The sequence below is a fragment of the Tasmannia lanceolata genome, unplaced genomic scaffold (assembly GCF_043159265.1).
Source record: "Tasmannia lanceolata isolate RefF3 unplaced genomic scaffold, GAP_Taslan_0.1 ptg000003l, whole genome shotgun sequence".
In the NCBI taxonomy this organism is placed as follows: domain Eukaryota; kingdom Viridiplantae; phylum Streptophyta; class Magnoliopsida; order Canellales; family Winteraceae; genus Tasmannia; species Tasmannia lanceolata.
Window position 1 is genome coordinate 33,748,764 of NW_027518680.1, and position 72,089 is coordinate 33,820,852.

General features: G+C 41.7%; 1 protein-coding gene across 1 annotated transcript; it reads left to right on the top strand.

Moving 5' to 3' along the window:
• The first annotated feature begins 6,042 nt into the window (after positions 1–6,042).
• LOC143869724 (putative polygalacturonase At3g15720) lies at positions 6,043–56,239 on the top strand. The gene is made up of 9 exons (XM_077376284.1): positions 6,043–6,270; positions 44,055–44,192; positions 45,165–45,329; positions 45,577–45,597; positions 46,906–47,113; positions 47,234–47,315; positions 47,624–47,732; positions 48,459–48,572; positions 56,006–56,239. The coding sequence occupies exons 1-9, from the start codon at positions 6,043–6,045 to the stop codon at positions 56,237–56,239; spliced, it is 1,299 nt and encodes a 432-aa protein (XP_077232399.1).
• The last annotated feature ends 15,850 nt before the right edge of the window (positions 56,240–72,089 follow it).

The following is a 72,089-nucleotide window of genomic DNA, read 5'->3' on the forward strand; positions in this document are numbered from 1 at the left end:
TTTCGACTCAGCAGGCTACCCCCTTAACTTTTGCCTAAGCCGCCCTTTCAGGTTTTCAACTTAGTAGGGGAATGATCCTAAATTTTGCCTAGATCGCCTTTTCAGGTTTTCAATCTAGCGGATCTTCAAGCTCCATTTCTTTTCTTTCTTTTTCTTTATTTTTTTATTTTCTTTTTCTTTTTACTTGAACACCAAAAGGACTTTATAGGTGGGGTAGGGCTTTTCAAAGAATGGCTTAAGGTTTTGCAAGAGTTTCGACCGAACCTGTGAACAAGTTGCCTACGTATCCCAGTGTAGGAATCAGGTCGTGCGTAGTTCAGGGCGAATGCCCCTAGCTTGAAGGTATTTTAATTTTTCTTCTTTTTCTTTTTTTTTCTTTTTTTTTTAAACTTCTTTTTGGAATAATTGATTTTCTTCTTTTGAAACAACCGAACTCGGTTTGACCGAGCTGCCTACGTACCCCGGTGTAGGGATCAGGTCATGCGTAGTTTAGGGAGAATGCCCCTAGTATATTGGGTTTTGAAGGAAAATTTTATTTAGGCTCAAAAGGGTTTGCAAAAGGTTATATATATATATATATTTTTTTTTAATTTTGGGTTATGAATTTGGGATTTATTCGGCCAAAAGACGGCCTTTCGGTGTTCAAGCATAGAACATCTTGAGTTGATCAAGATTTGTTGGTTCCGGTAATATTTCTCCATTTAAATTACGGAGCTTGACGGCTTTTTCGGGTAAGATTTGGTCCACAATGTATGGTCCTGACCAATTTGGCTTGAATTTGCCTCTTGGGTCAAACACTGGTGCACGATTCTCTTTCAGAACAAGATTGCCTTCTTCTAAATCTCTGACCTTAACCTTTTTATTAAAAGCTCGGGCTATTCTGTGCTGGTAACCTTGCACATGGTAAAGTGCCTTTAACCTCTTTTCATCTAGCATGTTCAGCTCTTTATATTTGGCATCTGCCCATTCATTTTCTGGCAACTTGGCCTCAGTCAATACTCGAAGCGAAGCTACACGGATCTCAACAGGTAGCACTGCCTCCATCCCGTAAACAAGAGAGTAAGGGGTTGCCCAGTTGAAGCTCTAATTGATATTCTGTAAGCCCACAAGGCGTACGGCAACTTATTCGACCAATCCTTATAAGTTTCTGACATTTTGCTAATGATAGTCTTGACATTTTTGTTTGCAGCTTCTACCGCTCCATTTGTCTGTGGACGATAAGGCGAGGATTTATGATGCTTAATCTTGAACTCTTCTCAAAGAGAGATTGATGGCGTCCGGATCCGGGTCTGCGATCGCGCGGTCGGTAGAGGGCCTCCGCGGGGTCTGCAATCACAAACAAAAGGGGGTCAGGGGGTCCGGGGTGGGTCCCGGACGACCACTTCGACACCCAAGTCAGATCCTTCGACCAGTCAATATAAAGAACAGCTAGAAAGGGAGAGGGTTTTGATCAGGGTTACCAGGGCCGGTGCGCGGTGGACATTTCTGGGTGCATAAATGAGTGAGTCGGAGGGGACTAGCAGGGAGGGCAGGATGGGATTCCTGGCCTTCTCTGTTGTTGCCTCGCCTCTTTTTCCGGTATTGCGGGGTGGAGGATGAGTGAATTCCCTGCTTTCGGGGGCTAAAAGAAAAAGGGTCCTCTTCTTCTTCCTTTCCCTCCCCTTTTAAAGGGAGGTGTGCGGCCCTTTTCATCATTATGGAGGGAAAAAGTTCCTTTGCAGGATTGGGCCGTCCCTCTGCCTCGCCGGCGCGCGTGGCTTTGGCGGCCATTTCCTTCCCTAATTTGTGATGATGAGGCCTGGGTGGTGAGAAAAACTTCCTTTGCAGGATTGGGCCGTCCCCCTGCCTCACCGGCGCGCGTGGCTTTGGCGGCCATTTCCTTCCCTAATTTGTGATGATGAGGCCTGGGTGGTGAGAGGGCGACATGTGTCATGAATGTGTGGTCTTTGCCGTTTTCCAACACCCTTCTTCATGATGGTTGGGCTCTACTCGTGCATGGATGACACGTGGCGATATCTGGGAGCGTAGCCGTATTTGTGCCCCATCATAACTCCCCCTTACTCCTTTGGTCCATTGAATGGGCCAAGGGAGTAACGTTTTGTTCGAGCTAAGTCATGATGAGGATATTTACGAGGGCTCCGGGGTGCGAGGAGACGTGCCACTTTATCCGGCGGCTGTCCTTGGGAAGCGGCAGCGTCGTTAGGGAGGCTGCGTTGTCTCGAGGCACCAGGATTTCTTTCCCGAGTTTAAAAGAGGGGAATTACCCTGGTGCCTTTTTGTGGCTCTTCGTCGCTCTTCTTCTTTCCTTTGCGGTAGGGGTTCTTTTCGTATATTCTCCAGTAACATGTCAGGCTCTTCTTCACGAGTTAGTGGCAAGGTCTGTTTCCTCCAGGAGTCGTCGAGCGACCCTGACTTGTCCTCCGATCTGGGCGCTTCGTCGGGCTTCCCCCCCCCTTCGCCTTTCTCCCCTGCCTAGGAAGGACAGTTTGTCCAGGTCCCGCGTTGCCCGGGAGTGGTCATTTTTCTCTCGAGCCTATCGTCAGGGAACGGAACTGCGTGGACGTGTTTTGAAGATGGGTCAGGAGATCGAGGACTTGAAGCGGGAGAACGAGGTTTTTCAGAAGAAAGTTCATCTTCTCAACGAGCAGCTGTTGGAATATGAGGTGGACCCCCTGCTGGAGACCTCTTGGGAGGAGGAGGGGAACTCCTCTGGAGAGGAGTCGTTCTCCGATTAAGCTTTGGCTTTCTATGTTTTCCTGCGTGTCTATCCCCTTCTCTGGCGGGGATTTCTGAGGCCTGCGTGCCCTGTGCTGTTTTTTTTTTTTTGGTTTCCCTTTATTTTTGTAGGCCTATGGGCCAGGAGGATGTCAATGGGTAGTTTATGTGTATTTGGGTCATATCTCTTAATGTTGTTCTTGGCTTGTGATGGAGAATCTCTGTGTTTGCAAGGATTTGCGATGCTCCGACCCTTCCGGGCGCTCTCCTTTTTTTTTTTTTTTTTTTTGGGCCCGAACCTGCGTGGGGTCGGGATAGCGAAGCGTGTCGAATTCGTATGATCTTGCCCTTTACCCTCTACTTCCTTTATGAAGGTTAGGCTTTATGTAGATCTGGGGACGACACGTGGCGTGCTTCGGTGATAGCGCCGTCTTTGTATGTTATCGTGATATGACCTGTAGTTCATTGATTGGCCTCGGGGAGCGGGCCCGTTGGCATAGTTAAAGGATAATGTGGTGAAGGCGTTTATGGGAGCATTGGGGTGCGAGCGGATATTCTGCTCCGTCCGGCGGCTCCTTCCCGAGGCGCCGCCTGGTTATTCAGTAGGAAACGAACACGCGGGTAGTAAGTGCTTCATTTTTCCACACCGGGGTTTCCTATAAAGGTTCTATAAGGGGTGAGCTTTCCTGAAGTCAGGAAGATCACCCTTTGTCTCTTCTTTGCCTTTTTGATTTCTTCCGGCCTTTCTTCAGGCTTATCCGAGATGTCGTCGCCTTTCCAGGGTCTCTTTGTGAGCGGCGATCGTAGGTTTGATCGCGACGGGAGTCGTCCGAATAACCCCGAGGCAAACTCTGGCGGGCTGGGGCCTCAGCGAGGGGTTCCGGAGGGGGACATGGATCATCCTCCTGCCCCGCATGAGAGGGAGTCTCATGAAGCGTTTATTCACCGCAACCGTTCCTTCTTTTCCTGCGTCCATCGTAGGGGAATGGAGGTTTTTAGCCGGATGAGGGACATGGATCGGGAGATTGCTGCTTTGCGCGCGGAGAACGACCTGCTGAGGAACCGGGTGCGTTGGCTAAATGACCAGGCCCGTTTTGCTGGGAATCGGCGTTGGGGAAGCTCTTCGGACGGGGAATAGAGTGATAGGGAGCTTTCTGATGCGGAAAACTCTTTCAGCGGCCAGTCCCTCTGAGCTGATTGCGGTGGGATTTCGGAATTTTTGGAGGAAGCCTCTTGTCTTTGCGCTTTTTTTTTTGTCTTAGGGATCTTGGGGGCTTCGGGCCTGCATGCCTATTGTCCTTACTCCCCTTTTTGTAGGCCTTTGGGCCAGGAGGAAGTGGTTTATGAATGGTGCCTTTCTTTTTCCTGTTTCTGATGTGTGTTTTCTCCTTACGTGTTTGCTTTTCTTTTGCATGCTTGCTTTCTCGCGCATTTCTGAGCCCTTGTCGCTGCGTTCGATATTTTCGGCCCGGTGGTATTTTGTATGGGGTATCTAGTCGTACCTTTATGACGGGTTCCGAGCTCTTTGCCATCGAACGTGGTTTTTTTTTTTTTTTATCTTGTGGAGGTGTATGCCGGGCCCCTGTGACGGGGTCCGAGCCCTTTCTTTATGAACGCAGTTTTTTTTTTTTTTTTTTTCATTTGGTGGAGGTGTATGGATGGCTTGCTGGGGAAGTTATGTCGTGGGTAGGGGTAGAGACGTCCTTTCCGTGTGGCACTTCGACTTATGGCGGTTCCCTTGGGTTTCTCAATCGGCGCCACGTGTGCGCGTCCCATCAACTTAGAAAGGGAGGGAGATCGAACGACAGATGTCAAAACCCTAGCCTTTTTTAAAGCCTTTTTGGGGATTTCCTTTTTTACTTTATTCCTTCGTCTTCCTCGATTAGAACGGGTTTTTCTCCGCGGCGATTCTTCTACGTGTTGCTTGTCGTCCACGCTTCGTTCGGTGAGTTCTGTGTCTTTGTTTCATAGCTTACGATGTCTGTTGCGACTGTGCCTCAGAGCCCCTCTTCCGCGTCGGTAGAGGTGGTGGAGAGGGCTCCGGTAAGAAAGAAGAGGCGGTTGTCTGTAGAGGGTGGGAGCGGCGTCGCTGAAGATGTGCGGCAGCCCACGGAATTGAGGGATAGTTCCGGGACCTCCGGGTCATCGGTGGGGGCCGCTGCTTCGGAATCTCCGGCTCGAGTTTCTTATGCTCGTGGGGCGGAGATTGGGGACATTCTGCCTGGCATCGTTATTCGTCCCGGCCGGGTGGCGTATTTCAGGAATACTTTGGAAAAAGGGGCGGCGGAGAAAATTAGGAGGGAGTTCCATATCCCCGACGATTATGGGATTAGAGTCCCCTCCTTTGTAGAAGGGGTGTGTGGGGGTACCATGGAGGAAGAGGTAGCTTTCTACATGGAAGCTTTCCGGGCGGGGGTTAGGTTTCCGCTCTTGGACATTATAATAGAGGCCCTCGAGTTTTACGAAGTGGCTCCTTCCCAACTGGCGCCTAATAGTTGGCGCACACTCCTGGCCTTTGTGGCCAAGGCGGGTCTTCATAAGGTTCAGCCCACCCTTCCGCTGCTCCGGGCCTGCGTTGCCCTCAGTCCGTTGGTGAAGGGGGAGGACAGCTGGCCTTATCTGACCCAGCGTCCTCAGGTGAAGATTGCAGCGAACTTGCCTTCGTCCATCAAGAAGTGGAAGGAGGAGTATGTGTTTGTTACCCCTCCATCGGGCGCTGGCTGGGATTTTCCTCGTTCTTGGAGGCGCTCCGTTGAGTGGCGGAGGAAGTCCCTTCCCGACGAGTCTGACTACAGCAAGTTTGACTTGGGGAAGCTCGCCTCTGGGGAGGCTATAAACGTCTCCGAGTTTAGGTGGGAGAGGAGCCTGAAGAGGTTTGGCTTGGTGGGAGCTGTGGAGAGGAGGGTCCGTTGCATGGGCGAGGGAACGGGGGAGAGTTCAGCCAGCTATCGTGGTGAGCCCCTCCCCTCTTCCTCTCTCTTTTTTTTTTCTTTGCTTTGAGCGATTGTTATTTTCTTGTTTTTGGCAGGAGAGATGTCTTCTTCTGGTGACGTTGGTAAGGGGAAGGAGGTTGCGGCGGTGACAACGGGCTTGTCAAGCCGTAAGAAAATTCCTTCTGACTTTATGGCCGCGGCCAGGCTGGGTCGGTCGCAAGCGAGGCTCGCAACATCTATGCCTTCCAGCCCCTCTGGTCGAGCGGTTGGAGAGAAGGGGCCGGTTAGTTCCTCTCCCCCGGGGTCTGAGCATCCTGCCAGGAGGGTCGCCAGCCGCGTGGCGTGTCCTTCAATCTTTGCGGAGGACGTGCCAAGTCGGATGGAGGGGGCGGTAATGACCAAGCTTCTTCTGGAGCGGGCGGAGCTTCCCCCGCAGAGTTTCCAGGTGCGAGGGGAACTGTTTAAGCCTGGCTGGAGGATTGGTGTTGAGGACAGCGTTCTTGCGAATCCCCGGGTTGGGGTGGAGCTAGGGGTGACAACTGCCCTTCCTTGTGACGAGGCTGAGCTGAAGGGCTACGATCGTAGGGCCTTGGGGGCTCAGTATTTTCAATCAACTTCCTGCGTAAGTAACGGGTGGCCGGTTTTCTGATGGTATTTTTCTCTCCTCGCTGTTTTCGAGATTGCATGTTGGAAGTTTTCTGATAACTTGCCTTTTGCAGTCCCAAAGTTATGCCAGGAGGATGGTGCAGTGCCTTCTTGAGGATGAGGCTGAGATAAGTGCTGCGGGGGAGTTAAACCGGCAGTTACGCGAGGAATTGGACAGAGCCCGGGCGGAGAGAGCGACCTTTGATGATACTGTTGCTCAACTCCGGGAAGATCTCCGGGTAACTGTGGAGGGGAGGAGCCGTGAGTCGGACAAATTGGCGCTGGCTCGGCGAACTCATGCCCGGGAATTGGCGAAGGCACAGGAGGAATGGCGCGACTCTGCGGAGTTTTTTAAGGCTGCGGCTGCGTTCAGCGTGGATATTGAGATTGATGCGTTTGCTGAATGCCGGCGGCGCGTTCAAGAGGTCGATCCCTCCTTCCCTCTCGATAAACTGATGCATGAGTCTGAGGTTGATCCTTTGCCGGCACCGGCGGAAGTGGTGGAGCTGGTAGGAGAGGAGGTGGCCGCCCCGGTGGATCGCGTAGTTGCCGAGACTTCCGAGGGGGCCCAGTGATGTTGTGAAGGCCTCGGGGGGCTTGCTTTTTTCTTTTAATGTTCCTGGTTATTTGGTCTGTAATAACTTTTGAACTACCTATTTTTTGTTTGGTATGTAACCGTATTGATATCTCTGCATATATACGACGCGCCGCGAGGTTTTCGAGTTCTTGCTGTTGGTCCTCAGGCCTTTGCGAATTTTGTTGGTGAGGGTATTCTTAGTGCACCCCGTAGGGCGTCTGTTTATGGGAGGACTATCTTCCCCTCGAATGATCAGTTCGGGGTTAATGGGTCCCGCCTGCCCTTAAAGGGGGAGGTCTTTTTTTTCATAGGGAACGTTTTAGGGTATTCTCGGGGGGATCGGCCCCGATGTTACCTCTGTCTCACTCCCTGTTTTCTTTCGGGTCCCTCATCTATCATGGGCCGGAAAGTGGAGATGTACGCTGCTTTTGTAGAAGTGCTTTTCCATTAATTTGTTGACAACAATACATCTTTGCTTCTAGAACACAAAAAGGAAACCAAAACACTTGTCATATTTTTAAAAGAAAGGCACGGAACTTACCCTGTCGTTTTACTGATAGAACTTTCGGAGGTTGTCCATGCTCCAACTGCGAGGGACCGGGGTCCCATCGAGGCGTTCTAGTTGGTAGGCCCCGGGTCGAAGTGCTCGAACGACTTTGTACGGTCCTTCCCATTTGGGTGCGAGCTTACCCGTGTTGCGGGGGTCTGATACCTCTGCACGCCGTAGCACCAGATCTCCGGGTTTTACCGAACGCTTTTTTACCCGGGCGTTGTAGTATCGTGCCACCTTTTGCTGGTAGGAGGCGTTCGGAATTTCCCTGCTCGTCGTAATTCGCGGTGCGGAAGCTGGGGAGGCCAATTTCTAGCGGAATGACCGCTTCGGTCCCAAAGGTTAAGCTAAAAGGGGATTCTCCAGTTGCGGTCCGTGGTGTTGTTCGATAGGCCCAGAGGATGCTAGGGAGTGCGTCCAGCCAGTTTTTTCCGGCTTCTCCCAATCTCTTCTTGAGACTTTGTAGCAAAATCCTGTTGGTTACCTCGACCTGCCCGTTGGCCTGCGGGTGTGCTACGGAGGCGAAACGGTGTTCGATGCTTAGGCTATCACAGAATCTACCAAATTCGGCGCTTGCGAACTGGGGACCGTTGTCTGTTACAAGGGTCTTTGGAATGCCGAAACGGCAAACGACGTCATGATAGAAGAACTTCTCCGTCGCTTTGGAATTGGGTTTCACCACGGCTTTGACCTCAACCCACTTGATGAAGTAGTCGATGGCGACGTATAACATTGTATGCCCCTCGGGGGCCTTGGGGAATGGTCCGAGTAGATCCATGCCCCACATGGCGAAAGGCAGGGGTCCTGCTATCGCGGTGTATGGTGTAGCCGGTTGGTGGGGGGTGGTTGCGTACCTTTGGCATGGGCTGCATTTTTTGACGAATTCCTTGGCGTCCCTAAGGACCGTGGGCCAGAAGTAGCCGTGCCTTACGATTTGCTGGGCTAGGGTCCTGCTGCCTCCATGGTCTCCATAGATCCCTTCATGTACTTCTCGTAGCGCGTAGTCTGATTCGGAGGGTACCAGGCATCGGAGGTACGGCCATGTGTATGACCGTTTGTAGAGCCTGGGCCCGTGGACCACGGAATGGGCGGCTCTTGCGGTTAGGCGTCAGGCTTCCAGCTTATCTGCGGGTAGTATACCGTCTTTCAGGTATCGTATGATGGGTTCCATCCAGTTTGGCCCCGGTGGAATCTCCAGAACTTGTATCTCGTCGATGCTGGGGTGGGGCAGGATTTCTGTGAGCACGGTGCCGAAGTCATGGGTCTCTTCGGCGGCCATTCATGATAATGCATCCGCTCGGTTGTTCATGTCTCGCGGCACCTGGAGGATCTCTACCTCTCCCATCCCCTGCAGTTTCTCTTTTACCTTGTGGAGGTATTTTTTCATTCTGAAGCCCTTGGCTTCGTATATTCCTTTTACTTGGTTAACGACAAGCTGTGAGTCGCTATAGACTTTCAACTTGCCCGCGCCGAGCTCCGCGGCTAGACTTAGTCCTGCTAGTAAGGCTTCGTATTCGGCCTCGTTATTGGAGGCTTTGAAATCCAACCTGAGGGCATATTCCAGTGTGAACTCTTCTGGGCCGTGGAGGACCACTCCCGCTCCGTGTCCTTTATTGCCGGCGGAGCCATCAACGTGCAGGATCCAAGGGGTTTCGCTGTTCTGTTCCGAGGGGTCCTGCATCCTGTCGTCACAAACCGTGTGCACAGTGGGGCCCTCGCTGCTCCCCATTGTTGCTGGTTCTTCGGCCGAGGCCGTGAATTCCACTATAAAGTCAGCGAGGGCTTGAGATTTGATAGCCGGCCTTGGGCGGACTTGTATGTCGAACTCGCCCAGCTCGACGGCCCAACTTACCATCCTACCCGAGGTCTCTGGTTTTTGGAGAATCTTCCTGAGGGGCTGGTCAGTTAGCAGGACTATGGGGTGGGCCTGGAAGTAGGGGCGGAGCTTTCGAGCGGCACTGACGACTGAGAGGGCGAATTTCTCTATGTTCGAGTATCGAATTTCTGCACCGTGGAGAGTCTTGCTCACGTAGTACACAGGGTGTTCCTTTTTGTCGCTTTGTTTGGCCAACACCGCGCTTACTGCCGTGGGGCTGACAGCCAGATATAAAAATAGCTCTTCCCCCGGTTCGGGTTTGGCGAGTACGGGCGGTGTCTGGAGGTATCGCTTCAGAGAGTCGAAGGCCTCTTGGCAGGCCGGGGTCCATTCGAATTCCCGTATGTTTTTTAATTGTTTGAAGAAGGGTTGGCACTTCTCTGCTGATTTGGGCATGAATCGGCCGAGGGCCGTGATCCGTCCCGCGAGCCTCTGTACTTCTACCGCTGTCGTCGGGGGTTCCATGTCTAGGATGGCCTGGATTTTTTCTGGGTTGGCCTCGATCCCTCTTTGGCTGACCATGAACCCCAAGAATTTCCCGGAAGTTACCCCAAAGGCGCATTTCGCGGGGTTCAGCTTCATTCGGGCTCGTCGCAAGGTGTCGAAAGTTTCCTGATGGTCGGAGATGTGTTTGGCGGCTTCCAGGCTTTTTACCAGCATATCGTCGACATACACCTCTACGTTCCTTCCAATTTGCGTTTGGAATAGCTTATTCACGAGCCGTTGGTAGGTGGCGCCTGCGTTTTTTAACCCGAAGGGCATGACAGTGTAGCAGTAGACGCCCTGATCGGTGATAAACGTTGTTTTCGGGATGTCTGGCTCGTGCATTTTGATCTGATTGTAGCCTGAGAACACATCTAAGAAGGTGAGAAGTTCGTGTCCGGAGGTGGCGTCGATGAGTTGGTCAATGCGCGGGAGGGGATAGGGGTCTTTTGGGCAGGCCCGGTTGAGGTCGGTGAAGTCTATACAGGCCCGCCATCCTCCGCTAGCTTTCTTGACCATCACGACGTTTGACAGCCACTCGGGATACCGGATTTCCCTGACGAATCCGGCTTGTAGCAGTTTTTCCACCTCGGCCTTTATGTGAGTTTGGCGCTCTACTGCGAAGTTCCTCTTTTTCTGCCGGACGGGTTTAAGGGCGGGGTTCACATTCAACTTGTGGACGGCCATTTCCTTGGGTATCCCGGGCATGTCCTTGGCGGACCATGCGAACATGTCTTTGTTTATTCTGAGGAAGTTGATCATCTGGTCTCGCAGGGGGCCTGTTAACATGGAACTTATCCGGACTTGTCTCTCCGGCTGATCTAGGGTCAGGGGGATGGAGTCGAGCTCCTCGGCGGGCTCTCCTCTGATTGCGCGAGCCCGCTGCCGAGGGTCTTCACTGCCGATTGTGAAGTTTTCGGCCGGGACGTTGGTTCCTCTCAGGCTTGCCGCGTAGCACTGGCGTGCTATCATTTGCTGTCCCTTGACCTCTCCTACTCCGTCCGGAGTGGGGAATTTCATCTTGAGAAGGGGGGTGGAGACTACGGCTCCCAAGTCTCTGAGAGCAGGGCGCCCAATGATGGCGCTGTAGGTGAACGGTATGTCTACGACCAGGAAGGTGGTCAAGATGGTTTTCTGCAAGGGGTACGCCCCGAAAGTCACGGGCAAGTCGATCTTGCCGTCTACCTGTACGGATGCCCCGGAGAAACTGTAGATGGAGTATTCCGCGGGTCCCAGCCTTTCCCTGCCCAGTTTCATTTCTTCGAAAGTTTCGAGGTGTAGCACATTGACGGAGCTTCCTGTGTCCACCAAGATTTTTCCTATATCGAAGTTGGCGACGACTAGCCTGATGACCAGTGCATCGTCATGCGGGACTTGTAGCCCGTCGAGGTCTTTGTTGGAAAAAGTGATGATCTGGTTTTCATGGGGCGGATTTGTTCGGGCCTTCTTGGAAGGTATGTCCAGGGAGAATACCCGTTCCGCGTATGCCCGCCGACCGGCTGTTGTCGGTCCTCCCGCCGCAGGTCCGCCTGCGATGATATTGATTTTTCCTATGATGGTAGGCGGTTGCTCGCGAGCCTGTGGCTGTTCGGGGGGCTCGCCTTTTCGGGGGCGCTGGTGGTGGCTCATGTCGTGTCTGCTGCGGGATCGGCGTCGGCTTCGTGGGTGATGCCTACTGGGGGATCGGTGTCGGCTTGTGGACCGGCGGCGGTTTGGTGACCGATGCCTACCTCTGGGTTCGTCGAGCGGGCGCTGGGCCTCGCATGGGCTTTTGTCAGGACTCCTGAGGTACTGGTTTAGGTGTCCTTCTTCGGCCAGCCTTTCCAGCTGGAGGCGGAGGTGGAAGCCGTGGTCAGTTTCGTGGCCGTGGTCCCCGTGGAATTCGCAGAATTTCCTGGCGGACCTCTTCTTTGGATCTGTGGACATTTTCTTGGGGGGGGTCAGGAGACCCTGATCCCTAATAGCTGATAGGACGTGGGAGAGGGGGAATTTTAGCGGGGCGGTTCCCAGCCTTTCGAAGACGGGGATAGGGTTACGGCCCGTCTGTCTTTCATCGGTTCGTGGCCTTATGGCCCTTCGGCCGTCGCTTTTTCTCTCGTCGGGGCCGGGCCGATTTTGTTCTCGAGCGCAGGCTTCTTCTGCTCGGACGAACTTATCAGCCTTTGATTCAAGCTCCTGTAGGTCCCGTGGGGGCTTGAGGGTGAGGTGCAACTTAAGATTCGGATCGGTGGTGGCATGCTTTAGAGTGGCGACCGCTATCTGGACGTCCATGTTGGAGAGTTGGGCCAATTCGGCGTTGAACTTCAACATGAAGTCTCTTAGGGTCTCGTTTTTTGCCTTGGCGGAGGGCTAGGAGGGCGTCCGCAGGATCATGGCTGAGGCGGTTGTTGGCGAACCTTGTGCTGAACTTTCGCCCGAATTCGTGGAAGGATATGCGATGGAGTCGGGCTCCAATCTCATGTACCAGTCGTTGGCGGTTTTTCTTAGTAGGGATGCAAAGGCTCTGCACATGAATCCATCCGACGCGCCTCGAAGCGTCATTACTCTCTTGAAAGTCTGGAGGAACTCGAGGGGGTCCGTGCTCCCGTTGTATAGACCGAAGCGGGAGAGGTCTATGCCTGCTTCTGCGGGGGTCTTTAAGACCTCTGAGGTGAACGGGGATGCCGTTTCCCTTTCCCACTCATCGAGGATGCCGTGGGCGTAGGGTTTTTTCATTTCTAGTTTTACCTCTCGGATTTGCCTTTGCAGGTCCGCTATTGGATCCAAGCTGGGCGGCTGTGCCGAGGTTGCAACTTCTTCTGCCCGAGCCAAGGGCGGTTCCCGGAGACGGGTATCTTGGACAGGGGGGGCGCGGCTGTTAGTAACCTGTCTCCTGCTGCCTCGCTGGTGTCCCCCGGCTGCGTGGGGCAAGGGGCTATTTGTTGATGGGGACGGCGTTCTGCGAGTCGGCGCTTGCTTTCGCCGGGGATGTCGTTCCCCTGACTGTTCCTCGTTGCCTTCGTCGTAGGCTTCTGTCCGGTCCTGTGTCGTCCGGGGCTTTTCCGAAGCCGGAAGTGGCAAACGCTGGAGTAGTTCATTGAACATCTCCATGGTGGGGACCATCTGCGGCGTGCTTGAGGAGGGTCGGGGTCGGTCTGAAGGCGGTGAGTTTCGCTCTTGGGAGCTGGCTTGTGCGCGCTGGGCCTGACTCCTGGTTATTACCCCTGTTTCTGGCTGTTGGGTGTGGTTTCTCATCGCCATAAGGCGTTCAGTTACTCGACGAGTCCCACGGATGGCGCCAATATGATGGCGTCCGGATCCGGGTCTGCGATCGCGCGGTCGGTAGAGGGCCTCCGCGGGGTCTGCAATCACAAACAAAAGGGGGTCAGGGGGTCCGGGGTGGGTCCCGGACGACCACTTCGACACCCAAGTCAGATCCTTCGACCAGTCAATATAAAGAACAGCTAGAAAGGGAGAGGGTTTTGATCAGGGTTACCAAGGCCGGTGCGCGGTGGACATTTCTGGGTGCATAAATGAGTGAGTCGAAGTGGACTAGCAGGGAGGGCAGGATGGGATTCCTGGCCTCCTCTGTTGTTGCCTCGCCTCTTTTTCCGGTATTGCGGGGTGGAGGATGAGTGAATTCCCTGCTTTCGGGGGCCAAAAGAAAAAGGGTCCTCTTCTTCTTCCTTTCCCTCCCCTTTTAAAGGGAGGTGTGCGGCCCTTTTCATCATTATGGAGGGAAAAACTTCCTTTGCAGGATTGGGCCGTCCCTCTGCCTCGCCGGCGCGCGTGGCTTTGGCGGCCATTTCCTTCCCTAATTTGTGATGATGAGGCCTGGGTGGTGAGAAAAACTTCCTTTGCAGGATTGGGCTGTCCCCCTGCCTCGCCGGCGCACGTGGCTTTGGCGGCCATTTCCTTCCCTAATTTGTGATGATGAGGCCTGGGTGGTGAGAGGGCGACACGTGTCATGAATGTGTGGTCTTTGCCGTTTTCCAACACCCTTCTTCATGATTGTTGGGCTCTACTCGTGCATGGATGACACGTGGCGATATCTGGGAGCGTAGCCGTATTTGTGCCCCATCAGAGATTACTTCCTTCTTGAAATGAGATCCATTATCTGAGATAAGTTCATGGGGAATTCCATATCTGCAAATGATGTTGGTGCGTATGAATTTAGCAACTGATGCGGATGTAAGCTTTGCATAAGAAGCGGCCTCGACCCACTTGGTGAAGTAGTCAATTGCAACGAGTATGTACTCGTGACCATTAGATGACCTAGGAGAAATCTTGCTAATGATGTCAATTCCCCATACCGAAAATGGCCAAGGAGAGGTAAGAGAATGCAATTCGGTGGGTGGTACATGGATGAGATTCGCATGTATCTGACATTTATAGCATTTCTTCACAAATGTATGACAATCTGCTTATAATGTTGGCCAATAATACCCCAGACGTAGGATCTTCTTTGCCATAATCTTTCCATTCATATGAGGTCCACACACCCCTTCATGAATATCTGCGAGAATTTCTTCTGCCTGATCTTCAGTGACACATAAGAGTTGAATGCCGTCGAAAGATCGTCGATACAACTCCCCTCCACAAATGACAAAATTAGCTGTCAATCTCTGCAAAGTCCTTATTTCTTTATTCGACGCCTCATTGGGATGTCCTTGGCCCGAGATGTAGTTCTTTATATCCGTGTACCATGGTTTACCATCGGGACATCTTGCAGCTATCTCTATAGCATCAACATATGCAGGAGCCCATTGCTCTTGAACCGTGATGGGCCTCATCTTCATATTGTGAGGTATGTCAATCATAGAAGCTAATGTCGCTAAGGCATCGGCGAATCTATTCTTCAACCTTGGTAAATAACTGAAAGAGACGCGCTGGAATTGCTTAGCGAGAATATCCAAGTATTCATGATATGGCAACAGCTTTTCTTCTTTGGTTCTCCACTCTCCTTGAGTTTGGCAAATGATTAGCTTCGAATCTCCATATACGTCAAGATTCTCTATGCCTAAGGCCAATGCAGCCTCAAGCCCAACAATGCATGGCTCATATTCTGCCATATTGTTGGTGCAATTGAATTGTAACTTAACGGCAAGGGGAACATGCTCATTTCAAGGTGACACCAGCAATGCCCCTACTCCTTGTCCTATTTGATTTGCTGCTCCATCAAAATAGAGGGTCCAACCCGTTTCTGGATATTCATCTTCTATCATCATGATCTCTTCATCTGGGAACATTGGTTTGAAAGGCTGATTTTCTTCTAGGGGTGCTTTTGCCAATTGCTCAGCAATGACTCGGCCCTTTACTGATTTTTGGGTTACATGGGTGATGTCAAAGTCAGACAACAACAATAACCATCTGGCAGTCCTGCCTGTCAAGGCTGGTTTTTCAAAGAGATATTTCAGAGGATCCATCCTTGACAGGAGCAAGACCTTATGTGATAAAAGGTAATGCCTGAGTCGCTGAGTAGCCCAAACCAGAGCTAAGCAGGTTTTTTCTAGGACAGTGTACTTCTGTTCATACTCCAACATTTTCTTACTGAGAAAATACACGACCTTTTCATGCTTGGTTTCTGGATCTTGTTGTGCTAATATACAACCCATGGTGGTTTCTGTTACTGACAAGTAAAGCAGCAAAGGATGCCCCGGTATTACTGGTGCTACTATTGGCGGTTCAGAAAAACTCCGCTTTATCTTCTCGAAGGCTTGTTGACATTCCTCTGTCCATTCCTTGGAAGTATTTTTCTCTAGGAGCTTAAAGATAGGTTCACAAGTTGATGTCAGATGAGTGATGAATCGTCTCAGGAACTGTATCCTTCCTAGGAATCCCCGAATTTCCTTCTCGGTTCTAGGCGGCGGCATCTACTGGATAGCCTTAATCTTCTGAAGATCCACCTCAATACCCCTTTGACTCACCATGAATCCTAACAACTTACCAGAGGTAATCCCGAATACACTCTTGCTAGGATTCAGGCGAAGCTGGTATTTGAGTATTCTTTCAAAGAATTTCTTGAGGTTCGGGATGTGATCTCTCCTTTCCTTGGCCTTTACAATCATATCATCAACATAAACTTCGACTTCTCTATGTATCATGTCATGGAGTAAAGCTGTAGCTGCTCTTTGGTATGTTGCACCAGCATTCTTAAGACCAAATGGCATTACCCGATAGCAATATGTCCCCCATTGTGTAATGAACGAGGTCTTAGCCATGTCCTCGGGTGCCATCTTAATTTGATTGTAGCCCGAGAAACCATCCATGAACGATAGTAATTCATGCCCGGCCGTATTGTCTACCAGGATATCGATATGTGGTAGAGGGAAATCATCTTTTGGACTTGCCTTGTTCAAATCCCTAAAATCTACACACATTCTCACCTTTCCATCTTTCTTTGGTACAGGTACTATGTTTGCGAGCCATTCTGGATATTCCACTACTTGCAAAAATCTAGCATTCAACTGCTTAGTAACCTCTTCTTCTACTTTCAAAACCCACTCGGGCTTCATTCTCCTTAGCTTCTGCTTTTTAGGTTTAATTCCTGGCAACAAAGGTAGCTTGTGCTGAACAATGTCTTCACTCAACCCGGGCATATCTTTGTAGGACCAGGCAAAAACTTCTTTATATTCCTTAAGTAGGTTTATTAATTCATCGCGCTCTTCAGAGGATAGAGTATTTCCAATTCGTATTTTCTGTATTAAATCTTCTGTTCCGATGTTTATAATTTCGATTTCATCTTTAAGAGGCTGGGCTCGGCGCTCCTCCTCTTGTTTGAGCATATGTTGCAATTCAAGGGGAGTTTCGTCGATCCCTTCTTCCTCGTCTGAGGAGGGAGTGTTATCATTATTAAAGTCAGAAGCAAACACAGAGACATACTGAGAATCAGATTTCATTGAATTGAAAGAAATTACATCATTATCATTGGACTCATCCTGAACAGGCTCAGGATTCACATAGTAAATAAACTCAGAAAATGACTCGCCCGGACTAGGCACTGACACTGATTCAATCGACTTGACTAGACTTGACTTAGCAATAAAATAAGATGGAAAAACATCAGAACTCCAGTTTGAAAGATTTTCTGTTGCAGGTGCAATCTGACTCTGAGGTTCAGTAAAGGTATCATTACTCTGAATAACTGCCACCAGCACATCTTCACAATCTGTCTCTTCTTGTTCTTCAGAATAGTAATCAACATCAGGCACATTTTCTTCAAATAAAGATCTCAGCACATCTGGCTCAAGGTAGACTAACCAGTCCTCAACAGCTTTCTCAACATAATATATTGGCGGTTCTGTTTCTGGGAGAGCAAGGCCACTAAATATTTCAAAACCGGGTATCATGATCCCTGTCACTGAGTCATACCATGGTTCAGAAAACCCATAGTATGTAGAGGTCTCACCTTCTTTGATAAAATGACCATTCATCGATAAGGAATATGGAGCCATTGGGAGTACCCTTCCGGTGCGGCGGACTTCTTCCTTCAATTTCAACAATTCTTCCATGGCTTCCTCCTCCTCCTCTGTAGGTACATATCCAAGACCGAAAATTCCACGGTTTGCTTTGATTGGGCGCCAGTGAGATGCCTTGCTTGGATCACGGCCCAAATTCATACCAGGGAAGTAGTTCATTTTTCACATCATCTTGGCCACCACAGGACTGATGGCAAACGGCAAACACAACTCCTCCCGAGAGGCATCCTCATAAGAAATAGCAGCAACGTCGAATGCGAAACCATTCAAGTTGTAGTCATCTGCTTTTGCAACTGGAAGGATCAAGGTTTCTCCTGTTATCTGCCCTATTTCTGGCTCTTCGTCACCTCTGACAGTGAACAACTTCCCATCTTTGATGAACTTCAGTTTTTGGTGAAGGGTTGAAGCAACAGCACCTTCCTTATGCAACCAGGGACGTCCCAGAAGCATATTAAACGAGGCTTTGATATCAATAACTTGAAACTCAACCTCAAATTCTTGACCGCCTATAATGATCTTGGTGGTGAGGACTCCGACCACATTTCTGCGGGTGTTGTCATATGCGAGGATGCCAAGGGTTGATTCGGCAAAATCAGTGGGACCGAAACCCAAGGTAATGGCAGTTCTCAATGGACACACATTCAAGGCAGATCCGTTATCTACCAACACAGATGGTACTTTCTTGCCTCCACAGACAATAGTGACATGAAGGGCTCTAGCATGATTCCGACCTTGAGGAGGCAGCTCCTGATCTGAGAAGCTAATGGCCCTGGTGGCCTGGGTTAGAGCAACAACTTCAGCCAGCTGCTCCGGAGATATTTCTGAGGATACCTGTGTGGTATTCAATTCTTTCAACACAGCCTCTCTGTGTTTCTTTGATGCTATCAATAATCCCCATACAGATATAACAGCCTGAGTTTTCTTCAACTGCTGCACAACTTCATCATCTGGATCTTTCACATATTGCGGCTCCTCTCCTCGAGCTAATGCCCCTGGATTTTCGACTCTCAATTCAGCAGGTTTGAAAATTCTTCCGCCCCTTGTCACATGTCTGACTCCATCCAATTCAGGCTCATCATAAGTGATAATTTGAGGGACTTGTGGCTCATAGGTGATTACCAAGGGAGGTACTGACTCTCTTGGGTATGATTCATCACAGAAGATGATTTGGGGTTCAGAAACGGGTTCTAAAGCACATATGAGGGTGAGCGGGTCAAACTCAGAATCTCCTAGGGTTATGGCATTAATAGCAGCAGGAGGGTTAGCATGACCAGGTAGCGGGTTTTGGGTGACATTAGGTCTTGGCTGGAATGCAATGACTTTCTCATCAATGAGTTTCTGGATTCTATATTTCAAGGCAATGCAGCTGTCAGTAAGATGACCAGGACCTATGTGGTACTCACAGTGTAGGTCAGCTCGCCAATTTGCAGGTAGAGGATTGGGGGAAGGCCGGATGGCAGGTAGGGTTATGCGACCTGAAGCAAGACACTGCTTAAGCACCTCTGAAGATGGAATGGGGAGAGGGGTAAATTCAACTCGGGTTTGTTGCCGAGGTGCGGTCGCGGGTTGAGCATAGTCCATCACTAAAGGTTCTTGGGATTTAGAGGGCTGAGCATTGGAACGAGAGATACTACTGACTTGGGCTGGCGGGGATTTTTTGAAATCTCTGGGGTTTGGGTTGCTACGGTTAAATGCACCTTGAGCCATAGCCTCCTCTATCTGGGTGCCTGCCACAATGAAGTGTTTGAAGTCTGGATAGTATTGCAATGACATGTGATACTGGAGCTGGGGGAAAATGTTTTTCATGATTATTTGAACCTGCTCTTCTTCAGACGGGCGCTCCATCATCTGAGCTGCTATTCTCCTCTATCTTTTCACAAAAATCAGAAAGGATTCCCTCGAGTCTTGCTTTGTTCTCTCTAAATCCTTTCTGGTGATTTCTGTCCCATCATCATATTTGAACTGCCTGATGAATTGCTCGCCGATATCCTTCCATGTCCTGTAACGAGTCTTGTCCAAGACCATGAACCATCTCCTAGCAACCTTGGTTAGGGAAACTGGGAACAATTGAGCCATTTGCTCAGGAGATAAGCCTTGAGGCTGACACATGATGGTGAACATTTGCAAATGTGTGATTGGACAACCCACACCATCATATTTGTCAAAATCGGGCATTTGAAAATTGGCAGGAAGGCGGATTTTGGGAAATAGAGTAAGATCACTGGGATTGAAACCACCCTGGTCTTGAAACTGGATGTCATGAACTTTCCTGGTAAGACTTTCTAATTTCTCCATAACAGTCTTATCAACCATGGATTGAGAAGGCCTACTGCGATCCTCGCTGTACTGCTTTTTTTCTAAGTCTTCTTCGGCTTTATCAGGGATATTGATGAACACGGGTTGGGCAGGTGCTGCTGAAGTAGCCACTTGGTGCATAGGCCCTTTATCCTTGGACAACGACGGTCCCAACTTTTCAGAAAGCTGAGCCTTGATAACTCGGTTCTCTTTTTTGAGTTCTTGAAGCTGCTGGAGAATCAAGGTAAGAGTATCGGTAATAGCAGCAGGTGGAAGACCATCTTGGTTGTCTGCCATTGGTGAGGATGAGGACGGGAAAGAAGGAGATGCTGGGGTTCTTAGAGAAGGTGGTGGGGATACAGATTTCCTCTCCAATCGCGAAGAGACTCGAACCCAAGGAGTAGTAGGGTTAGCTATGATGTTTACTTCCCTGTAATATTTGAAAGACACATTTTAAAATCACGAAAAGAAGTAAACAATGACGCATGCATAGACTAGGATAATGAGAGAGAAAGATGAACTTTATTGATCAATCATTAAAGCTTGAGTACAGGGTTCATTCTTTCAAAGATAAACGGATAAGATTAAACATGGAACTAAGCATTCTTTTTAGACTTCTTCTTTGGACGACAATCTTGCTCAGCTGACTCTTTTAGAGGTTTGATGATCCTGACATCCCAAGCAGATGAAACGGCTTTGACAACCTTGGGCTTGAGATCCTCAGGCGGATAGAAATGACGAAGGGGAGGCACAATAGATTGCTCCCTTCCATACTGACGCAGAATCCTGGCAGGAATATAAAAGGAAGTCTTTTTTAGACCAAGAAGGCGAACGTAGTTAGCTTCTCCAGTGTTGAAGACGGCTTCTTGGATCCCAGGAATTTGCCAATAGATCTGATCTTGTCGGCGAGAATTTAACCATTCAACCCAATCGCTTTTATGATCAAAAGAAACATCATGACGCCATTCACTGAAGGTGTATAACGTATGATCGAAATGCAAAGGAGCTGTGATTTTTAGCTTATGGCACAACCACACCTGAAGTAAAGCAGGACATCCTGAGAAAGAACCAACGAAGGAGCGAACATAAGAAAGAGCCTGGACCTGAGCTGGCACGAAGACGAGCCATATCATCCAATCTATTGAAGGTTTCTGCAAGCATAGTAGGAATTGGATTGGCACCACGATCCATTTGATCAACGAGGTCCAGAAGAACAGCTGACGCAAAGCGAGAAGGCTGCACAGTGAGGAACCTAGCAAAGGAGCAGAATCTCAAAGCGCACCGTCGGGCTTTTTGAATATCAACAGCACCAATGTGTCTAACAAGAGGGTAAATGTCAATCAGTTGCTGCATGGACACTTCTTGGCCTTTGATGAAAGAGGTCATGGATTCATCTGGATTATTCATCAAGCGAAGGAACAAAGGACGATAATCTGGAACACACGATGGCTTCACTAGAGGGCCATCCACAGGATATTCCAATAAGGCACACCATTCTTCAAAGGTGGGACACATTTCTTGGTTGCCAAAACGGAAGACATGATGATCGGGATCCCAACACTCTGATGCAGCATAGAGTAATCCCCAATCGAGCTTAATGGTTGCCACGTAGCCGAAGAGATTTTTCTCTTGCTCACTTATGGCATAGATGTGAGATTCTCTTAATGTACCACGGATCCAATCAAGAATTGCACGAGTAGACATGGTGCCTGCAAGCCACGAGAAGGGATAAAGAATAATCAGGATTACATGAACACGAAATTGGGATAAGTTCCTACCAGTACAAAGATAGTATGGATACATGATCGAATCACATGATAGAAGATTGAAAATCGTACGATCAAGAGATGAGATGAGATAGCATAAGATTGCTTTCAACGAATAGATCATGAATGGCTAATCCTATGAGATCTTTGGAAATGATGGGATTTATATCCTAATCCCAAAGGAAAATCTTTTAATCTTTGTGCATTTTAACAGTGCTACCTGAAGGCATCAACCCTAATCCTAATCTAGTGGAGTGGAGAGAGGATCTCGACTCATGACTTTGTTTGTGTATCTAAGGACTGATCGTGACCATTGGAAGATGGACCACGGCCTAATCTAGACACAAATGGGTAAGATATCCTAAACTAGGCTAACACACGTGATGCACCTGTGTTCGTATACTACATGCATGTGTGGGTTAATCTAAGGGTAAGGCCAAGAGTTCCCTTAGCGCGAATCCATGTTCGATATACTGTACCAGTGTCCGGCGTATCAGTACGTGAACAAGAGATCCGTTTACGCACCATAAGGTGCTAGGCTAAGAGTGGAATGCTTCTCTAGCACAGAGCCACCAGGTGATGAAATCCCAGTCAACCATGCTAGATAACACTCCGGGTTCCTAAAATAGGACGTGTGTGCATGTGAGATGCAGGGTTTAGATGCAAGTGATGTAAGTGTGTGCAATAAGTTCGCACAATCTATGATGCCTTCAGGTTTTGTTAGATTAAGTTTGAGTAAAATGTGATGAGAAAATAAAGCATACAAACTAATCTAATAAGCATATAAATGATAGAGTTTTTATGAGCCAGTTAAATTAAATTCAAATGGGTTATCTTTTGAAATTTTAATGAAGTTAGGTGATCCCCAGCAGAGTCGCCAAACTGTGGGACCCGATCCCGCGAGAGGGGCGGGGCGCGAGCCGCCACGCCTTCTCTTGGTCTCTCGCACCCACGCGATTGGCGTGTGTATTTTTATTACTGATTTTAATTAATCTTTTATGTGAACTTGGGATCACTAAGGCAATCTGAATTCCACACAAAAGAGACTGACAGAGTCGCCACCTAGATGTGGGATCTAGGACCCATAATCAACCAGAAATCTAGACTCGCTACCTGGTTACAAGAATGGAAGGTATGGGGAGTTATCCACCACATGCAACATTCCTGCCCGATAATCGGTCTTCGATTCCAAAAGCTAACTCTTTTAAATTTATTTTAAATGGCTCATTCAACTCTTTATTAATGTGCTAGCTATGTGACATGCATCCTATGATCTAATTTCATTGTGGACCCTAAATGTGTATCTTGATTCCTTAATTTGTTTGAATTCAATCTAGGTGCAAGTTCTCCTAAGATTCTAATTTCATGGAAAATCCTAGGTGATTTAATTAAGCATTTACAAGAAAATTAATATACAAAACACCACAATTTGTTGTGGTGCCGACTCGCGGTTGGTATGCCGTCAGACATCCAAGCTGCCTACGTACCCAAGCCTCACTGGGATCAGAGTCGACGTAGTTCGGTGCACCTAAGCTAAGCTACTTATGCCTAACTCAACTAAGACACCGATCAAGACTGGATTGACTGTTTCAATAGTTTTAAGAGGAGTTATTTAATTCAAGTTGAGGATTTTATTATCCTAGGATTTCATCTAAGATGCTATATGATTATTATCTAAATGCAAGTTGTTCCTTAGACTAATGGAGGTTAGCCTACATCCTAGTTTACTAGGCTTGTCCTAGGAAAAGATTGGGTGGCTAGTATAACTAGACCTATGGCACGGTTGCTATCCATAGCAAATGTACGTGATGAGGCTGGACTCCCTAAAACCTAAGACTCCCTAAAACCTAGGACACGACCTGAGACAAGTGTTCCTAAATTGGGCTCTAATGGTTCTTATGACAGAAACCGTAATTCAACGGTTCCGAAAGACACAAAGTAAATCGATTCAAGTTCTTGAGGTTAATTAATTTCAGATTTCAAGGATTTTCGGTTTCTGGATATTTAAGGAATACCAATGGTTCTAGGGTTCACCAATTTCGGCCTCGAATGGCATCCAAGGAAGGGAATCGTGCGCTCTTTACTTGTGCAATTTAATACTTAGGTTATAGCATCTTATTGCCTGGCATATCTCAGGATTTCCGTGGACAGTGAACCCCGGAGCCAACAACATGCTATAGCTTAAATATTCAAATTGTCAAATATCGGTTGCAATTGGGATACGATTATGGATGTACTGGCCATTTTTTCAGGGAAATCTAATGATCCTAAGATTTCTGTTTCGATGGATTAAGGAATTAATATGTGACAGAATTTAAGGTTCTTTAGAAGCTTTGTGATGATTTTTAATTAATTTCGGATTTTCATTGAATTTTATCAATTTTAAACCATATGAGTGATTTTACAAGTGAAACTATTGCAAACGAATTCGAAATGTGTTTAAACTTCTACAGCAACAAGATATGATGAGATGTACCTTACTCGAAGATTTTCACAGATTTTTACATTAAGCTCATATTTAATTTTGATTTAACAATTAATTGTCCAGATAGCAAAAATAACACATAAACTACTAGAAATAGCAATCTAAATTCAATGAAATTTCTACAATAGTAAGATATAAGTAAAAAAAGCATGCTGTGAGATTTTCATGAATTTTAGAAACTATTTACTATCAATTTCGGATTTTTCAATGTTCAGACCAGATTATGAATTAACACTACATCCCATATGCAACAAGATCTAAATAACTTGAAAATTTTACAGCAACTAGAAATATGGAATATAAGAGTACTGGAAAATTTTTGGGAATTTTATTTATGATCTGATGTCTGTAAAAATTCTCCCAAAATCTGATAAGTTTTAAAGAAAGCATAAAATAATATACCAAACCAAATCCGAAAATTCTCAAAAATTCATGGTAGAATGTACCAGTATCATATTATTTGCCGACGAAATTTCATTAATTTTCGAATCCGTTTAGTATATAATTTATTTTTCTTCGTCAAAAAGATATTTTTGAAGAGTTTTCTATTTTTAAAACACGATTTTCGAGAAAATTACGACTCCGGAAAACGTCCTCCAACCTTGTTCTGATGTGATGAACATAAGAAAAATTCAAAATTCCAAAAAAATAGATCATCTTGAGATGGCTATTTTTTCGAATTTCGCAATTACTCAGCCATTATTTTAATTAAAATTCTATTCTTCACTCAAATTTTTGAAATCTCTTGATCCAATGTCCGATCCGATCCGATGGTTATTTTAGTCTATTTAAGTAGACCATTGTATTAAATTTCGGGACAGAACGGAATTGAAATACTCATGCAGATCATGGTTTTTAGCACACACATATAATATTCAATTAAATTCAATTTAATGTTAAAAATCATGCAAAAATACATAAAAAATACCGAATAATCCTGAAAAAATCCGAGAACAGTGCTCCTACCTGTGATAGTGTTCCTTGCCGAATCCAAAAGCCTAAAATTCTGAAAAATCCCGCCGACGAGCAATTCGCTCCGCGTTTCTTCCTCTTTATTTCTTTGTTTTTTTTTATTATTTCTTTTTTTGCTTCTCTCACTGTGGAGAGAGAGAGAGAGAGAGAGAGAGAGAGAGAGAGAGAGAGAGAGAGAGGAGGGAGAGTGTGAGAGTAAGAGAATGAATTGAGAGAGTGAATAATAGATATAGACAGAGAGAGAATGTAATATAGAGAGAGGGATATAGAGGAGTAGAAAGACCGAGAGAGGGGGAGTAATAGAAAGAGTGATATAGATGGTGAGAAAGAGAGGTAGAGATATGAGAGGTTAATAGAGAGAATGAGAGAGGGATTAAAACCGAGAGACAGAGAAAGAGTGCACGATAGAGAGATAGAGGGAGAGTGCAAGATAGAGATAGAGGGTGAGAGAATGGTATAGATAGAGACTCTGTTTTTTTTTTTTTTGGAAATGGAGCTTGGGCTTTGGTGGTCTGAAGCGGTGAAATACGTGGGAGAGGTGAGGTGAGATGGAGAAACAGGGAGTGGTGGGAAAAAAAAACAGAGATTTGTGAGCCGAGGAGAGAAAAAAAAAACCGAGGGAGGTGGGCGTAGGTGAAAAACAGAGGGTGGTAAGTCAGATAGATGGAGAGGTGAAGGGAAGATAAACAGAGTGATAGGATTGAAATCTACTGAGAGAGAGAGAGAGAGAGAGAGAAAGGGAGAGAGAAATAGAGTATCGGTGAAAATCTATACTCTGTTGTTTTTTTCTCTTTGCTGTTCTTTTTTTTTTTTTTTTAATTCCAACTTCTGTCCAGAGAGGGATTGAGGGAGAAGGAGATGAGCCCAGGATGGTGAGAGGGAGAGGGAGGCTCTGTTGGGATATGGAAACAGAGGGAGGGAGAGATGGCCCAATTCCACCGAGGAGATGAGAAGAGAGCAAGAGATGGAGGTTGAGTGGGAGAGGGAGGGAGCTGCTGTAGAGCAGAACTTGTGAAGATCGAGCCAACCCTTGAGCGAGGGAGAAGGTAAGATGCTGAGAGGGAGAGCCGTGAGAGCCGCTGCCCCTTGTCCTCTCCTTCTTTCTTTTTTTCTTTCTACCTAGCTGCTGTTTTTCCTCCGAACCCTTTTTTTTTGTTCAGGTTTTTCTCTTTATACAGTCTTGATCGATTGTGCAGCCATGATCGATTTCAAAATTTAGAAATATCTTAAAATGGAGATTTACTACCCAACAGCATGCAAGATAAAGATAGCAACAACCTCATTCCTTGGTAGCAACTTCCAGTTTCTTTCTTCTTCCTTTTTTGGTTTTTTTTTTTTTTTTAAAAAAAAGAATCTGGAAATAAGCCAGAACGCATAAGGAAAACAACAACATTGTAGAAAGTCTTGAATAGGCATCCATTAATCTCGATCTCTCTTTCCTTCTTTTTTTTTTCTTCCCTAAGCCCAGTGGGTTCCACCATTACCTCAATATAGAAATAGCATATTCGGCTATTCTTCTTACTACTTTCCATTATTTTATTTTTTTTGAAAAATGATATGGAGATCAGCTTGGGTAAAGAGAGGAACCGAACCAACGGCACTTTCATTTGATTTTTCCGTATTTACTTTAAATGGCGAAACTCTTTCTTGCTACATTCGACCAAGGCCCTTCTCAAATTGGTTTCTTCGAAGTAATCCCAACTGTCCAAATGATTGGGCCATAATATAAATCGGCATATCCTATAAATCACATTCCTGGGATGATCCAAACGGTTCATTTGGTGGACCACGATATAAATTGGGTGCTCCCCTTCTTAAGTGAGATAATCTGAACGATCCACTTGATGGGTTTTGACATAAATTGGTTGCACCAGCTAGAACATTTCCATGAGCTGATTTGATCCGTTCACGTTGACAGGCCATGGCATGGACAACTTATATCCTCCAAATATCATCCCCAAGGGATGATCCAAACCATTAATTTATAAAGTTGTGCCTCAAAACCATTTCCAAGGATTATCTGAATAGCTCAACTTGATGGTCACAACAAAATTAGTCGTTAAAATAACCTCCCTGAAATCTTGACTATTCCCTTGATGGGCATCTTTATGCACTGAATCGAAGTAGGCTCAACACTCATTTTTCATTAAAACAATATGCGTATCCCCTGTTGATCCTAATCTAAACAAATGTTCAATGCGGTCCCACCAAACGGGTCCAAATTTCAATAAATGTTCAATACGGGCCCACCGAATGGGTCCGAATTCTCCCCTGGCTTGGATTCTTCTGCATAACCATTCTCATCACTTAGCGAAGAGAAAAATATGGAACATTGCGGAAATGATCGGAAAGATTGAGAAAGCATAAGGAACGGACACGGGAATGAGAAACACTGAAAAAGACTGATAACAAGAACACTAACTTCTTTGTTGATTACAGCAGAGCAAAATGGGGTGTCTACAGGTTTTCTCACTCCTCCTTCCCCTCTCTGTGTTTCCTCCCACTCTCACCATCTGTGATTCTCATCCTCTCTAAAAAAAAAAAAAAAAGCAACGAAAGAGAAATAATAAAATAAACAGAGTGTTGGTTTTTTACTCTCTCATTTACTCCCTCTGTTTTTATTATCTCCCTCTCAATCCCTCAATCTCTCACGCTTTTAGTTTCTCCCTTTCACGTTCTCGGCCTGGCTCCATCCCACGCTTAATCTCATTGTCTCTCACTCTCTCTTCCACCCTCCCATCTCTCTGATTAATTTCATTGTCTCTCACACTCTCACTCATCCTCTGTCTCGGTTTCTCTCAACTCTTCACATCTTCTCTCTCTCTCTCTCTCTCTCTCTCTCTCTCACAGCACATCCCTACCTCTCTCTCCCTATCCATCGTGAGAGAAGCAAGAAAAAAAAAAGAAAAAGAAGAAAGAAAGAGAAGAAAGCGGGTCAGATCGCAGTGTCGGCGGGATTTTTCAGACTCTGCGGCTTTCGGATTCGGCGTGGAAATCTATCACAGGTAGGTGCACTGTTCTCGGATTTTTTCAGAATTATTTGGTATTTTTTTATATTTTTGCATGATTTTTAAGCATTTAAATGAATTTAATTGAATATTATATGTGTGTGCTCAAAATCATGTTCTGCATGGGTGTTTAAATTCCGTTTCATCTCGAAATTTAATACAATGATCTACTTATATAGACTAAAATAACTATCGGATCAGATCGGACATTGGATCAAAGGTTTTTTAGAATTTGAGTGAAGAGTGAAATTTTATTTAAAATAATGGCTGAGAAATTACGAAATTCGAAAAAATAGCCATCTTAGGATGATCTATTTTTTGGAATTTTAAATTTTTCTTGTGTTCGTCATATCAGAACAAGATTAAAGGATGTTTTCCGGAGTCGTAATTTTCTCGAAAATCGTGTTTTAAAAATAGAAAACTCTTCAAAAATATCCTTTTGACGAAGAAAAATAAAATATATACTAAATAGATTCCAAAATTAATGAAATATCGTGGGAAAATAATATGATACTGATACATTCTACCATGAATTTTTAAAGATTTTTGGATTTTATTTGGTATATTATTTAATGCTTTCTTCGAAAACAATCAGATTTTGTGAGAATTTTTACTGACATCAGATCACCATTAAAATTCCCAAACTTTTTACAGTAGTCTTATATTGCATATTTCTTGCTGTTGTAAAAGTTTCAAGTGATTTGGATCTTGTTTCCTAAGGGATGTAGTGTTAATTCATAATCCGGAGTCGTAATTTTCTCGAAAATCGTGTTTTAAAAATAGAAAACTCTTCAAAAATAACCTTTTGACGAAGAAAAATAAAATATATACTAAATAGATTCCAAAATTAATGAAATATCGTGGGAAAATAATATGGTACTGAGACATTCTACCATGAATTTTTAAAGATTTTTGGATTTTATTTGGTATATTATTTAATGCTTTCTTCGAAAACAAACAGATTTTGTGAGAAATTTTACTGACATCAGATCACTATTACAATTCCCAAACTTTTTACAGTAGTCTTATATTTCATATTTCTTGCTGTTGTAAAAGTTTCAAGTGATTTAGATCTTGTTTCCTAAGGGATGTAGTGTTAATTCATAATCTGGTCTTAAAATTGAAAAATCCGAAATTGGTAGTAAATAGTCGTTAAAATTCATGCAAATCCCACAGTATGCTATGTTTACTCATATATTATTTCTGTAGAAATTTCAATGAATTTAGATTTCCATTTCTAGTAGTTTCTGTGTTATTTTTCTAATCTGGTCTTATTATTGTTAAATCAAAATTAAATATGAGCTTAATGTAAAAATCTGCAAAACTCTTTCAATAAACTACATCCTATCATGTCTTATTGCTGTAGAAATTTCAAATCATTTCGAATTGGTTTGCAATAATTTCACTTGTAAAATCACTCATATGGTTTTAAATTGATAAAATCCATTGAAAAACGAAAATTAACTAAAAATCATCATAAAGCTTCTAAAGAACCTTAAAATTCTGTCACACGTTCACTCCTTAATCCATTAAAACATAAATCTTAGGATCTTTAGATCTTCCTGGAAAAATGGCCAGTGCATCCATAATCGTATCCCTATTGCACTCGATCTTTGACAATTTGAATATTTAAGCTATAACATGTTGTTGGCTCCGAGGTTACTGTCCACGAAAATCCTGAGATATGCCAGGCAATAAGATCCTATAACCGAAGTATTAAATTGCACAAGGAAAGAGCGCACGATTCCTTTCCTTAGATGCTATTCTGGGCCGAAATTGGTGAACCCTAGAACCATTGGTATTCCTTAAATGTCCAGAAACTGAAAATCCTTGAAATCTGAAATTCATTAACTTCAAGAACTGAAATCGATGCACCTCGTGTCTCTCGGAACCATTGGATTACGGTTTCCATCATAAGAACCATTAGAGCCCAATTTAGGAACATTGGTGTCGTGTCGTGTCCTAAGTTTTAGGGAGTCTTAGGTTTTAGGGAGTCCTAGAGTTAGGAGTCCAGCCTCATCACGTACGTTTGCTATGGATAGCAACCGTGCCATAGGTCTAGTTACACTAGTCACCCAATCTTTCCCTAGGACAAGCCTAGTAAACTAGGATGTAGGCTAACCTGCATTAGTCTAAGGAACAACTAGCATTTAGATAAGAATCATATAGCATCTTAGGTGAAATCCTAGGATAATAAAATCCTCAACTTGAATTAAATAACTTCTCTTAAAACTGTTGAAACAGTCAATCCCGTCTAGGTCGGTGTCTTAGTTGAGTTAGGCATAAGTAGCTTAGCTTAGGTGCACCGAACTACGTCGACTCTGATCCCAGTGAGGCTTGGGTACGTAGGCAGCTTGGATGTCTGGTGGCATACCAATCGCGAGTCGGCTCCACAACAAATTGTGGGGTTTTGTATATTAATTTTCTTATAAATTCTTAATTAAATCACTTAGGACTTTCCCTGAAATTAGAATTCTAGGAGAACTTTCACTTAGATTGAATCCAGACAAATTAAGAAATCAAGATACTTATTTAGGATTCACATTGAAATTAGATTATCGGGCAGGAATGGTGCATGTGGTGGATAACTCCCCATACCTTCCATTCTTGTAACCAGGTTCCGAGTCTAGATTTCTGGTTAATTATGGGTCCTAGATCCCACATCTAGGTGGCGACTCTGTCAGTCTCTTTTGTGTGAAATTCGGATTGCCTTAGTGGTCCCAAGTTCACATAAAAGACGAATTAAAATCAATACTAAAAGAGCACACGCCAACCGCGTGGGTACGAGAGACCAAGAGAGAGCGTGGCGGCTCACGCCCCACCCCCTCTCGCGGGATCGGGTCCCACAGTTTGGCGACTCTGCTGGGGACTACCTAACTTCATTAAAATTTCCAAAGATAACTCATTTGAATTTAATTTATCTGGCTCATAAAAACTCTATCTCTTTTATGCTTGATAGATTAGTTTGTATGCTTTATTTTCTCATCGCATTTACTCAAACTTAATCTAACAAAACCTGAAGGCATCATAGATTGCGCAAACTTATTACACACATTTACATCACTTGCATCTAAACCCTTGCATCTCACGTGCACACACGTCCTATTTTAGGAACCCGGAGTGTTATCTAGTATGGTTGACTGGGATTTCATCACCTGGTGCCTCTGTGCTAGAGAAGCATTCCACCCTTAGCCTAGCACCTTATGGTGCGTAAACGGATCTCTTGTTCATGTACTGATACGCTGGACACTGGTACAGTATATCGAACATGGATTCGCGCTAAGGGAACTCTTGGCCTTACCCCTAGATTAACCCACACATGCATGTAGTATACGAACACATGTGCATCACATGTGTGAACCTAGCTTAGGATATCCTGCCCATTTGTGTCTAGATTAGGCCGTAGTCCATCTTCCAATGGCTACGATCGGTCCTAGATACACAAACAAAGTCATGAGTCGAGATCCTATCTCCACTCCGCTAGATTAGGATTAGGGTTGATGCCTTCAGGTAACACTGATAAAATGTGCGAAGATTAAAAACTTTCCCTTTGGGGTTAGGATATAAATCCCATCATTTCCAAAGATTTCATAGGATTAGTCATTCATGATCTATCCGTTGAAAGCAATCTTATGCTATCTCATCTAATATTTTGATTGTGCGTCTTTCATTCTTCTGTCATACGATTCGATCGTATCTTCATGCCATCCCCTAAATGGCAGGAGCAGAATCTCACAATCTTTCGATTATGCAATCTCATGATCTGATCATGCCGGTCCATATGATCCGATATTGCTTGTAGCCTTGGTCTCTTCCTCCTCTAGGGGCTACCTTTTTCAAGATTATTTTGCTAAGTCCTTCAAAGTTCACTCTCATAATCCTTGAGCTAGGGGCATTCCCCACGTGCTATCATGTCATCATTGTTGTGTTTATTTGTTTTGAGGAACTATCACTTTACTTCCCATTCCTTATCTAGTCGTATCATAATTATCATGTCAATCATAGAAAGGAAAAATTCCCTCAATGTCAAGCTTACATCTCGTGTTTATTGTTCACTGCTGAAAATCCAGGAAAGCTTCTTGGGTTTGAATCTATTCGTGGCCAGTGAAGAAGCTAATTCCCCATTTTCTTTGGAAGTCTCTCTATCCACCTTTTCCTACCTATGGCAGATTCTATGGAAAATTTTCAACTCTTTCATGTCACAGAAACCCTGGCCCAGCTCGTCCAACAGGTGAAGGAATTGAAGGAAGAAAATCAATTCATCAAAGCTCAACTTACTGAGAAATTTGGTCCAACCACTATTGTTTCTAAGGGCAAAAATCCGAGCCTCTCCATGGTTATGGGTTCGGAAGAACTAATTGTGAACCTCTCTAGACAAATGGCTGCGCTAACAGAAGAAGTTCATCAGATGAAGCAACAAATGTAAACCTGGTATTGTCAGTCCCAAGGCTCTGAACATTTCGCTGACAAAAATACCAAAGCCCAAGATGTTGTTACTAGAAACTCTGTCTCTCAGCACCAGCAGGATTCTGTTGGGCCCTTAATTCTTGATTATGACCAAGAGCCACCATCTGAAACTCCTAAAAGAGAATTCACTGATTTGCCTATCCCACGATCTGGTATCCTAAAAGGGTTTAAGAAAAGGGAAAAGGGGATTAACTGGTCACAGGAGCCTATGGTAATCGAATATGATCAACCAAGACCTATACCTCAGCAAAAGCCAGGTAGGCAATTCGCCCCCCTCCCGCTTCCACCATCTGTTATATTGAACAAGGGTTGGCTTCAGGCGATGTCTATTTACCTCGCATTAGGGATCCTCCTAATCCGCTCCCCAGGACATGGAGGGCGGAGGAGCACTGCGATTTTCATCGAGGATCCGGGCATAGTACTGATCAGTGTAAAACTCTGAGGCATGTGATCCAGAAGTTGATCGATGAGCACAAGCTACCATTTCAGCAAGTGCCAAATATTGTTGATAATCCTATGCAAAACCATGTTGTACCGCCGCTGGATGATGTTTAGACACTTGGGGTTTGAGAAGCTCAGGTTCAGTTGCAGTGAAAGAGAAGAGCCAGAAGTTAAAAGGCACTTGTTATGATGATGATTCAGTTTTCGTCGAGCCTCCGAAGCTAGACAGTTGCAGCATTTAAAGTTTTAGTCATTTACTATTTTATGTTGAGTCAGTCATCATGGTCAGTACAATTGTTGAGTCCGGTTTTACAGTTCAAGGTTAATGCCTAGTCCAGGCAAGTTATCTTTTGATTTTCTCTTTATTCAAAGTTGTGAATCCTGAGCATGTTCAGGATAGGTCGTCAGATGTAATAGCTTTTTCTTTAAATAAAAATTTCAATTCCAATAGTTCACTTGTGTCTGTTTCTTAAGTATGCTTCTAATCTTAAAGTAAGATTCCCTCCTCAAATGAGGACAAAATTGGCAAAACTCCACTTGAGACACAACAATTACTTGAACAAGAGGAGGAGCGCCATCCCAGCCTTTCAAAGATGAAATTGAAGTGGTAAGCACTGTCACTGAAACTTTGATTCAGTGAATGCCGATTAAAAGTACATTACCCTCTGAAGAGTGTGAAGAATTGATAAACTTATTTCAAGAATAAGAAGATTGTCTAGAAAAGCTACAACCGATACCAGGGGCAAGACAGAGATCGAAAGCTCAAGAGAATAAAGAAAGTGAGAGACATATGCTATACAAGGGGCATAGAGTGGAAACAACTTTCATATTTTCAATCAATGACCCTGGTTCTCAAATTCATAACATGAAGCCAACAAATTCAAGATAAGAAGCTCAAGAGCAAGCGTTGAAAAGAGATCATCAGATATCAAGAGTTACAAATCCATAGATGGGGGATGTCAAAGAGCAAGTTTCGCTCTATGAAAGTTGAAAGCACATATTAGAATCTTGAAAGAAGAAGATCCATTATCTCTTACTGGGAAATGCCGTCAAACTCCGTGAAAAAAAAAACAAAAAACAAAAAAATATATAAAATAATTAGTACCAGAGGGACTCTAGTAACCTAGATCGATTCTCAATCTGAACATCGGAAGGCCTCCTTTGGCCGAATAAATCCCAAAATCAGAACCCAATGTCAAAAGAATACTGGTTTGCAAACCCTTCGACCTGAATAAAATTTTCATGATATAGGTCCCGAAATACAAAAAGTGAAAAAAAAACAAGAAAAGAAAAAAAGAACGGAGTTTGAAGATCTGCTAGACTGAAAACCTGAAAGGGCGGTCTAGGCAAAATTTAAGATCATCCCCCTGCTAAGTTGAAAACCCGAAAGGGCGGCTTAGGCAAAAGCTAAGGGGATAGCCTGCTGAATCGAAAACCTAGAAAGGCGGTTCAGGCAAAAGTTAAGGCTAGCACGGTCCGCCAAGTTAAAAAACCCCGAAGAGGTGACTTGATCACAGTAAGAGAATCATTATAAGAAGGCTACAGCCGGTATCAAGACTAAAGATCAACTGAAGTTCAAACAAATTCAAGTGACATCCTCAAAACTGGGGGCATTGAAGTTAAGCAATCTTAGGGGTCGTAATTAAATCCTTGAGGCATTACTGTTTTAAGAAAAAAGTCCAGTGTTTACCAATTGAAAAAAAAACATTCCTTGAAAGGATAGACTTACCAAGCAAAATTTTAACTAAGTCAGAAGCATCACTCTATTTATCAGTATAGTCAGTCGATCTTTGTTATTCTAAGTACACTCCTTCAGAGCTCCTCAATCCTTTGAGTAGTGTCTTTTGTTTAAGTTTTCTCTTTAGAAAGAGTTCATCGTCGTCCTTGTGTCCAAATGATGCAACTATCTCGGTGAAGGAGGCCCGGCTCGTCAGCTCCCTCGATTGTACCTGAAAGAGCTCGAGAATCTAGTCGAACAGATTCATTTCAAAGAAGATCAACTCAGAAGAAGTCAGAAGTAGAAACATCAAAAAGCCCAGTTTTCATAAAAAGATCATACCCTAGGAAGGCACCTTAAGCTTGGAAGAGCCTCAGATGCAATGGTGGTTGAGCCAATTTCTCAGAAAGATTAACCATTAAAATTCAGAATTTCCTTCCAGTTAGTTAAATACTATCCTGGTCAAGAAATGTTTATCTAAACACCTGTCAAGAGGCAAATCCCGCTTTTCCATGATTATATCCAAGAGAGCCGTTGTTTTAGATTACCAATCTCAAATATCTTGTTCAAGGTTTCAGCTATCAAAATCCCCAGAAGACAAGACCAGCAGTCTCTTTGAGAAAAATCTTGTTGAAGTTTCATAAAAGTGTTTCTAATCCATTCTTGTTCCTAATGGTTCTTCGTTCATAAGGTTGGTCGTCTCATCATTCGTCAAAGTCTTGGTTTCCAATATCTTTACTGGGCACGATCTATAACATCCCCGATTTCATTGAGTTCAAAAAAAAAAAAAAACCAAAATTCATCAAATCCAATTCTACGTCAAATTCAAATTCATGAAAAATCTCTAAATTCTTTGTTGTTGAATTCATCAATCAAAGCTATCTCGTTTCTTTGAGCCCGTTTGGGAACGGTCTCATTTTTCAAGTCCATTTGAAAATGGTCTTTTCTCTTGGAACATCATATAAATGTGATGTCTCATTCCTTGGAATTCGTATAAATACGATATTCTATTGTCCTTCAGTTATCTTTGAGCATCATATGAATATGGTGTCTCATTTTCTTGAAATCCGTATAAATACGTCATTTCATTCTCCTTGAGTCCATTTGAAAATGGTCTTTTCTCTTGGAACATCATATAAATGTGATGTCTCATTCCTTGGAATTCGTATAAATATAATATTCCATTTTCCTTGAGTTATCTTTGAGCATCATATTAATATGGTGTCTCGTTTCCTTGAAATCCGTATAAATACGTCATTTCATTCTCCCTGAGTCCATTTTAAAATGGACTTTTCTCTTGGAACATCATACAAATGTGATGTCTCATTCCTTGGAATTCGTATAAATACGATATTCCATTGTCCTTGAGTTATCTTTGAGCATCATATGAATATGGTGTCTCATTTTCTTGAAATCCGTATAAATACGTCATTTCATTCTCCCTGAGTCCATTTGAAAATGGTCTCTTCTCTTTGAACATCATATAAATGTGATGTCTCATTCCTTGGAATTCGTATAAATACGATATTCCATTGTCCTTGAGTTATCTTTGAGCATCATATGAATATGGTGTCTCATTTGTTTGAAATCCGTATAAATACGTCATTTCATTCTCCCTGAGTCCATTTGAAAATTGTCTCTTCTCTTTGAACATCATATAAATGTGATGTCTCATTCCTTGGAATTCGTATAAATACGATATTCCATTGTCCTTGAGTTACCTTTGAGCATCATATGAATATGGTGTCTCATTTGTTTGAAATCCGTATAAATACGTCGCTTCATCCTCCCTGAGTCCATTTGAAAATGGTCTCTTCTCTTTGAACATCATATAAATGTGATGTCTCATTCCTTGGAATTCGTATAAATACGATATTCCATTTTCCTCAAGTTATCTTTGAGCATCATATGAATATGGTGTCTCGTTTCCTTGAAATCCGTATAAATACGTCATATCATTCTCCCTGAGTCCATTTAAAAATGGTCTTTTCTCTTGAAACATCATACAAATGTGATGTCTCATTCCTTGGAATTCGTATAAATACGATATTCCATTGTCCTTGAGTTATCTTTGAGCATCATATGAATATGGTGTATCATCTTGAAATCCGTATAAATACGTCATTTCATTCCCCTAAGTCCATTTGAAAATTGTCTTTTCTCTTGGAACATCATATAAATGTGATGTCTCATTCCTTGGAATCCGTATAAATATGGTATTTCATCCTCTTCAGAATCCATTCGAAAATGATATCTCATTCTCTCGTTGCCCGTTTGTGAGCGGCACCGCAGCGGGATTTTTTATTGCATTCCAATTCTAGGACTTCGTTTAGGGTCTTGCATTAGGTAGTAAATGTTTGCGTCTAGGTTCCGTTTTGTGTAGAGTCTTTTTGTCGATTAAAGCTACGCAAAATGGTTCTGTCATTTTGACTTTGGTATTCGATGACTACGTCGTCTCTACCAAAGAGGGGCATCTGTAGACACCCCATTTTGCTCTGCTTTAATCAACAAAGAAGTTAGTGTTCTTGTTATCACTCTTTTTCAGTGTTTTCCTTTCCCGTGTCTGTCCCTTATGTTTTCTCGATCCTTTCGGTTACTTCTGTCATGTTTTGCGTCGTCCTGATAATTGTTGAGAGGGGTTGTTCGCAAGAATTAAAGCAAAAGAGGATTTGGACCCATTTGCTGGGCCTGCACTGAGCATTTCTTATTAGAATGAGATCCCGCATTGTGCCTTGCATTGATATTAACAAAGAATATGGGTTTTGAACTCACTTTGGACCCAATGAACGAGATCAATTTCCGCGGTGGGCATAGTGTATTTTTGCTAATCTGGGGTGGGCCCATTATTGTGAAAAATAAAGCTTAAGATGAAGGCCCATCAATGGAACAACTTAGGGTCGTCCACAAAAATGGCTCAGGGGACACAATCCTCTTGTAAAATGGCCCATTCTAAATGGACGGTTTAGATCATCCTATGAAGTGGGGTCTGCTATGGCATTTTCAGCGGGAGCTCAACATTCAATCTTTGTCCAAATTAGAGTGGCTAAAATAAAAATCATATGCCACATGGAAAGTGAACATATGCTGTTTTTAAACGGTAAGTGAATTCATCCCCTTAGAAAAAAAAGAAAGCAAGCAAGTGAATTCTAAAAAAAGAAAGAAAAAAAGCCATGATTCCCATGATCCTCAAAAGAAAAGAGGAAAGCATGCTCTTACATTCAAAAAAAAAAAAAACTTCGTAGAGCTAATCTTCCTTTCGAGGACAGCAAGTTTGGGAAAGGGAGATATAAAAAAAAGAGAAAGAGGAAAACAGGGAAGAGAGGGGAGAAGGGGCTCTGTTTTGGCAAAAAAAAAAAAAAAGAGAAAAGGAACGAGAGCAGCAGCTCTTATGGGTTTGGCGCAGAAAAACAGAGGGTCGTTTTGTGAGGAATCTCTGTGAAATCTCTATCTGAACCTCTGTTAAATCTCTCCCTCTCTGTGTTCTCTCATTCTCCCCTCATCCACCCACCACCACTCCCTATCCCTCACTCACGATCCTCATCCCTCTGTTTTTTTCTCTTTCTCCTATTTCCCTCTGTTTTTTTTTTCAACCATCGTTCAACCTCTGTCAACCTCTCTCGTATCTCCATCGCCCAACCGATATCTCCTCCCCAACAGTAGGAGTTTAAGTGAAAACAACAACAAAAAATAAATAGAGAAAACAGAGCATCGTTTTCCTCTATTTATTCTCTCTCTCTCCATCATCTCTCCGTCACTCTCCCATTCGGTTTCTCACTCCTCCTTCCCCTCTCTGTGTTTCCTCCCACTCTCACCATCTGTGATTCTCATCCTCTCTAAAAAAAAAAAAAAAAGCAACGAAAGAGAAACAATAAAATAAACAGAGTATTGGTTTTTTACTCTCTCATTTACTCCCTCTGTTTTTATTATCTCCCTCTCAATCCCTCAATCTCTCACACTTTTAGTTTCTCCCTTTCACGTTCTCGGCCTGGCTCCATCCCACGCTTAATCTCATTGTCTCTCACTCTCTCTTCCACCCTCCCATCTCTCTGATTAATTTCATTGTCTCTCACACTCTCACTCATCCTCTGTCTCGGTTTCTCTCAACTCTTCACATCCTCTCTCTCTCTCTCTCTCTCTCTCTCTCTCTCTCTCTCTCAGCACATCCCTACCTCTCTCTCCCTATCCATCGTGAGAGAAGCAAGAAAAAAAAAAGAAAAGAAAAAGAAGAAAGAAAGAGAAGAAAGCGGGTCGGATCGCAGTGTTGGCGGGATTTTTCGGACTCTGCGGCTCTCGGATTCGGCGTGGAACTCTATCACAGGTAGGTGCACTGTTCTCGGATTTTTTCAGAATTATTTGGTATTTTTTTATATTTTTGCATGATTTTTAAGCATTTAAATGAATTTAATTGAATATTATATGTGTGTGCTCAAAATCATGATCTGCATGGGTGTTTAAATTCTGTTTCGTCTCGAAATTTAATACAATGATCTACTTATATAGACTAAAATAACTATCGGATCAGATCGGACATTGGATCAAAGGTTTTTTAGAATTTGAGTGAAGAGTGAAATTTTATTTAAAATAATGGCTGAGAAATTACGAAATTCGAAAAAATAGCCATCTCAGGATGATCTATTTTTTGGAATTTTAAATTTTTCTTGAGTTCGTCATATCAGAACAAGATTAAAGGACGTTTCCCGGAGTCGTAATTTTCTCGAAAATCGTGTTTTAAAAATAGAAAACTCTTCAAAAATATCCTTTTGACGAAGAAAAATAAAATATATACTAAATAGATTCCAAAATTAATGAAATATCGTGAAAAAATAATATGGTACTGATACATTCTACCATGAATTTTTAAATATTTTTGGATTTTATTTGGTATATTATTTAATGCTTTCTTCGAAAACAATCAGATTTTGTGAGAATTTTTACTGATATCAGATCACCATTACAATTTCCAAACTTTTTACAGTAGTCTTATATTACATATTTCTTGCTGTTTTAAAAGTTTCAAGTGATTTGGATCTTGTTTCCTAAGGGATGTAGTGTTAATTCATAATCTGGTCTTAAAATTGAAAAATCCGAAATTGGTAGTAAATAGTCTTTAAAATTCATGCAAATCCCACAACATGCTATTTTTACTCATATCTTATTTCTGTAGAAATTTCAATGAATTTAGATTTCTATTTCTAGTAGTTTCTGTGTTATTTTTCTAATCTGGTCTTATTATTGTTAAATCAAAATTAAATATGAGCTTAATGTAAAAATCTACAAAACTCTTTCAATAAGCTACATCCCATCATGTCTTGTTGCTGCAGAAATTTTAAATCATTTCGAATTCGTTTGCAACAATTTCACTTGTAAAATCACTCATATGGTTTTAAATTGATAAAATCCATTGAAAAACGAAAATTAACTAAAAATCATCATAAAGCTTCTAAAGAACCTTAAAATTCTGTCACACGTTCACTCCTTAATCCATTAAAACATAAATCTTAGGATCTTTAGATCTCCCTGGAAAAATGGCCAGTGCATCTATAATCGTATCCCTATTGCACTCGATCTTTGACAATTTGAATATTTAAGCTATAGCATGTTGTTGGCTCCGAGGTTTTTGTCCACGGAAATCCTGAGATATGCCAGGCAATAAGATACTATAACCTAAGTATTAAATTGCACAAGGAAAGAGCGCACGATTCTTTTCCTTGGATACTATTCTGGGCCGAAATGGGTGAACCCTAGAACTATTGGTATTCCTTAAATGTCCAGAAACTGAAAATCCTTGAAATCTGAAATTCATTAACTTCAAGAACTGAAATCGATGCACCTCGTGTCTCTCGGAACCATTGGATTACGGTTTCCGTCATAAGTACCATTAGAGCCCAATTTAGGAACACTGGTGTCGTGTCGTGTGGTGTCCTAAGTTTTAGGGAGTCTTAGGTTTTAGGGAGTCCTAGAGTTAGGAGTCCAGCCTCATCACGTACGTTTGCTATGGATAGCAACCGTGCCATAGGTCTAGTTACACTAGTCACCCAATCTTTCCCTAGGACAAGCCTAGTAAATTAGGATGTAGGCTAACCTGCATTAGTCTAAGGAACAACTTGCATTTAGATAAGAATCATATAGCATCTTAGGTGAAATCCTAGGATAATAAAATCATCAACTTGAATTAAATAACTTCTCTTAAAACTGTTGAAACAGTCAATCCCGTCTAGGTCGGTGTCTTAGTTGAGTTAGGCATAAGTAGCTTAGCTTAGGTGCACCGAACTACGTCGACTCTGATCCCAGTGAGGCTTGGGTACGTAGGCAGCTTGGATGTCTGATGGCATACCAACCGCGAGTCGGCTCCACAATAAATTGTGGGGTTTTGTATATTAATTTTCTTGTAAATTCTTAATTAAATCACTTAGGACTTTCCCTGAAATTAGAATTCTAGGAGAACTTTCACTTAGATTGAATACAGACAAATTAAGAAATCAAGATACATATTTAAGATTCACATTGAAATTAGATTTTAGGATGCATGTCACTTAGTTCGCACTTTAACAGAGAGTTGAATGAGCCATTTAAAAAAAATTCAAAATAGGTAACTTTTGGAATCGAAGACCGATTATCGGGCAGGATAGGTGCATGTGTTGGATAACTCCCCATACCTTCCATTCTTGTAACCAGGTAGCGAGTCTAGATTTCTGGTTAATTATGGGTCCTAGATCCCACATCTAGGTGGCGACTCTGTCAGTCTCTTTTGTGTGGAATTCGGATTGCCTTAGTGATCCCAAGTTCACATAAAAGACGAATTAAAATCAATACTAAAAGAGCACACGCCAACCGCGTGGGTACGAGAGACCAAGAGAGAGCGTGGCGGCTCACGCCCCACTCCCTCTCGCGGGATCGGGTCCCACAGTATGGAATTTGATATCAATACCGATTCCTGATTCCTATATCCAAACGCACCGATAGAGAAAGGGAAACAACGGTTAGAATTGGGACGAAGCCAGGAATTTCCTCTTGTGAGCTAGGGGGCGGGGGGGCAAAGAATAGTTGTTAAGCCAAAAAAAAATTAAGGTACACCAAAAACCATGCATAGGATGGGGCCCACCATTTTAAACTCTATGTTTTGATGGAGTGGGTCCAACCATTTTGCATTATATGCATAGCATGTTGGGGCCCACCATTTGACGCTTCATATTTTGATAGTTTGGGCTCACCATTTCCCCCTAACCTATGCATGAAGTGGAGCCCACAATTTAGGCATTACAAAACAACTGGGGAAGTGATATATTCTCCCTCATTATTTACTTGGGACAACTCCCTCTACCGCATTTATGACCATGGTTTAAAATTTCGACCGAAATCCGAAATTTCGGATACCGGTGGGGACCGAAACTGAAAATTTCTGAAATTCAATTTTTCGCCATTTACCAAATTTCGGATTTCGGTCCGAAATTTTTGTTTAATGACATTATTTATTTAAAAAGAAAAGTGTTACAAAATTTCGGCCGAAATTTTGAAATTTAAGTCCTGAATTTGGAACCAAATTACCAAATTTCGGTTTTTTGTGGGGTCCGAAACGGTTACCGAAACCGAAATTTTAAACCTTGTTTATGACTACTCTTTTACACTAAATGAGTTTGTTCCAATTTTTTTTTAAAAAAAGGGCGAATATATCATCTACCACTGTTAAAATTTCGGATTTTCTAGAGGGGCAAATACACGAATCCTACAAAAAAAATTCAAAATTTATCGACTTTTTCAAAAAAAGAAAAAAAAACTTCAGAGGGGCAATTCCCCACCTCGCCCCCGGGCTCCGTCTCTGAGAGGAAGAGGAATGAGGAAATGTCGGTGTTTTTTCGTATTCACAGCCTGAAAAAGCGGAAACGAGGAAGAGGGTTACCGGCTACCTCTTCTACAGGTTTTTCATAACTCCTAATCTGGACCAGTCAGTTGATCCAAAGGCTTAGACATGGGCGATGTAGGGGAAACGTCCTCTTTTCTAAAAGGAAAATTCTGTCAAGAAAATCCCGCTAAAATCTAATTTTGCTCTTCCCGGATTTTTGTAATTTAATGTCAAGATAAACTGAATGATATAAACAGGAAGAACGTGTGGAAAGCATGCAAAAATTACGTTTTTGCAAGATTGCATACTTAGGGAAAGATCACAGAATCCATTCTAGACTATTTAAAGAAAGAAACTGCTAAATATGTAACATGTAATCTATATATCACATACAAGGCCATTTCAATAGAGAAAGTGATCATATAAATTAGAGGGGAAATGGGCCGGCCGTGGTGATTCAAAGTTTACAGTGTACATCTCAGGGGTCAAATGGTGAGTGAAATGATAGTCTTCTTCTCTCTTTCCTTCTCTCTCTCTCTCATCTGTTACAATTTGACAATACTTAAATTTTTTCTTTATGAAGTTAGGATGTGAAAAGACTAAACAATGGATTTTAGTATTGACAAATCTATTTTTCCTTCAATGGTCTCTTTTTCTTCGCAGAAGGTTGTCATCCTTGCCATTAGCTTATGCGTAGCTTCATTGGGATGGGCTCGTTTGGAGGCCTCTCCTTATTTCTATTTGAAGGGAACCTCTCCTGATTTTTTCAATGTTCTTCATTTTGGAGCGGTTGGGGATGGCAAAACTGATGATTCCAAGGCAAATTTCGTCTATAAAGTTGCTTTATATTTGCTTCTCTTCTTCTTTTCCTCTATTTTCTCTCTTTTATGAAAAGTGGTAAATGAACCACCAGGTTTACCTTTTTTTTTCGTTGAATCGCTTTGGCCTGCTGTACAAATGGCATTTGTGGTGATCTGGTCCGTTGATCAAATGGACCACAAACCCATTTCTTGTGACCTGATCTTGATCTGATATGATTATAAGTTGTTGAAGATCTCTTGATAACAGGGTGTCATTTTTTAATCTGTAAGATTTCCTTAAGACACCTTTTGTGTCGAGAAATTTATCATGCTTAAGATCATTCGATCATTTCGATCTGTATGTGGTATACATGTTAAGTAATCATTTCTGTTTGTGGTATACATGTTAAGTAATTGAGGGTTGGTTCTAATTGTTCAGAACCAACTGATTTGATTCATAATCAGAAGGTCGCCCATATATAGCGATTTTTAATCAAATAAAGGAAGCTCATTTATCATATCACTTTACATCTCCATATATTGTGATATTCAAGTAAATCTTTTATTTCAGTATAAAATTTTATCATCTTAATAGGTTTTGTAAGTATACATTACCTTTTGACAAATTAAAGTAAATTAGCATTTTTTCCTATAAATTCTCCATAAACTTTTTATGAGATGGAATGTGGATAATCCAAATCCCGAGACAACAGGAACTTTTTTTAGTGTTAATTTGTTATTTCCTTACTAATTATATTTCAATTACCTATGTAAGGAAATATCATTTATTGAAATCGAATTAGATTGCTATTGTTACCTGATTTGAATAAGCATTAGAGCTATCTTTTCTCAAAATTGCAATTATGGTCTCTCTCTCTCTCTCAAAATCTAATGTGATACATGCGCAAGATTTGTAGGATTTTGTGGGGATTTGGTCATGTAAGGAAATCCACTATTATTAGCATGCTTGCCATATGTTTCCTTGCTAACCAGAGACAAAATCTAATATTATGTTGTGAATCTTTAGGCCTTCTTAAAAGCATGGGGTGCTGTGTGCTATGGTGAAGGACATTGGCCCATCCTATACATTCCAGCCGGAAAGACATTTCTCTTGAGGCCTACACAGTTCAGTGGGCCTTGCAAATCACCTATCACTTTTGTTTTGGTAAGCTTAAACATAAATAATTCTTTTTTTACATTATGATAGATTACCACATTTGTCAGTTGTGACCTAGAACAAGAAGAACAAAACTTGGCTCATACCGTGTTGGAGGAACTTCGTCCATAACGGCTATGTGGCCTAGTAAAACACCACCACAATGCGACTCTCTTTGTCTCTCTCTCATACCATTGTGTGGCCGAACAGCACACTCACTCTCTCTCTCTCTCTCTCTCACCCTTGGTGGGGCTGATGAACTGTTTGGATCTTTTGATAACGATTTACACCATTCGATTGTTCAGCCTCACTAAGTGTCTGGAGAGTGAGAGAGAGTGTTGTTTGGCCCCACCAAGGGTATGAGAGAGAGAGAATCGCCATGTGGCGGTCTTTTACTTGGCCCCATCAATGGTGTGGAGAGAGAGAATGTCCTTCGGCCTCACCAAGGGTACTAGAGAGTGTTGTTAGGCCCACCAAGGGTATGAGAGAGTGCTATTCGGCGCCACCAAGGGTATGAGAGAGAGAGAGAGAGAATTGCCATGTGGCAGTACTCAGGCACATCGTCGTTATGGAGGAATTTCCTCCAACATTGTATGAAGCCAAGATTAGTTCGAACAAGAAAATCTCTGTACATATTCAATACTTTATATATATAGCAAGTAGTGGTTACTTAGTACCTAACATATCCTCAATGCCTATACATCTATCAATTGTATGTATACCTGATTTTGACCACTAAGCTTATTTCAATTTCAATGGTTATAAATGTAAAGTTTCCTGTAGATATCATATGAATAGAAATTTAATTATAACAAATAAACATCTTATGAATGTAAGTTTCTCAATAGCTATTAACTATCTTACATTTTCAAGCTGTGGGCTCCATATTATATCATAAAAATTTACTCTTAAAAGTGCATGTAACAATGGATAGAAATGAATTAAACATTGGGGTCACTATCTGAATTTCTTAAAGTGCAGCTTATGGGGAATCTAGTGGCACCCAAGGATACGTCGGCATGGAAAGGAGCAGCTGAATGGATTCAATTTTACAGCATCAACAAGCTCACAATTCACGGGTCTGGAAAGATGGACGGCCAGGGTTCCAGTTGGTGGGCCAGGCATTGTAGAATAGACCCCAGACAGGTATATATGTTCTCTCCTCATTTCCCATTTGGACTAGTGTGGTCTTTGCTCACGTCTAGATTATACCATTCTTAGGTTTATCTCCAAGTTTATCATTCAAATGCATAGTTAATAAATTTCTAAGCTCTTTTAGTTAATAAAAAGATTAAGCTTATTTTACCATTAAAAAAAGATTAGACTTATTTTATTACAACCAATATTACAAACATCATTGCTTGTTCTCATTTTCTCTGTTTTCATTTTGCAGAAGTGTACAACGGCGCCAACGGTAAGTGGAATGGTGTTTTCAAGATTATAAAATTCAGCAATTGCGGGTCAGAAAAAGGAGTTTTTAAGATTCGAAAAAGAAAAAAACATGTCTGTAATCAAAGATTTCTACTACTATATGTTAATTAGAAAGATAAAGGTAAAAACATCAAAATCTAACCTGGCTACGACATTTACTAAGTTGCATAATCAACCAATTATCAAAGGTAACACACAAATAATCCAACGGTAAGATCTCTCACTCTAAAAGTGAAAAGTTCCAGAAAATTCTAGGCAATTTGGAATAAGCTGTTTTGTAGCCCTTCCTTTTTCACCAGTGAAGTGCCACATCATATGAAAAATTCAGAAGACAAATTCAGCGATGTGGTGGCTCTTCTCTATTGGTGAAGGAGATTTTATATGGTATAAGCCCTTATAGTTCACTCATAAAAAAAAGCCCTTACAGTCCCTTATTTTTCAAAAAGTACTGTACAGATCCAACTATAGGATGATCCAAACCGTCCATGTGATAGAACACAACATAAATAGCTTGAGGAGCCCTTGCCATCTGAAAAATTGCTTATACATATCCATATAAATATAAAGCTTTTTTTCTGAATAAGGTACAACAAAAGCAACAATGGCTGAGTAACGTTTGTTATTCTCATATAGTAAATAAAAAAATAAAGAATTATTCATCAATTTGCATTTAATTTCAAAAATTCAGGGGAAATTGATTTTATTTGAAAAATTCAAAGTTTTGATGTTTTTAAAATAATTTGTGTTTTTTGAAAGGGACATGATATATTCTGCCCTTTCTTTTTTTACTTGGGACAGCTCCCTGAATATATCATTTCTCCTTTTAAATTCTAAAGTCTACCAATCCCAAATTCTTAGTTTTTTCAATTATTTTGAGATTTTGGTACCCATAAAATTTCCAAGGAACTATTCTTACACCATAGGATGATCCAAACCTTCCATTTGATGGGCCACAACGTAAATTGGTTGTGCCGCCAAAAATCATTTCTATAGAATGATCACATCCCTCTTATCTATAAGGTTTCCAAAATATGCAGTTTCTCTCTAGATCGGGGGCTAGGATTATCCTACGAGAATAGGTTTTGTGAAAAACCTATTTACGTTGTGGCCCCTCAAATGGACGGTTTGGATCATCCTGTCGTGTAAATGATACTGTAATTTTTAAAAAATACTGGACTATATAAATTCTCCTCATAAAGTACTAGGGCTAGTGCCATTATAAAAATGGAGTGTAGATATCATTTTCATCCAATAAAGGTAAGAGAATTAATCAAACACTTGATGGGCGTAGGCATTGTCCTTTCAATCGGTGCACGGCCTTGATCTCAAAGGCTGGAAGCTCACAAACAGCCCAAGGAATCACATCAACATAAACGGATGCAGTGATGTTTTTATCGACAACATTGTGATATGGGCACCCGAAGATAGCCCAAACACTGATGGTATTAACATCGGAAACTCTCGCCATCTTGAAATCCGAAACTCCAATATAGGATCGGGTAAAAATTTTCACCCTCAACTTTTTTACATTTTCTCCCTATTCAGTCCTTCAATTTCCTTGGTTTCTAGCAAGCCTTTTTTCATCCAAAATTATCTGATCTTACTCTTAATTACTACAGGAGATGACTGCATTTCTTTACTGTCTGGGACCTCCTACGTTAACATTAGTTGGATCACATGTGGACCCGGCCATGGTATAAGGTTCGTATGCATTTAAAAAATACCCCACTTTTCATTGGGAAATATTCAATGCATGTGAACTTGGTATGAAAATTCATGTGCCATCCAATTGGTGGACCATACCATCTCGACATTAGATACATCCAATGGATGGGATGATCTTAGCCATCCAATTCTATGATCAAACAAATGGGTGTGATGTTCTTCTGATCCTAGTCTCGGATTGGACTAATTGCATGGTTGGGATGATCTTAACCATCCAAATCTATCATCTCTTAAATGGGTGTGATGATCATCTGGTTCTCGTATTTGCACTTCCTCTCCTACAGCATCGGAAGCTTGGGGCAGTGGGGAACGTACGCAACCGTTGCGGAGATCAAAGTGGAGCATTGTAAATTTGTGAATACTATGAATGGAGCAAGGATTAAGACATGGCAGGTAAGACTGATCTCCATAAAAATCATTCAACTAAAGTGATTTTTTTTAGAATCATGAAAGAGACCAAGAGGGCGATCGAGAGTACAACCGAAAAAATAGCTTCACAAGTTATTAACCTTGGTTTCTGATTTTTTAGCTTTTTTTTTTCTTTTAAATGGCCATGCCATGTGCCTTGTAGGGATTTGTTCGGTTATACTCTCAGTTCCACTAAAGGTTCCCTTAGCAGCACTCCGTTTTTTTTAATTGTGGAGAGCTGATAATTGAATCCCTTGCTGTTGATACATCCTCCTCTTTTTAAGTTTCATTATTTGGCTGTTGCACCCTTTTCAAATCCTTTACAGCAAACCATAGAAGATTAAAACTTCGAATGGATTGGTGTATGTGGGAATTGTTTGGGACCCTAGGTAGAATTGACCCTTAAAAGCTAGCTTTAGAAGGATGGTACCCAAGCCCATATAAGTCCCGATCCACATCCCTCTCACTTTGTCGATGTGGGAACTTCCTCAAGGAATTTTTCTCCATCCTCTAGCGTGCACGCCCCGGTTCTGATACCACTTGCTGGGACGCAAGTTGAACTCACCCTTAAAAGCGAAGGGTACCCAAGCGCTCAGGAGCCCATTCAGCTCTCTCATTTTTCCTAGTGGGATCTTTGCTTTCAACTGCCAATAGACAATTTCTGTTTGTTTTTCTTTTCCTTTTTCTATTTTGAACGGGCATTGTCTACAGGGAGGATCTGGCTACGTCAAGGGCGTCACTTTCCAAGATATTGACATTGACTCCGTCCAATTTCCAATCATTATTGATCAATATTATTGCACCAGTTACAACTGCAAAAATCATGTAAGTTGGGTTCTTAAATTACATTTTTCGTTTAAAATTACGTTTTAAGAGTAATATAGTAAGGTTGAAGTTTTTTCACTTGGTTGCAACTGAAATATCGTTTGTCTGAGAAAGGAAAGTAAAATGACTTGTTAATTTCCATTTTCCATGAACGTTTGGTTGCCATCCATTGTGAATTCCACTTGGTTTCCATTTCCGATAGAGGATCTAGAGTAAACTGAGTCTCTCACAGCCCTGAATTTAGCCAACCGATCTGCAGGATCATTGGCACTTTAAGGGATATGAACAAGAAACAGGAACCTATAGTTAATCATAACTAATCTCATCTAGAAACTTCGCTAATCTCCATGGTCCAACCCTCGTGCCTTGAGCCCAAGAAATGACATTTGAGTGTCTTATACAATGTAAATAGCTTACAACTGATTTACTGGACACTTAGTTCAAACTTTAACTTGAGATCGACTTATTTAGGTGTGATTCAATATGTCCTCTTAAGTGCTTAGTGCTTGAACCAAGGGACATATTATATGGTGTCCGCATGGACTTAAATGTACACTTCAAGAAAAATACAGGGGGCTCACATGATTTGATAATCCAAACTATTCATTTGTCGGGTCCTTAATTAAACAGTTTCTGCTCACGAAATCATGTGAATAGGATGATCCTAACTCTCTGATGAAAGAGGTTTATGTAATGTGTCATCCTTAGCAGATCAGAGGGATTAGGATTGCTCTATGAGGATGATTTCTTGGGCATGGCACATTTAAGGTCCCTATCACATGAGTGATTTAGATCATTCGAACCATATTGGTCCCCCTTTTTTTTTAAATACAAAGGAAGTAATTGCAGACATCATATATGTATATGTATATCGATATCTATCGCCAACTGATCGGACAAAGGCGTAATCAACTCCTAGCTAGGACAAACTCCTAACTCTAAAATAGACACAAAACACCCAAGACAAACACAAACAAAGCACACAACACATCAAGGACAAACTCCTATCTCTAAAACTCTCTATTAAGGACAAACTCCTAATTCTAGAGGAAGATCTTTTTGAAAACAATGTTTTTGAAGATTTTTATATATTTTTTTAAAGAGTTTAAATGATTTATTTACAAAGTCTGACTGGACATGGGATAAAAATTCCAAGTTGCCTACGTACCTCGTGGAAGAGGATCTAGCCAACGTAGTTCGGAAATGATTTTACGGGCATAACCTATTCATGTTGTGTTCCATCACATGGACGGTTTGGATCAACCTATGATGTGGTCCGTACAGTTCTTTGTCGGCCCGTGCATCGCACGGGGTTTTCTACTATTCACCCAGACGTGTCGTCCTCTCCTTTGTCCTCCAATATATTTTGCATTTTCAAAAATTGTCGAAATCCATGAAAAAAATGAAAGAAGACAACAAAAACGAAAAAACATGTCAAAAGGTAAAAAGTACAAATCTCTTTTCGACTTCTCGCGAGATGGGGAGAAAAAATCGCGCTTCGAGGGGAGAGATTTTGAGAAAGTCAGATCCGAAATAGAGGTATTCCTCCACATATCTAGCCACGTGTCCCTCTCTCTCTGCGGGGACCGAAATTCTCTTACAAAAATCTAGAAAACTCTCTGTACCGTCATTTCTTCTCTGCAAGAAAACCCCCAAGTAAAATGCAAATTTAGTTTTCTATGCCTTTAGGTTAGGATGATCCTATCGAGCTATTTTGGGCACACCTTATATATGTGAGGGCCCGTCAAATGAACGCTTTGTATCACCCAAACAATGTGGCCCTAACTATTATTTTAAGCTAGGGAGTATATATAAGTTATCTACTACAGGGAGTACCAACTCTTTTCTCATATAAGTAGATAACTTATCTACTCCCTAGCTTAAAATAACAATTGGGGCCACATTGTTTGGGCGATCCAAAGCATTCATTTGACAGGCCCTCACATAGATAGGGTGTGCCCAAAAAATCAGCTCGATAGAATCATTCTAACCCTATGAACTGTGGAGGCAAAAAATGGATAGATTTGTGCAGGTTTATACACGTCCATTTTTGCCTCCTCAGTTCATAGGGATAGGACGATCCTATCGAGCTGATATTTTGGACACACCCTATCTATGTGAGGGCCCATCAAATGAATGCTTGGATCATCTAAACAATGTGGCCCCAACTGTTATTTTAAGCTAGCGAGTAGATAAGTTATCTACTCCAGGGAGTACCTACTCTTTTCCATATAAAGATATATGGGGGCGAGGTTTCTGAGCTATCTGAGCAAGCCACTATAAATACACCATCTACCATGTTTGACTCATCCAACCCATTCATTGTGTAGAACCTAACATAGATAGGGTGTTCCTAATAAACCATCTCCATACAATCACCCTAATCATTCGATCTGTAGAAGCACAAAATGGACCCATTTTCTAGACGTCCATTTTAAACCTCCACAAATCAACGCTTACCATGATCCTATGGAGATGATTTCTTAGAGACACCCTATCTATGTTAGGTCCCATAGATTCAATATGTAACATAACCAAAACAACATAGCTACATAGCCTAGTTATATGAGCTTGCTCAGATAATCTATCTCAGGTATCGCTCAGAAACCTTTATATATATATGGAGAGAGAGAGAGAGAGAGAGAGAGAGAGAGAGAGGAAACTGTCGGTGCGCTTAAGCTCACCAAACTTATGATGAGCTTAAGCGTCCAATCACATGGGGGTCCACTTTGTTAGGATGATCCAAAGCATTCATTTGAAAGTCCCTTACATAGATGGGGGGTGTACCAAAAATCAGCTCCATAGGATCATCCTAACCCCTCCATTTGTGAAGGACAAAAATGGACAGACACAAATCTGCCCATTTTTTGTCCTCCACAAATGGAGGGGTTAGGATGATCCTATGGAGCTGATTTTTGGTACACCCCCTATCTATCATAAGGCCTTGCAAATGAATGGTTTGGATCACCACGGAAAATGTGGGACCCATGTGATTGGGGAGCTTAAGCGCACCATAAGTTTGGTGCGCTTAAGCTCACCAACAATTTCCTCATATATATATATATATATATATATATATATACCACTAAAAAACCACGTGCGATGCACGGGCCAGCAAAGAACTTTACGGACCACATCATAGATTGATCCAAACCGTCCATGTGATGTAACACAACATTAATAGGTTGTGCCCGTAAAATCATTTCCATAGGCTGATCCTAGCCCTCCAATCTATAGAGGTTTCCATAATTAATAAAGCATAAAGGAGGAGTGTAGGAGAAATTATGTGGCTTTAAAGGGTGCCTTTGTTAAAAAGCATAAAGGAGGGGGTAGGATTGAAAATATGTGGGTTGAATGGGTGCCTTTGTTAAAAAACGTAAAAAAAAGTGATCTGTAATTCTCATAGAATTTTGGGAAAAATTCAAATAATTCTCTCATTTTCTCTTCTGCTATATAGTTTACAATTAAAAGACCCCGTGCGATACACGGGCCGGCAAAGAACTGTACGGATCACATCATAGGTTGATCCAAACCATCCATGTGATGGAACATAACATCAATAGGATTTGCCCATAAAATCATTTCCATAGGCTGATCCTAGCCCTCCAATCTATAGAGGTTTCCATAATTAAAAAAGCATAAAGGAGGGGGGTAGGATTGAAATTATGTGGCTTTAATGGGTGCCTTTGTTAAAAAGCATAAAGGAGGGGGTAGGATTGAAAATATGTGGGTTGAATGGGTGCCTTTGTTAAAAAAAAGTCAAAAAAAGTGATGTGTAATTCTCATAGAATTTTGGGAGAAATTCTAATAATTCTCTCCTTCTCTCCTCTGCTATATATGTGTACTAGTAAAAACCCCCGTGCGTTGCACGGGCAGACAAAGAACTGTACGGACAACATCATCGGTTTATCCAAACCGACCATGTGATGGAACACAACAAAAATAGGGCCTGTAAAATCATTTCCATAGGTTGATCCTAGCCCTCCAATCTATAGAGGTTTCCATCATATGTTGTTCCTCTTAAGGTGCCCGGAAGTCTTCAATATTTTGAAAGGCGTCCTGAATCCGTAGTATTATGTAATATGTTCACAAAAATCCGTAGTATTATGTAACGTATGTACACAATCCGTAATTTTGCAATGTTGACTTTGTCCACTTTTTTTATTAACAAAACATAAAGGAGGAGGGGAGGATTGAAATTATGTGGTTTTAATGGGTGCCTTTGTTAAAAAGCATAAAGGAGGGCGTAGGATAAATATGTGGGTTGAATGGGTGCCTTTGTTAAAAAAAGTAAAAAAAAAGTGATGTGTAATTCTCATAGAATTTTGGGAGAAATTCATATAATTCTCTCATTTTCTCTTCTGCTATATATATATACTAGTAAAAAACCCCGTGCGATGCACGGGCTGACAAAGAACTGTACGGACCACATCATAGGTTGAGTCAAACTGTCCATGTGATGGAACACCATCAATAGGTTGTGCCCGTAAAATCATTTTCATAAGTTGATCCTAGCCCTCCAATCTATAGAGGTTTCCATAATTAAAAAAGCATAAAAGAGGGGATAGGATTGAAAATATGTGGGTTTAATAGGTGTCTTCGTTAAAAAAGTCAAAAAAAGTGATGTATAATTCTCATAGAATTTTGGGAGAAATTCAAATAATTCTCTCATTTTCTCTTCTGCTATATATATATATATATATATATATATATATATATATATATGAGGATTGTGAGCTTGAAGCTTGAAGCTCATATAGGCTCATATAGCTTATATGAGCTTGAGGGCCAAAACACATGGGTCCCACATTTTTTGTGGTGATCCAAACCATTCATTTACAAGGCCCCATCATAGATAGGGTGTGTACCAAAAATCAGCTCCATTGGATTATCCTAACCCCTCCAAAAGCGGAGGGCAAAAATGGGCAGATTTGTGGCAAACGGTGTCTGTCCATTTGCCCTCCACTTTTGGATGGGTTAGGATGATCATATGGAGCTGATTTTTTGTACACACCCTATCTATGTAAGGGTCTTTCAAATGAATGCTTTGGATCATCCTAACAATGTGGGCCCACATGTGTTTGGGCCCTCAAGCTCATATAAGCTATATAAGCTTCAAGCTCACAATCATTTTCCTCTATGTATATATATATATAGTAGAGAACATTTCCTACACACTTGTGTAGGTAAGCTACCTACACACTATCGTAAAATACAGTGAGGGCCCACATTGTTTGGGTGATCCAAACAATTCATTTGAATGGTCCTCACATAGATAGGGTGTCCACAAAAAGTCAGATCCATAGGATCATCCCTACCCTACGATTTGTGGACGTAAAATGGACGTGTATAAACCTTCACAAATTAGTCCATTTTTTGCCTCCATAGTTTGAATGGTTAGGATGATCCTATGGATCTGATTTTTTGTGGACACCCTATCTATGTGAGGACCATTCAAATGAATGGTTTGGATTACCCAAACAATGTGGGCCCCCACTGTATTTTAAGGTAGTGTGTAGGTAACTTACCTACATAAGTGTGTAGGAAATGTTCTCTCTCTCTCTCTCTCTATATATATATATATATATATATATATATATAGAGAGAGAGAGAGAGAGAGAGAGAGAGAGAGAGAGAGAACACGATTCCTACACATATGTGTAGAGAGTTCTCTACACACTAGCTTAAAATACAGTGGGGGCCCACATTGTTTGGGTGATCCAAGCCATCCATTTTAAAGGCCCTCACATAGATAGGGTGTCTACAAAAATCAGATCCATAGGATCATCCCAACCCTACAATTTGTGGATGTAAAATGGATGTCTTTAAACCTTCACAAATTAGTCCATCTTTTTCCTCCACATTTCGAATGGTTATGATGATCCTATGGATCTGATTTTTTGTGGACACCCTATCTATGTGAGGGCCTTAAAAATGAATGGTTTGGATCACCCAAATAATGTGGCCCCCACTGTATTTTAAGCTACTATGTAGATAACTTATCTACACGTGTGTAGGAACCGTTCTCTCTCTCTCTACACACATGTGGACACCCTATATATATAGAGAGAGAGAGAACAGTTCCTACACACATGTGTAGATAAGTTATCTACACACTAGCTTAAAATACAGTGGGGGCCCACATTGTTTGGGTGATTCAAACCATTCATTTTTAAGGCCCTCTCATAGATAGGGTGTCCACAAAAAATCAGATCCATAGGATCATCCTAACCATTCGAACTTTGGAGGCAAAAAATGAACTAATTTGTGAAGGTTTAAAGATATCCATTTTACCTCCACAAATCGTAGGGTTGGGATGATCTTATGGATCTGATTTTTTGTAGACACCCTATCTATGTGAGGGCCTTTAAAATGGATGGCTTGGATCACCCAAACAATGTGGGCCCCCACTGTATTTTAAGCTAGTGTGTAGAGAACTCTCTACACATATGTGTAGGAACCGTTTTCTCATATATATATATATATATATATATATGAGAAAACAGTTCTTGCGCTCGAGCGCCAGAAACATGGTGTGCCCATATTTTTTGTGTGATCCTAAGCATTCATTTGAAAGGCCTCATCATGGATGGGGTGTGTACCAAAATTCAGCTACATTGGATCATCCTACCCTTCCATTTGTGGGGTGAAAATGGGCAGATTTGTTGACAAACAATATCTGTCCATTTTCCTCCCCCCAAATGTCCTGAGATGATCGAATGGAGCTGATCTTTGGTACACACGCCATCCATGATGTGGCCTTTCAAATGAATGTTTAGGATCACCCAAAAAATGTGGGCCCACCCAAAAGTGAGCTGAGAAATAGCTTTCCGTAAAAATTGTCAAATCCATAAACATAAATGAAAAAATGCCAATTGTATGCCTCCACCACTGAAACAAACCCTGTCCCACGCATTTTGCTATATTATAGTGTATATATTTACAAAAGAGATGCTAAACTGAGGGCGTCCTTGCAAAAATGGGGTGAAAGGGCGCCCTCATTGGATCTACATCACGATATTACATTTATAATCTTTTGAGTTTGTTATAAATGTTATAATCTTTTGACTTTGTTATAAATGCACCATGGTGGCCAAAGGGGGCGCCCTTTCACCCCATTTATGCAAGGATGCCCATCAGTTTAGCATTTCTCTTATATATAAGGTAGCCTAAATTGAAAGGCGCCCTTTCACCTTATGAAACGGCATCCTTCAATTTAGAGTTCTTCTATATATATTGTCTTTAGAAAAATACCCTTCTAGTTCTTTGAATGACTAAACTACATGCTCTGTTCATTCAATTGTCTACACTGAATTTTGACTCAAATTATCAAGCTCTGTACCACAATTCATGGAAACTTTTAGATTTCATAACTCTACTCTCTATCTCTCTAATGGATCTTCTTTGCTTGCTGATTTAAATTGATGATGAAGACTTTGGCGGTTAGAGTGAGCGATGTAAAGTTCATCGGAATCCATGGGAAATCAACCGATTCAGACGCCATCAAGATTGCTTGCAGTAGATCCGTTCCTTGCACCGACATTGTTCTAAAAGATGTTAAGATAAAGCATGTGAATCCAAGATTACCGGTATCCTCTGATTGCATCAATGCCCATGGACCTGGTTGCCCTTCTTGCATACCACAAGTACCATGTCTAGGACATTGACTCCTTGTTTTTGTTTAGTCTTGATTAGTGAATTAGTAGTAGTAGCAGTAATAGAAGCAAGCTTCTATATGATGAATGCGCTCCCTCAAAATTTACAAAAATCAAGCAATTTTCTTTTATATATATGTTGTGTTGTAATGTTCCAACAAATGAGATGAGAGCTTGGGAGATAATAGGGATCCTTGATGATAAGGAAAATTAACGGAAATCAATCGTTGCAGGGCTCTGATAAATTTGGCCCCTCTCAGTTCGGCTTTTGGCTCATTTAAAGCCCAAAGTATAGATATTTTGAAAGTTTTACAAAAGGGTCATGATAAATTCAGCCCCTATCAGTTCCCCCCCCCCCCCCCCCCCCCCCCCCCCCCAACATCGCAAAACGGTAAAGTCCCCTTATGAAGGCAGTTATGGGTCCCATTTTCCCCCACCCCTTTAACTCAAAATGATAGTGCCTTATGAAGCCAGCTCTCTCTCTCTCTCTCTCTCTCTCTCTCTCTCTCTCTCTCTCTCTCTCTCTCTCTCTCTCTCTCTCTCTCTCTCTCTCTCTCTCTCTCTCTCTCTCTCTCTCTCTCTCTCTGTGTGTGAAACTGCCAATTACTCCAAAAGCTTAAGCAGTTGGATAAGGTGTTATTTTTAATCTTTTATACTTTAACAACCCCCCTCACGTATGGCCCCTCTTTACTTTAAGCCTACATGTGCCACATGTGGTGCCTATTTTGGGTTGGTCATTGCATTTGGAATTTTAATATCAAGGATTTTTGAACTCAGGACCTGACCTTTGTTATGAGGGAATTGCTAGCATCTATCGCAAAAGGCATTTTGCGGCTGGTCTGTCGCACGTCAGACCTCCATTCACGAGGTGGCTGATCTGACATGCGACAAACCAGCCGCGAAAAAGCCTTTTGCAATGGACCTTAGCAAATCCCTTGTTCTGACACCAGGCTCTATATAATATTTTATACTTTAACACACTCTCTCTCTCTCTGTGTCTTTATGACTTAAACCCGTGCTCCTCAGGATTCAATCTTCCTTATAGCCTGGAAGGTGGGTATATATCCTAAGATCTTTCAATGAGATTCACCCTAATGAAAATTTAATGAATAATGATATGGAAACCATGTAGGGGACCTAAAGTGGAACAGAACAAATTGCCTCGTAACACATTAGCAGTCCTTCCATTGATTTTTGGCTATTTTCTTAACTTTTAGAATTCGTGGAAACTGTTAGATTTCTTAGGCATACTCTCTATCTCTCTAATTGGTTTTCTTTGCTTGTTGATTTAAATTGAGCGATGTAAAGTTCATCAGAATCCGTGGGAATTCAACCGATTCAGACACCATCAAGATCACTTGCAGTAGATATGTTCCCTGCACCGACATTGTTCTAAAAGAAGTTAAGCTAAAGCATGTGAATGGTAAATGAGATAGTTAAGCTAAGCTAAATTACTGGTATCCTCTGATTGCACCAATGCCCATCGACCTGCTTGCCCTTCTTGCATACCACAAGTATGCGCTCTCTCAAAATTTACAAAATCAAGCAGTTTTCTTTTATATATGTTGTGTTTTAATGTTCCAACAGATGATGAGATGAGAGCTGGCCAGATCTAATTGGGATCCATGATAACGCAGTGGATCAAACGTGGAATCACACCCGAAGCGTACGATCAGATAATTATCCTAGAATCCACTAGGAAGAAGAAGAAGAACCCTAGAATCCACTAGGAAAGGGGAGAAGAGAGGGATAGAGACAAAAGTGTTTGATATTATTCCATTAATTGATTGTAATTTACACATTACAACCTCTTATATAAAAAGAAAATCTATCCCTAAATAAGTAAAAGAAAGATCTGGAATCCTATTAGAATAAGAAAGCAACTATAATTAGGCATGTAACCCTACTAATTAAAAACCCTATACCTAAAGAAAGAAATAAAAAAATATACTAATCATAGAAAGTTACTAATCCTAGTTAAAAAAATAGAAAGATACTAATCTAGCACTAATGTCCTATATCAGTCCCTCCCATTTGAAAGAAACTCGGCCTCGAGTTTAGACAAACATGAAGGGAATAAGCTGAAATTTAGACCCGATGTATATTAGATATGTACAGATAAATTGTTAAGTTCGACCTCGAATTGAAATCCGTTCCATCGAAACAGGTACTTCCATCTGCCTCGTAGAAGGTTGGACTTGATTCAACTACAAATGAAGGCCTCGATAAAATCTTTGATCCTGGGTAATTGAAGTAGAATATATACTTCACTTTGTTGCTCGGTATGAACGGCATTGTCATAGAGAGAGAGAGTCTGTCTGCCATTTCTAACTCGCGCGCTGCAACTAAGAATTTGATCATGATTCTCTGTCGAGTTATCTTGGCTCTCCAAGGTTTCTGAATGATGTTGGCCACATACTCTGTGCACGTGTAATCAACTTGGGTGATCTTTTGACACCACCAGCTTTGAATCTTGATTGCAGAACTGACGTACCTCTTAAATGAATTTCTGGCCCGATACATGCGCCAAGTCTTTTGGATTAGGAGACACGCGGCTTTCTTCTTGGCACGGTCCTTGGCCTTTTGGGCTTTCTCCCGTCTGATTCCAGCTTGGATCATCAAGCACTCTTGATAGGTAACTAGCGCGAATTCTTTGATAAACAAATCACGTACTTCGTACCAACAATTGAAGGGTGATTGTCCTAATCTATACAGTTCTTGTTCCATTTTTTTCAAGAAAGATTTGGCATGAAGGCCAGTGGTCACTTTTGCGCACTTAATTGTCTCTGCATGGCTCATGCCATATTTATATATACAATCTTCAATGCCATCAATCCATGCCAAACACGCGGACTCGCAATCTCCACACCCAAAGAAGGGTGGAAATAAAGATAGATCCATGGTTAGTTATCTAAATTCAAGAATGGCTAAGAGAATAGGGAATTCTTTGGTTGGTTAAGGAATGGGTTTTGGTTGGCAAAACAACAAGGTTAAAGTTGTAGGGTTAAGAAGAAGGGATCTTAGATTATTAAGTGAATCAAGAATTGTAGGTGATCAGGAATAAGGGGTGTGGGTATCGGGTTAGACAAGTTGGTGGGGCTGTTAAAAACGCTAAAAAAACGAAATGGGCTTATGGTGCCTAAAATTCAGGCAATTTGGGAACCTGTTTTAGCATCTAAGTAGGGACAAAACATGGGGTTAAATCTGGGTTAAATTGGCTGAACAAGGAGGGGCGAAAAAGCCTAAACTTTAGGAATTTTGGGGCCGGTTTTGTGCAACATAGTGGCTGACATTCTCAAGTTTAAGGATGCTGAGAGTTAGTGATAAGCGGTTGGAAGAGGCGAACTTGACATAGGTTACGGTTATACCTGGTTTTAGAAGAACTGTGTTTTGGGTTCTTGGTTGGTGAAAGGGTTGTGGGATGGTATTTATGAGGGGAAGAATCAGCAACAAAGGGGATATTTGGCTGCTAAAAATCAAGGGTTGCAAGGTCGGCTCTTTAGCAGGTTGGCAATGCAGTAAATGTTGCGACAAAAATGGGATGATAAAGATGCAGAAAGTCTGCACTTTCTTGGTGGTATTACAAGTAGCAAACCTGTTAAAGAAAAAGGACAGTTTTGAGGGTGAAAGGGCTGATCGAAAAAGGATTTACAGATATCAAGGAGGTAGTGAATAAACAATAAAAAGGGGTGGATGAAAGTGGTGTTCTCGGCTGAAGCAAAGGGATTTTTTTTCCTTTTCTTAGTGGTGAATGGTAATTGAGATAGAAGATGATAAACATAACCTAAGTAAAGATCAGGAAAACTTGCTTGTACGGGAAATCCGCATCATAAATCCAAGCTTCCTTGATGGTGGTGTTTGCCGTTGAAGCAAGATGGTCCGATCCGAGGAGAGACTTCGCTCTGATACCAACTAACGCGGCGGATCAAACGTCGAATTGCAACCGAAGAGTACGATCTGATAATTGTCCTGGAATCGACTAGGAAGACTACAAGAAACATTCTTATTAGCGACCCACTAAATTGGGTCGCTAATACTAAAAATATCGTCGCTAATAGTAATAACGACCATTTTTTTTGTCGCTGCGCAGTCGCTAATAGTCTTTAGCGACCCAAATTAATATGAGAGTCGCTAAATGTTATCCATTAGCGACCCATCAAACCGTTGCTAATGACATCATACAACCGTAGCTAAAGTTCTGTAGGCAACCAAAAAAAGACAACCAAATCAAACATTAGCGACGGTCACGCGGTTGCTAGTATATATTTTAGAGACGAAGTATGTTGGTGGCTAATAGCGATTATTAGTGCCCAACATTTTCGTCGCTTTTAGTCCTTTATTTTTCTAGAGCAACCAACTTAATTTGGTTGCTAATACTATCTTCAACGTATACATGTTCTATTAGTGACCAAAGTAATTGGGTTGCGAATACTATTTTCAACATATATAAGTCTTTTCTGATTCCAAATTAATTGGGTAGCTAATACTTAATTTTAAGATTTTTTTGTAGAAATTTTATTCTATTCCTGTTGCACCTGTAGCTGTACAATATATATCAAAACTTACATAAATATCCATAGTCATAACACATTCAACATTAAAATTGAAATGACATACAAATCAAAACTTACGAAAATATCCATAATGTACATACGTTCAATATTAAAGTAAAAAATTAATCGTAGCCATGTCCATACACCCAACACCCTTTAAAACTCCAAAAAACAAAACAAAGTCACTATTCATGTATATATTATGATTCCTAGTACTCTTCATCTTCTGCATCATCATCTTATCTTTCACCATCTTCTCCATCATCACCATTAGGGGTGTAAACGAGCCGAGCCGAGCCGAGCTTGGCCAGGCTCGGCTCGGCTCGTTAAGCTCAAAAGCTCGGCTCGGGCTCGAACCAGGCTCGGGCTCGGCTCGGCTCGGTCAGGCTCGGCCAGGCTCGCGAGCCTTACCGAGCTTGGGTTATATTAAGTTCACACCTTCATCTTCCCTGGACATCCCTATCTAGTGTAATTTGACTACTTTTTTTACACTATGGGGGGTGGTCCAAGTAACAAATGGGGTTCCAAAAATGAAGTGACATATTTTGCCTCCCCCTTTCACTCCCTGGACAACCCTTTTAGTGTATATATTAATATATAATATATATATTTAAATATATTAAATCTTAATGAGCCTTAACGAGCCGAGCCGAGCCGAGCTTGGCCTAAATCGGGCTCGGCTCGGCTCGTTAAGGATTCGAGCCGAGCTTTTTTCGAGCCGAGCTCGAGCGAGCTTCCGAGCCAGAGCCAAAATTGACACCCTTAATCAACATACTCTCCTTGTCGAGTTGTTGGCTGCAAAAGAATGCGAGGAATTAAATATTTTTAGAGAGAGTTCAACGAAAAATTAGTAGTGTATTACTATTAGCAAATAAACACCAATTAATGAATCATAGGCACCCAAATAGAGCAATGTATTTCTAGAGAGAGTCCAATTGAAAATGATAACCACAGGCCATCAAGAAAATAGGCAAACATATATCTATGTATTCGAACAACTACCTGTCCAGTTCCCAGTTAATTGGGTAGTACTATTCCATGGTGAATATCTTGTCTTCATCTCGTTTACTTCTAATAAAAATAGGAATCATTCATCAATGTTATTCCTCCATCTTGAACCTGGAACAACTCAACAAGATTATATCTACATTCATGAAACACCTAATAAATGGTTGAGGAAATGTAACATAAAAGAAATTTGATAAAGAAAATGTAACATAAAAGAAATTTGATAGAGCAATCCAAATCAGACAGCTCTTTGAACACTGATAGAACCAAACAAATAAGCTCTAAGTACAAACAGGGCAATCAAAATATAGTCTTAATATTTCAAAATGTTGATTTGATGCATGGTGGAGTATGCACATCTAAAACCATAACCTTAAGATGTAAACCTGGAAAACTAAGAATTACATTTGAAAATTCAGAATACCACTTTTATCAAGCACATCTAGCCTTTCATAAGCACATCTAGTACATACGCAAACACATCCATACCTTCACTTTTATCAAGGACGTTGATGTAGCGAACCTTTGGAGAATCAGAACCAATTGCAATCCCTGAAAACAATCAAATTTCGCAAGGAGCATTCAAGAAAAGTAAAATGAAACACAATTGCAATTTCTAAATTTATAAAAACAAATTAAAAGAAAAATAAATGAAACTTTTTAAGGGATATGAAAAGCTATGTGTGGGATAGAGAACCTCATCATAATGAAGAGAGCATGTTGTTCTTCTATTTATTAAGAGGGTTGACATTACATTTTCACCCAAACCAGAAAAGAAAATAAAAAACAAAAACAAAATAAAATAAAAGAGGAACTTTCAAATTCAAGTAATTAGACTTTTGTCACAAACCACAACACTAAGGTAGTATTGGACAGAAGAAAGAGAAAAAAGCACAAGCTACAACACCAGGTAAAGATGCAACCACATTTGAATTTGAAGAGATTTGGCCAACCACCATCTATGGTCTAAAGATGCAATTGAATAAGCACCTTGTAACAGAGAGAACTTTACTGAAATCAATTGTAAAATTGAAGCAATTAAGCACCTTAGTATTCATCTAGAACAGAATCTGGACCTAGATATACCAAAATGGTCTTTAGCTAATGGTATTCAAGTTTCCTATTTTGAGTATGAACAAATTGACAATTTTGTCCAAACGTCTGTCTCAAATTTAATAGCTAGCATCCACTGAGAAAGACTAAAACACTAAAAATAAAAAAGAACAATTATTATACTTGACTTATTGCCTTACTTTCATGCACACCAAGAGCAAGTGATGCAGCGCCGTGAAGAAAAGTTGAGAAAAAGGGAGAGAAATAGACAAAAGGGGAGAGAAATAGATGAAAGGCGATAGAATTAGAAGAATAGGGGAAGACGAGAATAGAAGGAGAAGAATAGAATAGAATAGGAGAAGAAGAAGAAGAAGGATAGAGGAGAAAGAGGAGAAGAAGAGAGAAAATTAGAGGGGAGAATCTCAATTCATTCAATTAATCATCAAAGTTCACAATAAAGCTGTAAAGAGGCCTATAAATAGGCAATTAACAAGCTAAAAGATAGAAACATACTAAAATAAGAATTCTAAAAAATAACATGGAAAATAAAATCCTAGAAACTAATAACATGGAAATAAAAATACTAGAAACTAAAATAATGCGAAAATAAATCCTAATATCTGCATCATTCTCCCTTGCTTGGAAAGAACTCGCCTTTGAGTTCTAATCCGCCTGGATCAAATACGTAGACGACCCACTCAAGTAGCATGAGTCGCAATCTTGCGAACTTTGGAACACTGTATAACGCTCGTGATGACTGTGAAAGTGATATGGAACGCGAGCGTACTATACAAAAGAAATCATCCATGCAGAATCATAAAGACGCGAACCTCTCTTGACAATTAAATAAGCCGGAAAGATGGCAACGTACTCTTCCTGGATCGGTGGGATCGGCATAACAGCTAAGGGCAGTACCAATCCATGCTAGCGACAATAAAGATATCACCTGCTGGTTTCAAATCCGGCTCAATGGAATCAGCAACAAAATCATCAGATAGAATCGTATCTGGCATAGTGATATCAGACGGGCAATCCTCCTAATCAATCTGCATAACAAGTGCCTCTGTGTCAGCACAAATCTCGACAATCTGCTCAACCGGCTCAAAAATAGTGCAATCCACAACAATATGCTCTCGAACATCCATATCAAGTAATGGCTCAACAGTCAGGTCACTCAGCTCGGACTCAGGCAATGGATCAGCCTCACGTGGATCTGCCACAATATCTGGCTCAGAAGAGTGAAGCTCACTCTCTAGATGATCAGCATTCGGTGCGGCAGAAATCTCAGAAGCATCATGCGCAACAATGTCGATATCAGCAATCAACTGAGGCTCTAACTCTGGATCATCCATCTCAAAGTCCGAATCTAATGGAATCAAAGGCTCAACATCAATGATCTCATCAATACTAGCATCTGGACCCATAAGAATATCAGTAATGGGTAAGACATATGAAATAGTGGAGCAGCTTTGTAAATCTGCCTTACGCATGCGACGTTCTAAATTCCCAGCTTCAATTTTAGCTTTGCGTGCACAATGGGCTGCTGCTTCTTGTTCACGGCAAGCTGCTTCTTCTCGTCGAGCGGCTTTTTCACGCTTCAATCTACGTAGAGAATGGAGCATATAAAAATCCATAAAAAATCGCGAACGTCCTTCCAACGACAGATTGGAGGCTCGCTTCTTCTACGACGGAACGTTTCCATGTAGTCCCATCAGCATCGGGCTTGTCGTCGCACAGTTTCTATAGCCTAGTAGATAGTCGCTTGGAGATCATAGCCATTCTACTCATGATATGCGTCTAGAGCATCAATCCACTGTAAACATGCATCCTCATAATAGCTAAAGGGAGTGCGTCCATTCCAATAGCTTTCGTCATACACATCGAAATATGGAATAAATGGAGGAGGCATAGGAATAAATGTTAAAAACTGAAATCAACTGTCTGATCTGTTTGGCATGTCGAAAGAAGCACAACGTCTGTCGCGGATCGAAAATAGGATGAGTGAAACTTGATGATTGGAAGAATGGGGGCGATCAACGACTGAGATGGCTCCTGAAACTGTGCTAAAACTCACTCTCTTCAGTGAAAAATAGGCTGGATGTGCTCTAAAAGTTGTCACGAATAACTCTCGTGTTGACGATGAAACCCAATGTCAAGCGAAAGTTGGCCTAGTGAAGAGAGAGAAAATGCGGAGAGAGGAGAGAGAAAGTCTAGAGAGAGAAAAGAGATAAAATTTCTCTTTATTTTTTATTTTTATTTTTTTTGGAGAGGCGGGGTGCCTCAGGTAAAATAGGGACGGTTAATCAGTGCACAAATATTGTAAGTGGGGTGCGTAGGGGAAGAAGGGGGTGCTATTAAGAGGCCCTGTTTTATTTCCCACTTTCACTCACGTGACAATCAGATTGTCACGTGAAACTTTGGGCTGGAAAATAGCCTCTTTTTACTTTCCTTCTGTAATGGTGTAAATGGTAACTTCCAAGGCAAGTTATTGTTGGTACCTTCACTTTCTAAATGACAACTAGAGCAAACCTATCTATTCTTCTCTCATAAAGAATGGTAACTTGCTGCTGGGACCCACATGAGAAACCTCCCATTCTTTTTTTAATCACACATACACAAGAAAGAAAGAATATACTTTACCTCCTTATGTGGAAACAAGATAAGCTTCCTTGGAAACGTAAGGTGCAAGTTGATCCTTATCACTTGTCTTTTTTTTCTTACCTAAAAGGCAGCTACTGTAGAAAGTAACCTTTCCTATAAGTCTGTTGGGACTTACCCTTTCTTGCTTCACAGATAAGCAACTTTCCTTATTTCTCTCCGAAAAGTTAGTAAACACTTTCCTTTCACTGATTGTTAGAAAAGAAAACTATTCCAGTTTCTTATTTCCGTACGGAAGCTGTGACAAATGGAAAATCTTCTCCTCCAAGTAAGCCAAGGGCTGGTGTTGCGATATTCATGGAAACTTCTAGGTGATGGTGCGATCCACCAGAGAATAGAGTACTGCAATATGCAATTGTCTCCGGCAAGTCGAAAGCACAACTTTCGGCAAACGTGCACCACCTTGTGCCGAATTTGAGAGATGTATGATCAAAAGACGAGCAGCAAGCCCAAACAGGAATGGAAACCCAGATAAGAAATCTGCTTATTCTTACAGGTTTCTTCCTCAAGAACTGAAAAGGGTAGGTGTAAGCCTAAGGGTACATCCCTCTCTTGTTTTGATGATTAACAAACCCAAATTGATGATAGTTTGCTAATGGCTTCTCTAGTGTTGTGATTTAGACAGGTTGTATTCATATCAACACTTGAAGCAAGAAGAACAAGGGCTAGTCTTGGAGAAAGTCAAGTCTTGGTAATCATCCTTCAAGCCGTATGGTATATCGAAGAATCAAGGGATCCACAAGCGCAAGAATGTATTTGAAGACTATCTCAAGACAAGGAGAAGCTCATGCAAGTAGCCAAGAAGATTGAAGATCAAGAAGACTCAAGGTTCATACTTTCACAATGCATTGGAGTCCTCTTGGCATTTAGTGTTTGCATGTTTAGATGTTTTCAAATCATCTTTAAAACCATTTTTATAAGTACATTAATGTATTTGAAAACACATGTTTAAAGCCCAAAGACCATGGCCCAAAGTCCCTTTTCACAAACTATTTTGAAACAGGTTTTTAAAGCTAGGCCGGGCGACCGAGGGATGGTACCTGGAAATCCTAGACATCTCGAATTTAAGCCGGCCGGTCGATTGGGACAATCCGGTCAACCGTGGATCAGTTTTATGGAAATCCAGAAAACATTCAGTTTGGTCTTGGAGGACGACTGTCATGGCCCGGTGGACCGCGGAATGTTTTTAAACCAAATTTTTTATCGGACAGGAAGCCCTCGGAGGGCGACTGCGGTGACCCCGGTCGACCGCGACGGTTTAAATTTTGAAAATAAAAAAAGAGCGCCCGATAATGGCGGACGACCTTGGTGGCTCGGTCGGCTGCCCCGGTCTGGCTAAAGAGCCGTTGGGGCCTACGCAGGGCAGGTATACCTACCCAGTTTATTGCAGTTTTGCCCCTGAAGGGTCCTAAATGAACTAGGGTTATTTAAACACCATCAAAAACTTCATTTTAAACCTTTTGAGCATTTATCTTTCAAACCTTAGAGCTTCAATCTTTGAAATCAAAAGGATCCTTTTTCAAACCTCTTGTGCATTTAAACTTGCATTCATTTCTTGCTAAGAGTATCTCCTCAAGCATTTAGTTTCAATATTGGGAGAATATTGTGAGCTTTAGAGTTGTATATGCCTTAAAGAGGCTTGAGAGTTTGTCATTCCCTATTTTCTTTCCTTTATTGTATTTGGAGTTGCAAAGAGGAGTTTCTTTCTTCAAGGCGGTGGTGCAACGAAGAAGAACGTCCTCGGACGCGGATTGTAAACAAGGGTGTGTCCCTTTGTGGAGGAGGGGATCATTCGTAAATGCTTTCTAAGGCGGCGTTGAGGAGTCTCACCGTAGTGGAGAAAATCCAAAGGAAATACCAAGTACTTGGGTAGTGGAGTAGGTCAAGTTGTGACCGAACCACTATAAAATCGCCATGTAGTCTCCTTGCTCATTCTCCTCTCTCTTATGGTGTGATTGGTATTCTCTTTCCATTTTCTATTTGAATATAATTTTGAACAAGGAGTAGAACTAATTAGATTAATTTCATAAGCCCTAACTTTTGAATAGAAAAATTTTAAAACACCCAATTCACCCTCTCTTGTGTGTTACCCTTTGGGATTTCACTTGGTATCAGAGCTAAAGGCTATTATATAGATTTTTAATAAAAAAAATCTACAAGAGAAAGATCCATGGCAACCGATAACCCCTCCTCATCTAATCCTCTTCCGGTAGCTCCCTCTGAGTACATTGAGGGTTATGCTTCAAATAGACCTTCATATTTCAATGGACTAAACTGCGGATATTACAAAATTAGAATGACTTTTTATCTAAAATTTGTAGACTTTGAAATTTGGGAGCTAGTCCAAGATGGGTACATTGAACCCACAACGGAAAAGAAGGAATTGAGTGCTGCTGACAAGAAAAAGGATACATTGGATGCCAAATGAGTGACACTATTATTTTGTGCTCTCTCTCTCTCTCGTGGAATTCGATAGAGTCTCCACTTGTAAGACGGCTAGGGAAATTTGGACCACACTGGAGACAACCCATGAAGGGACGACTCAAGTGAAGAAATCTAAGGTTAATATGCTTATTAGTGATTTTGAGGCCTCTGAGATGCATGAAGGAGAGTCTATCTCCAACATGTTCACAAGGTTTACTAATATTGTAAATGATTTGAATCCCTTAGGAAAGACCTATACAAATTTTGAATTGGTCCAAACATTCCTGAGATGCTTCCCAGATTCATGGGATCCAATGGTCACGGCAATAGAGTAATCTAAAGACTTGGACACCCTAAGACTAGATGACCTCATGGGAAACCTAATCACCCACGAGATGAAGATGAAGAAGAGGAAAAGCAAAAAGAAAGAATCAAAGAAGGGGGATGTGGCTTTCAAAGCCAAAGTTGACAGTGATGAAGATAGTGAGAGAGAGTTAAGTATCGAGACCTTAACATCTGAAATGGCTCTCCTCACCAAAAGTATAAGTCGATTTGGGAGATTCAATCGGAAGAACTAAACCTCAAGAAGGAACAAATCCCCAAAGAGAGACAAAGATAGAAGAAAAAGAGAAGATGATGATCCGGTTCGATGCTATGAATGCGGCAAAGAGGAACATATTCGTCCAAAGGACCCATTACTCAAGAAGGACTCAGATAAAAGAAACGAAAAATATGACAAGAAGAAGAAGAGTTTCAGCACTAATTGGGATGGCTTAAGCGACACACCACAAAACAACTCCTGTGGAGATGAGAAATCAATTTTGTATGCTATATATGGCAAGTGATCCATCTCACCTCAATGTAAGTCAAATTCTAGACTCTTCTTCCTAATAGTGATAGTGATAGTAGTAGCGGTAGTGAAAGTGATAATGAAAATAAACAACCTACCATGAATGAACTAATTGACACATCTCAAGAAGTTAAGAAAACATTGCTACTTGAAGTTTTCTAAAATAAAAAATTGAAGAAATCTCTTGAAATGATAACCAAGGATTTTGGAAATTTGAAGAATGAGCTAGATGAAAAATCTTCTTTAAATAATAAACTTCTCATGGAGAACATATTACTTAAAGGCAAAGATGAAAATTTAAGGTGTAAGTTCGATCATTTAAAGGAAGAAAATAAAAACTTATATGTTGATATTGAAAAATTGTATGTTGAGAACAAGAGACTTACTAGTGAAAATGATAAACTTGTTCTTAGACATACATGTGGAAATGAGAAGCTTGATGAAATTTTGGCAAGCAAGGTTTCTATTGGGAAACAAGGTCTTAGCTATCAAGAGTCCCAAAAGAAAGTTGCTTACAAAAACTAAGTTTGTCAAGTCCAAAACCCCTTACAAGAATTTTAACACTTATTCTTCTACATGTTATTATTGTGAAAAACTGGGACATTACAATTATGCATGTAGGTTGAGAAAATCATCTAACCTTGTTTGGGTAAGAAAAGATAAGTCTTTTGATACTAACATTGGAGAACCCAGCATTGCTTGGGTACCTAAGAGCAAGACTTAAAATTTTTTTATAGGGGTGCTTGAGCTCAAGATCCACAACGGACAAATGGTACTTGGATAGCGGATGCTCAAGGCACATGACGGGTGTCGGAGCTGGGTTTTTCCCGTGTTTGCGCAGGACGACATGGGATCACTACAATCGGGTTTTCAGGGGGGTGTTATTTGATCTGCACTACTTGCGGACTCGGGACCGTAGTCCTCACTTCGCAAGTTAGAGAAACTCAGAGTCGCCACCTAGGTTAGAGCCTAGGACCCATGTCTATTCTTCCAAGGAAATACGTAACGACTCGAATTTCGATTGAAGGATAGTAATCAGGGGTTCCTTTGCTCTGGGCCTGGAACCTTATATTTTACTCTGTTTACTTAAGGCATGGTCCTTACAGATATCCGCGTATGGGTTGTGGTTACAATTGGGGAAGGTATTAAGCACCCCTCTTGCCCGGCTTAATCCGGTCTCTTAACTGTAAGCCTAAGGGTACCCACGGGTTCAATCATTCACCTTACCTTCTTGTTTTGATGCTAGCAAACCAAATTGATTAGTCTTTATGGACTAATGTGTTGCTTGTAGTGTTGTGCCTTAGACAGGAATTTCACATGTCATATCGCCATTACACAACTCAACACAACACATGGCTTGAGGATCAACATTCACAAAGGATCCAAGAGCTTGCACATACATTGGAGAGATCATCCTCGGAAGATACTCAAGTCAAGAGCTCAAGTCAATGATCCCACAAGCATGCCTAGCAAGTGCCAGTAGATGCTTGGAGCTGAACAAGAATTGGTGACACCTCATGGACCATTCAACATGTTCAAGGAATGGAGGAAGTCACAAGCACTAAAGAAAGTTGAAGAGTTCACTGGCAAGTCAGAGATGTCCAAGAAAGTGCGGAAGAGCCAAGCAATCTAAGAAGACTCAAGGTTTTGTCTTTTTAGATTGTATTTGGAGTCCTCTTGTTATTTGTATTTGCACTTTCAAAAGGTTTTCAGAATTGTTTTCATAAACAAATTTAATATCTTTGAAAACCATCTACACTCTCCAAAACATGTGTGAAAACCTTGGACAAAAGCCCAAAGACAATGGCCCAAGACCCTGAAATATTATAATTAAAACTGAGATTTCAAAGCAGCGGCGGTCGACAGGGCTTCTCCGGGTGACCGCGGCAAGGTGGCTGGAAATCCAGCACCTGCCGAAGCATAGCGAGCCGGTCGACCGAGGCTTCCCGGGCGACCGTGGAAGTATTCCTGGAAATCCAGAAACACTCCATCATGGTCGGGCCGGTCGACCGCGGATAGGGAACTGGACAAAAATAAAAATGCCAGGTTGCTCTTCCTGGGCGACCACGATAGCTCGGTCGACCACGGCGATAAGAAATTTCAAAATAAAAAAAGAGTACCTGATAGGGAAGGGCGACCGCGACACCTTGGTCGACCCGCGAGTGCGAAAAACTAGTCGTTGGGGCTGCGCTGCTTGACTTTTTCAACCTTATTTTTTACGGTTTTGCCCCCAAACGGTCATATCTTTCCATGGGCTATTTAAACCTTATCCTAGACCAACTAAACTACTTTTTGGAAGATCATTTTCAAATCCCTTTGAGCTTACACTTGAAAATCTAAGGTTTTTAGTTTTTCTCTTCATGCTTTGATTTGTGAATCTACATTCAACAAGAGGATCTCGATAGGGCTTTTATTTGCATTATATTTTGGAAAGATTGTGAGCTTCTATTATTGTAATCCGCATATCAAGAGGCTTGAGAGTTCTTCATTTTAGTTCTTTATTGTAAAGAGGGTTCTACGCTTCAACCCTATAAAAGAAGAAGCTTGATTGTAAAGGGTTCTGATTCGGCCTGTTAAGAAAGGAGAATCCGGAGCAAAGAGGGTTTGTCCCCTCGGAGGTAGAGAAGGCCTTTGTAACCGAGGGCTCATTGATCTGTCCTGTTAAGAGTGAAGGATCGCTTACAGAAGCTTCAAGGAGGTCTCGAAGAGTGGACGTAGGGCTTAGTCCCGAACCACTATAAAATCATTGTGTACCTCTTATTGTCTCTTCCTCACTCTATCTCTCTCTCCTTTGGTGATTGGTAAATCCTAATCCTCTTGTGTGTTTGTGTTTGTGTTTAATTGAACAAAGGTTAGTTAATACATGATAGTAATATCCAACCCTAAATTGATTGTCTTGCTAATTTAAACAATGGTTAGATTAATTAGTGCTTAATTAAAAAATTAATTTTTTATAATCCACCTAATTAAGCCAAAAGTTTTTAATTGACCAATTCACCCCCCTCTTGGGTTGCCACACTTGGATTTCATTTGGTATCAGAGGTTAGGCTCTTAAATAGGTTTTTTTTAATCTAAAAATCTACAAGAGAAAAGATCTAAGGCAACCTAATGGCATCTAGACTACCTTGCTTTGATGGAACCGATTATGGATCTTGGTCGATCCGTATGAAGTCCTATCTTAAAGGTCTAGATGGGGATTTATTAAAAGTAATTGAAAATGGTTTCACCTTATGCAAATCTAAGAGAGTAAATGAATATGATAACAAATTATTTTCTTTAAATTCTAAAGCCATTAGTGCCATATGTTGAGCTTTAC

Coding starts and splice junctions, on each gene's coding strand:
- LOC143869724 (XM_077376284.1), top strand. CDS start 6,043: ATGACCAAGCTTCTTCTGGAGCGGGCGGAGCTTCCCCCGCAGAGTTTC. Junction 45,598..46,905: donor AGTGTACAACGGCGCCAACG/GTAAGTGGAATG, acceptor TGATGGGCGTAG/GCATTGTCCTTTCAATCGGT. Junction 47,114..47,233: donor AAACTCCAATATAGGATCGG/GTAAAAATTTTC, acceptor TAATTACTACAG/GAGATGACTGCATTTCTTTA.